At 52.3% G+C, this 68,620-nt stretch overlaps 3 protein-coding genes and 1 non-coding gene across 4 annotated transcripts; 2 read left to right on the forward strand and 2 right to left on the reverse strand.

The window, feature by feature from the left end:
• Window positions 1-352: 352 nt before the first annotated feature.
• TEX261 (testis expressed 261) lies at window positions 353-10,440 on the forward strand. The gene is made up of 6 exons (XM_051974316.1): window positions 353-497; window positions 3,816-3,895; window positions 4,392-4,545; window positions 7,127-7,194; window positions 9,413-9,515; window positions 9,778-10,440. Exons 1-6 carry the CDS (start codon window positions 428-430, stop codon window positions 9,891-9,893), a joined length of 591 nt encoding a protein of 196 aa, XP_051830276.1. The 5' UTR covers window positions 353-427; the 3' UTR covers window positions 9,894-10,440.
• A 2,246-nt stretch (window positions 10,441-12,686) lies between these two features.
• On the reverse strand, window positions 12,687-22,839 carry ANKRD53 (ankyrin repeat domain 53). Its single transcript, XM_051974314.1, has 6 exons — window positions 22,007-22,839; window positions 20,424-20,559; window positions 19,944-20,143; window positions 18,932-19,096; window positions 17,269-17,389; window positions 12,687-14,066 (listed from the first exon to the last, which is right to left on the reverse strand). The coding sequence occupies exons 1-6, from the start codon at window positions 22,309-22,311 to the stop codon at window positions 12,720-12,722; spliced, it is 2,274 nt and encodes a 757-aa protein (XP_051830274.1). The 5' UTR covers window positions 22,312-22,839; the 3' UTR covers window positions 12,687-12,719.
• A 5,270-nt stretch (window positions 22,840-28,109) lies between these two features.
• Window positions 28,110-47,705, reverse strand: LOC127547403 (shootin-1-like). The gene is made up of 16 exons (XM_051974315.1): window positions 45,128-47,705; window positions 43,227-43,293; window positions 39,878-39,975; window positions 39,429-39,477; window positions 38,676-38,770; window positions 37,883-38,021; window positions 37,454-37,551; window positions 35,771-35,852; window positions 35,545-35,639; window positions 35,146-35,292; window positions 33,659-33,743; window positions 32,298-32,418; window positions 32,098-32,144; window positions 31,687-31,799; window positions 30,662-30,712; window positions 28,110-29,725 (listed from the first exon to the last, which is right to left on the reverse strand). The coding sequence occupies exons 2-16, from the start codon at window positions 43,273-43,275 to the stop codon at window positions 29,252-29,254; spliced, it is 1,743 nt and encodes a 580-aa protein (XP_051830275.1). The 5' UTR covers window positions 43,276-43,293; window positions 45,128-47,705; the 3' UTR covers window positions 28,110-29,251.
• Window positions 47,706-63,435: 15,730 nt separating this feature from the next.
• On the forward strand, window positions 63,436-63,543 carry LOC127552573 (U6 spliceosomal RNA). Its single transcript, XR_007951445.1, has one exon. It is a non-coding gene; the product is annotated as a U6 spliceosomal RNA (small nuclear RNA).
• Window positions 63,544-68,620: the final 5,077 nt, after the last annotated feature.

Genomic DNA, 68,620 nt, shown 5'->3' on the forward strand with positions numbered 1-68,620 from the left:
TCATTTCACTAGGTCACCCAAGGAGGAAGAGGGCAGAAAAGCCAGGGCTGCCCCCGAGGGGTCGTTCTCCGACTCCCCCTTCCCCCGCCCCCCGGCCTCAGTTTCTCCTTTTGTAAAACGAGAGCGTTGGAGCCGACGGCACCGAAGTCTCTCCCTCCGCCTCTGCGCTGGGGCTGCCTTTTCCCGGGCTGGGGCTCCGGGCGGCTGCGGACGCCGAGGCTGCGGTTCGACCTCCCGCCTGCAGGAGCCGCTGTGGGAGCCGCGCCGCCGTACATTCCGGCGCCCGCGGCTCCTCTCGGCGACGTCGCCGGCAGCGGAGGCGGGGCCTGAGGCGGCGGCGGCGGCGGCGGCGGCAGCGGCGGCTCCGTGTCCCCGCGGCCCGAGCTAGGGAGGCCGGGCGGAGGCCGGCGAGAGCGGCGGGCGAGCCATGTGGTTCATGTACGTGCTGAGCTGGCTGTCGCTGCTCATCCAGGTGGCGTTCGTCACCCTGGCCATCGGTGAGCGCCCCGCCCCCGCCCGGGGGCCCCGCGGGGGTCTCCGCTTCCCTCCCCTCCGGCTCGGTGGGGTGGGGACTCTCAGGCCGGGAGACAGACCGCCAGTGCGCCGCGGGGACCCCGCGGGGAGGCTTCCGCGCCTGGGAGGTGGGGACCCCGCGGGGAGGCTTCCGCGCCTGGGAGGTGGGGACCCCGGCCTGTAATTCAGACCTCCGGGGCCCTGGGGGGACCCCGCGGGGAGGCTTCCGCGCCTGGGAGGTGGGGACCCCGCGGGGAGGCTTCCGCGCCTGGGAGGTGGGGACCCCAGCCTGTAATTCAGACCTCCGGGGCCCTGGGGGGGCCCCGCGGGGAGGGATCCCCTCGGACTGCGGGGACCCCCATAGCGAGGTCTGACTAGAGGAGTGGGAGTCCCTGGGGGGAGGGGAGCGCGCTGTCCTGCAGGGGCCTCCGGAGAGATCTCCAATTCACTTCAGGGACTTCTGTGGGGACTCCAGAAACCTGCACGGACCCTTACTGAGGCTCCCCGCACCGGGAGACTCCCCAGCGGGTGGAGGTCCCCCCGGCTCTCAGGGTACTTCAGGGCCACCCTAGACCAGGAGACTTAGAGATCCCCCCTTAGCCTGCCGCTGGGGCGGGGGTCTCCCCGCAGGGAGAGAGCCCAGAACAGGAGCCCTCCAGTGCATCGGGACTCCTCCTGTACAGGAGGACTCCCCTTCCCCTTAGGGGCTCATCTCCCCACTTAGAGCCGCTCCCTGCCCCCCTGTGCTATGGCATCCTCCCCACGCCCCCATACCGAGAGCCCCTTTGTGCCCTGCTACCCCCAGCTGCAGTGGTTGGAGGGGAGGGGGTGGGCCTTTACCTTCCTCCGCCTTCCTTTTCTTCTCTCTCCTCTTCCCTCTCTCCTCCCTTCGAAATTCCCCTCCCCCTCCACTTTTCTCCCTCCTCCTCTTCCTCTCCTCCTCTTCTTCCCTCCATTCCTCTTCCCCTCTCCCTCCTCTTCCTCTTCTCTCCTTCCTCTCCCTCCTCTTCCTCTCTTTTCCTCCCTCCCTTCCTCTTCTTCCCACTCCCTCTTCCCTCCTTCCAGGGAGACCCCCCCAGCCCTTCCGGATGCTGGGCCCCCCTTCCTTTCTCAGGAGACCCTCCTCCAGGGCCCCACCCCCTCCCCCCTCATATCAGGAGGGATTCCAAGTTCTTCAGCCTTGCCCCAGCAGCCCCCTCCCCCTTCCCCCCAGTGACATCAGCAGGGTCCCCCTCCCCACACTGGGTGGGATCCTTGCTCCATGTCCTGTGGCCTCAGAACCTGCCTGAGCCTCCCCATCCAGACAGGGCCGGGTTCAAGGACACGCCCCCTGCCCCCCCTTCCCCCCCTGAGTCAGGGCTCTGAGGAGGTTGGGGGCCAGAGGCAGCAGGAAGGACCCCGGCCGGGGCGGGGAGGGGGGAACAGCCCAGCGCAGGCCTTGGTCACCAGGGAAGTCTTCAGGAATTGAGGGAGGGACACCTGAGAAAGGGCCCTGGGAAAGGCCCGCTGCCGCCTGGGGGGGGGGAGGGGGCGTCCCAGGAGGCTGGACGCGGCCTTGGGGAAGGGGAGGGCGTCCCCAGGCCAGGCAGAAGGAGGGTTTGAGGTGCCCCCCACCCTCACCCCTTCACTGGTGGGCCTTGTCCCCAGCAGGGAAGTGTGCTGCAGGAGGGGGGATCCTCCGGGGGGGTCAGTGGGTCCCTCCAGCTTCTTTTTAGAGAGCTGGGCCTGGGGCCCACAGGGCGGTGTGAGGGTCACCTCCTCCTTGGGGGGTCTCGGGTTTGGGGAGGGAGCTCCCTCGGCCTGGGACTGGGCCCCTGCCCCGCCTCAGCCTGGCGCGTTTCCTGGGGCCTCGTCCCAGCCCGGCTGTGTCAGTCCTTCGGGGACCCCCCCATACACACAGACCCCCCCGTCGGCCCGTGTGGGATACGGCTCTGCTGCTGCCCTCTGACCTGGAGCCTTCGGGGTCGGGGGGCACTTGGGGTCTCTGCTGGCCTTGGCTGAGGCTTTAGTTTTACTTCATCACTTCCCCCCCCGCCCCCGCTTTTATGTTAAAAGGGGGACCCTGAGCCTGGGCCGATGGGGAGGAAGCACATTTTTGGGAATGAAAGTGGGTTTTTAAAGGCTCATACAGTTTTCAACCAGGATTTGCCCTAGTACACTGGCCCCGTGGGCGGTGTGGGTGCTGGGCAGGACCCCTCCCGCAGAGGCCCCCTCCCCTCCCCCCCGAGTGGGTGACGGTCGAGTCTCCCGCTGCCTCTTTCCTGAAGGTCTGTGGGGCTCCTGTGTGGGAGCAGGCGTGCGAGGGATCTGGGCGCCCCCGGGGGGGCACACACACCAGGGGTCAGATGGTCAGAGAGGGAAGGCGGCGTCCCAACGCTGGGCAGGATGATTTCTGCTGGGGTCTTGGGGGGCAGCAGTCAGAGAGCCGGGGGCTCTCCCCGGGGCTGGGCCAGAGACTCTGAAAGGGGGTCTTGTGGGGGCTTCTCGGCTGGGTTGGGAAGGAGGCAGGAAGAGGGCTGTCCCCTGGGAATGGGGGTCCCCAGTTGTGCTGCCTCTGCTGGATGATCTTGGGCAGCTGCTGTCTGGAGGGGGCCCCGCTGTCCGGAGGGGGCCCTGCTGTCCGGAGGGAGCCCTGTTGTCTGTCCGGAGGGGGCCCTGCCGTCTGTCCGGAGGGGGCCCTGCCGTCTGTCTGGAGGGAGCCCCGTTGTCTGTCTGGAGGGGGCCCCGCCGTCTGTCTGGAGGGAGCCCTGTTGTCTGTCCGGAGGGGGCCCTGCTGTCTGTCCGGAGGGGGCCCCGCTGTCTGGAGGGGGCCCCACCGTCTGTCTGGAGGGAGCCCTGTTGTCTGTCCGGAGGGGGCCCCGCCGTCTGTCTGGAGGGAGCCCTGTTGTCTGTCCGGAGGGGGCCCCGCCGTCTGTCTGGAGGGAGCCCTGTTGTCTGTCCGGAGGGGGCCCCGCCGTCTGTCTGGAGGGAGCCCTGTTGTCTGTCCGGAGGGGGCCCCGCCGTCTGTCTGGAGGGAGCCCCGCCGTCTGTCCGGAGGGGGCCCCGCCGTCTGTCTGGAGGGAGCCCCGCCGTCTGTCCGGAGGGGGCCCCGCTGTCTGTCCAGAGGAAGCCCGCCGTCTGGAGGCCCCCTCCAGCTCTCTCTGTGCTCAGAGCCTCCGAGCGCCCGTGGGCCTGGCAGGGTGCCCCCGATCGGGTCAGCCCCAGGGCTGGGGGGGCAGGGAAGGGCTCTGCAGGCCTCCGTCAGCACCTGGGCCGGGGAGGGCGGGCAGGGGCTCAGGGCCTGCCTCTCTCCTCCTTCCCAGCGGCCGGACTCTACTACTTGGCTGAGCTGATCGAAGAGTACACGGTGGCCACCAGCCGCATCATCAAGTACATGATCTGGGTAAGGGGCGCCGTCCCCTCCCCCGCTGCTGCCCTGAGTCTTCCCCAGGAGGAGGCCATTTCCTGGGCCCCCCACCCGGAGGCCTTCCCGCCCGCCCAGGGCACTGCTGGGCCACAAGGAGCCTGTGCCCCTGGGGGTAGGGGAAGGAGGGCTCCCGGCCCCTCAGGGCTCCCTGCCTGCCTCAGTTTCCCCATGTGTCCCTTGCACAGCCTCCCGCTGCGCTCCTGTGGGAAGGCTGGGCTTGGCCGGCCGGGGGGAGGGGGCAGAAGGGACCCCCGCTCCCCTTCCAGACCTTACCTCACCTGTAAAGACGGGCAGGTTCTAGAGCTGCCCTGGGGGTGGCTTTGCAGAGTGGGGAGATCCCTGGTAGGTCCGGGCAGGGATCGGGCCCCGGGGTTCAGTCCCTCCTGGGCCTTAGCCTGTGGGGAAGGGGCTGCAGCTCCGGGCTCCCTGAGCGGGGGGGCCGGAGCCTGAGCCCGGGTCCCGCTTGTGCCAGTTTTCCACGGCCGTGCTGGTGGGCCTCTACGTCTTCGAGCGATTCCCCAGCTTCCTGATCGGCACTGGCCTCTTCACCAACCTGGTCTACTTCGGCCTCCTCCAGACTTTCCCCTTCATCATGCTGACCTCGCCCAACTTCATCCTCTCTTGCGGTGAGTGTCGGGGCCGGGGGGTGGTGGGGGATGGTGGGGGATGGTGGGGGATGGTAGGGTTCGGCGGGAGACAGCCCCATCCCACTCTGCCCGCCCTTCTGTGGGCAGCATCCGGCCAGAGGAGGCCCGAGGTCGGCCAGTGTGAGGGGGAGCTGGGACCCAACCGCAGAGCAGAGAAGCTCCTTCCTTCTCACTCTCTTTGGGCTGCTCGTGTGGGAACTTCGGGGGCCGCTGGTCTCTTCTAGCCCAGAAGCCCTAAAGCGTGGTGGGCACGTGGTCGGGCTTTGGCGGCCTGGTCACTGCCCCTGACCGCCACCCTGCCGTTGGCAAGCTGGGTGACTTTGGTCTCAAAGACCAAACGGAGACTCAGGGCTCAGTTTCTCGTCTCTAAAAATGGGTGTAAGGATGCCAGCCTGATGGGCCCTGCTGCCCCTGGCGATGTTCTATGACTGTGGCTCGGGCAGCTCCCAAGAAAACGGGGAGCGCCCCAGAAGGCGGGGGAGCCCCTCAGTGTGAGCAGCCTGGCCCGCTGGAGAAGTAGAAGGGGAAGTGGGCTGGGCAGATGCAGGGAAGGGGGGCAGCCAGTGTGCTCCTCCCTGGGCCTCGGGCCAGACCTAAGGGACAGCAGGCTGGGTGGCCCGAGAGCCGCGTCCCCGGAGGCTGCCCCCGGCCCCGCCCGAGGGGGCTCCCTGGGGACTAGAACCAGAGCAGCCCTTCTGACGGGGCCGTGCCTTAGGGACAAAGAGCCCGGGACTTCCCTCGGCCCCGCAGAAACTCCCACTGCCCCGGGAGGGGCTTCCCCCCTTGGATCTCTTAGGAGTCAGTTGTGATTGTCCAGATCAGTCCGGAAACTCGGCCTTCCCCTCTCAGGAGAGGGTGGAGAAGAGAGAGCCTGGGGGGGGGTCCCCCATCAGAGAAGTTAATGAGATCCCTCTGGGGGGACCATCGGGGGTCTCTTTCTGGTGGAGGTGGGAGATTTGGGCCCCCAGGACACCACAAAGGGCCTCTGGTTCTCCGGAGGAGGGGAGGGCCATGCACGGGGGGTGATGGGAGCCAGGCTGTAGCAACCAGTGGTGGCCCGAGCCAAGGTCCTCGGCCTGGGGAACGGGGGGCCGGCTCCTTTTTGTCCCCAGCAGCTGCTGCCGTGGGAGGGGGGCTTCTTTCTGAGAAAGTGCTCCTCCACAGTTGGGATTCAGTTTGTTGGGGGCGAGAGGATTGGGTTACACGGCCTGGAAACCCGAACTCCCCCAGAGACCCCCGAGGGGCTCCTTCCCTTCTCTCGCCAAGAGGAGAAGACCATACAAAAAAGAGACAAGCAGCAAGCCGGCCGGTAGTTGGGATTCATGTGAAGTGACCGGTTGCTGTAGCCTCAGTCATTTAATTGTGCCCGGAGCAGGGAGAGCAGCCTTGGTTTTTCCTGGTTTAGAGCTGGGAGGGAGGAAGGGCGGAGTGCTCCTCCAGGGTCCCAGTCACGAAAGGTGGACCGGAGGCCGGCCTGTGTCTCTAGGCCTGCCACGCCCCTTGGCAGCTGTGGGACTGAGCAGGAAGCCCCATCTTTGTGGCCCCCCTCGAACCCCTGACGCTGTCGGGGAAGGACACCCCGCGGGGACTCCCGCTTTCTCCCTGCCCCCAAGGCACTCGGTTAGAATTCCCCGCCCTGTTCCAGCCCTCACAGCTCGCGTGTCCCCCTGTCCGGGTGAGGGGGGCCTCTAAGGCCCAAGCTCCTGCTTCCTCACCTCCCACCCCCCCACTCCCCAGGACCACCTCCTGGTCTCCAGCTCCTCCCCCCACGGGTGGTTTTATTCATGTTTATACCCCAAAGCTCGGCGCCCACCAGGGCCCCCAACCTCCTCCTCTCGTACCCCTCCCTGCTCCTTCTACCCTTCAGCGTCTGGGGCCGTGATCTCCCGAGTCTTCCCTGGGGTTCACAAAATCAGGTCCGGGCTGTCCTTAGCTCCCGACTCCCCGCCCCCACTCCTGGTGCTTTGTCTCCTGCCAGATTCGGAGCCTGAGGTCTCCCCGACAATCTGCTGCCGAATGGGAAGGAGAGGCTGCTGTTACAGGGCCCCCACCCCCACCCCGCGGTCCCCACTCTGCCTCTGCCCACACTTTCTCCCCCTGGGCCTCCCCTCCTCCCCTCCCGCCATTGTTTCACTGAGGGAGGTCATGGGGGCCGGACCCCCGATCCGTCCATCCTGGGGATGGTTCTTGTTCTTCTGCGGCCCCTCTCCCCTGCAGTCCCTCCCTGCTGCTCAGAGGCACTCCCCAAGGATGCCCCCTCCCCCTGCTGACCCTGACCTTCACCCCTAGGCTGCGGCTGCTCTCTCTAAGGCACTAAGCATCTCCCCCGCTCGGCTCCTCGGCCCCCCTGCACCTCTCACCGGTGACCCCGTCCTCTGGTGTTTTAGGACCTGGTCATACATCCTGCGCCCTGTAACAGCGGCCCTGTAGGACGTCCAGAGGCGGGGCAGGGGGGACACAAGCATTTATTAGGCACCTTGTAAGTAGGGATTCCGGGGCGAGCGGGGCGGCCTTTCTCCCGTGGGGCTGACGCTCTCCTCCTCTCCGCTTCTCTCGGCAGTGCTGGTGGTGGTCAATCACTACTTAGCGTTCCAGTATTTTGCAGAGGAGTATTACCCCTTCTCAGAGGTAAGCGGCCCTGTAGGACGTCTGGAGGCGGGGCGGGGGGGCACAAGCATTTATTAGGCACCTTGGGTGCTCCGGCCCGGCCCCAAGTGCTTTACCACTTTATTTGACCCTCACGACCGCCCTTCGAGTTAAGGGCTCTTATCCCCTGTTTGCAGACGAGGGCAGTGAAGCAGGGAGACATAAGTGGAGGGAGTCCAGCCTTGGTCTTCTCTTGGGGAGCTCCAGCCCCTTGGTGGTGAGGGTGAGCAGCCCGGGGGCCACTTCCCCTCCCGCTGCCCCCGCCCGGTCTCATACCCTTCCTGAGCATTCTCCGGTGACGGTGGGTCTGAGACCCCTCCCTTAAATGCCACTGCTCCCATGGCATGCTGGGAGTCCTGACCTGTTTTCCAAATCCTTCCTCTACCTCTATGTGTTCTTTGGGAGAAAAGTCACCCATGGCTACTATTTTTAGTTTAAAAAAGTTATTTTCATTTCCAAATATCAGTTTTCCCTCCCCAACCATTGAGAAGACAAGAAATCTGATCCGTGGCTGCTTCTTGATGGGGAAGGAGGGCTTCTGGGCGGGGGGCTCTCAGCTCATGGTTCCGGGGGGAGGGGGGGGATGCTCCTAGCATTTGCCCTTTGGGAGATTTTCCCGACATCTCCCCGTGAGCAGTCACCCTTTCGGACTCTGTGGCTCTGTTGGCCGCATGCAGAAGGTGCAGACGCCGTGCGGGGTCCCCAGGAACCGGGGACTTCTGCCTTCTGGACTCCAGTCCACTTTATATTGTATTTCATACTAGGGGTTTTTATCCCGTACTTAATGTTCGTAAGCCGAGTTTCCATCACTGCCTGATCATTATTCATTGGAAACCCATCGATGGGGGAGTTTTGATGCCACGGAGCCCCCACTGAGTGATTCTGGGCAAGTCCCTTAACCCCAATTGCCTCAGCCAAAAAAAAAAAAAAAAAAAGTGCCTTCTGTGAAATTTGGTTTGTTGGTAGCCGATAGAAGAGGCCAGGTCCTTCATCTTTGACCCCTTGCTCCAACTGTCACTTTCACTGAGTTTGTTGAAACTTCACGATTTATTTTTAAAGAGGAAGAGGAGAAAAGAGAAATTTAAGAGGAACTAGAATAATTGGGCTTAGGGTAAATCACGACTTTAGTGTAAGCATAAAAATCCATTATAAGTGATTTACAGAAATATATTTTTAAAACTATTAAACGCTATTATCTAGTGTGTCCCATTGCTCCCCCTTTCATCATGTCATCCCTTATTTTAAACATTTTAATTATTTTAAATATATTTTATTTTAAAAATATTTACAATATTATATACATATATTTATATTTATATATTTTAAAATATTTAAACAAGGAAAAAAACCCGGTAGTAAAGCCAGCGGCCAGTACAACATGCCGTGCTCCGTGCCCTTGGCTCCCCACTGGGGCAGAGGAGGTAGAGGCGCATTTTCAGCTCTCTCAGGCCACGCCGGATCATTAGAAGTCTCCAGCCGGCGCAGCGGAGCGAGTGCAGGAATTTGGCCTCCGACACTTCTGGCTGTGTGGCCCTGGGCAAGCCATCTGCGTTTGCCCACCTCAGTTTCCTCATCTGAGAAACGGGCACAATAAGAGCACCTCGCTCCCTTGGAGGCGTGTATGACGCTCCCTCTGCGCCAGGCTCAGGGCTCCCCATTAGACTTTCATTGGCTGTTCTGGGTCTGCTGGCTCGAGCTTGTCTCCCCATAAGCCCCCACAGGATTGTCTCATTGCATCCGCCTTCCCCAGGCGACGGGCACCTTTGCCAACCCCCAAGGCCCACAACGCTTAGCGGGAGCCTTTCCCCTTCCCAGTGATCCCAGTGCCAGCCCCGGACACTGAGTTAGTCCCTCCTTAGCGAGAGGGTTCCCAGCAGCTCTGCACGATGGTTGGGCCGGAGAACGGGACTAATGTTAAACCAGAGGTGCCCCCTCAGGGATGTGAGCACATGGTGCCTCCTGGGCCTCTCGCTCCAGGGCTCCTCGGGTTCCCGGGCTCCAGAGGGAGGGGAGGGGAGAGGGCACGGGAGGGCAGGCCGGGAGGAGGGAGCGGGTGAGGGCCTTCACGGCCCCTCGGGTAGGCCGCTTCCCCTTTGGCCGCCCAGATGTCCTGGGGCTCTCCTCCAGCTTCCTGGAGACTCCCCGGTGAGTTGGTGGGAGGCTGGGCTCGGGGTCCTGAAGCTCCCTCCATTGTCGGCAGGTCCTGGCCTACTTCACATTCTGCCTCTGGCTGATTCCCTTTGCGTTCTTCGTGTCGCTGTCTGCCGGGGAGAATCTCCTGCCCTCCACCGTTCAACCTGGAGGTGAGAAGGGGGACAAGGGGCGCGCGGGGGGGAAGGGTAGGCTGCTTCTGGGCGACTGCGATTGCCAGCCTTGGGGAGCCCCGGGGCTGCCGGCAAAGGCCCGGCCTCTCCCCTCTGGGGTCCTCCGGCTCAGCCCCCGCCTGCTGACAGCAGTCTCCTTACTATAGTCCTCCTCCTGGTCTCATGGGGAAGGAGGCCCCAGGCTGAGGCTGGCAGACCCAGGCCCGGGAATAGCCCCCTAATCCTGGCCTGTACCCCGCAGATGACGTGGTCTCCAACTACTTCACCAAAGGCAAACGAGGCAAACGTTCCGGAATCCTGGTCATCTTCTCCTTCATCAAAGAGGCCATCTTGCCCAGCCGTCAGAAGATATACTGACCACTCGGGGAGGGGGCGCGGGGCTGAGGAGGAGGAGGGAGCTGGGGCAGTGAACCTGGAGTTGGACCCTCCGTCGTCACCATCCTTTGGGTGGACGTCTTGGGGGAGGGGACCCGCCCTCCGCCCTGGCTCTCTGCCCCGTCTCCCCACGTCCCTGAGGGGCCTTGGTTAGGAGCCGAGATAGCTGAAGGCCATGGGAGGTGACCTAGCTCTTGCTTCCGGAGGAGTCCAGAGTGAGGTATCTGGGGAGGGCTGCCCATCTTTGGACTCTGGGCGACTTTCAGGCCGGGAGGCCCAGAAGTGCCCCTGCTCCTTCCTCCAGAGACCAGTCATGGGGAGGCTGGTCCCTCAGCCCCCGGGCTCTGCCACGGGGAGGCAGAGAGAGATGGGCTCCTCCCCATGAGGACCCCGAGGATGGAGCCATGACTAGGTGCATTTCCAAAGGAAATAGCTTTTTGGTGTTGAATCGAACTGTGATTTCTGTTCAAGTACAAATACCCATTTGAATAAAGATTCTAGGTGGCATTTTTTCCTAATGCCCTGAAAACTCCGCTGCCTCTCTCCTCCCAGCCCTCCCCCAACTTGTGCTGACAGGCTCCTGGGAGGCCTTTCCCCTCCCTGTTGTGTTAGAAGCCGCCGGCTGGCACAGCGGGCAGAGTCCAGGTTTGGGGACGCTGGCCTCAGATACTTCCTGGTGGTGTGGCCCTGGCAAACTTGTGCCTTATCTCGGTTTCTTCATCTGTGAGATGGGCATAAGAGCACCTCCCTCCTGGGGTGGGGGTAAATGATAGCTCACTCTGAGACAGCGCTCCCTCTGCCAGGCAGAGCAGAATGAGCCCTCGCCTGCTTCTGGGCCTCTCGAGAGTTGGGATGGGAGCAGATGGAGGTTTGGCCTAAAATCTGGGTTAAACACACTTCCTTTAGGAAGAGTCTCCTCCTAGGGGAGTGGGCTGGGTAAAATCAGTGGCTTGGAGCAGAAACTTCCCAGTGGGGAAGGGGCAGCACTTTGAGTTGGAACAACCCCTGCTGCTTTGGGGAGATGGTCTGCCCACTGGCCTAACGCTTGATTTCTGGGTGATTTCTATGTTTTTGGGGAGGAAGAAGCCTTGGGGCTGGCTCAGCTCTGCCTGGGACTAGGCCAGATCTCTCAAATTGAACCAGGCAGGGACAAGGGAAAAGACCCGGGAACATTTGCCGAGGATACGGCCCCTTGAAACGGGTCGTATCTGACCTTGAGACAGAACTGCGGATCCCTTGGAGTTCTTTGCCCATCAAGTTGCCTGCAGTTCCATAATGTGGTTTAAGTACTAATCTCTGGGCCTTTTCTGAAAGGTCAGTCCCCAGGGAGACTCCACTTTGTGTGTGTGAACCAGTTTGCAGATGCAGGGACCTTAGAAGGGCTATGGAAAGGGAAGGCAGCTGTGCCCAGGGACAGTCCCGACTCTACAGATGAATGTTCTGGGACTTCAGGCACCGGCCAAGTCAGGGCCCGAGCCGGAGCTCCAGCTGGACGGAGCGTAGCGGTTACCTCTGGTCGGCAAGTTTACATCTCACTTGTAGAAGCCTTGCAAGGCTCAGTTATCAGTCAAGATGGACTCCAGTCAGAGACACTGCAGGACAGAGACAGCTTAGGCTGGAGTGGAGATCCCAGAGGTTGCCGGCCTCCGCCCCCTTGGAGAGAGGAAGAAACTACCCGGGAAATAGATCTTGCCAGGGTCGCCCATGCCCCTGTACTGGAGCCAATACCGGACTTAATGACAGACTTGGTGGATTACAAATCTGAGATACAAAGGGAGGCCATCGTGGAGGGCACCAGGAAGAGAGCTTTCCGGAGAGAAGTCCTTTGTCCCCATGGCCACATTCTTGAGGGCTGGGGTTGCCATTGCAGGTTCTGGGAAGCCCTTGTCTCAGATACCTGCTGGAGTTGCCTGGGAAGCAAATCCAGTCCCAGCAGTTGCTGCTGCTTGCTGCAGCGATGGGGAAAGATGCTGGACAGGGCCATTCTGCTGATGGGGAAAGATGCTGGACAGGGCTATTGCGGTGATGGGGAAAGACGCTGGACAGGGCCATTCTGGTGATAGGGAAAGACGCTGGACAGGGCCATTCTGGTGATAGGGAAAGACGCTGGACAGGGCCATTCTGGTGATGGGGAAAGACGCTGGACAGGGCCATTCTGGTGATGGGGAAAGACACTGGACAGGGCCATTGTGGTGATGGGGAAAGATGCTGGACAGGGCCATTGTGGTGATGGGGAAAGATGCTGGACAGGGCTATTCCACCAGGGATTGGTCCAGTGCCACCTGGGTAGGTGTTGGGGCCCAAGACGGTACCAGTTAGCTCATCTCCATCAAGATTGGAGGAAAGGGGTTTAACCCCGGAAGCAGGAGGGATCGAGTGGGGACCCCAGGGCTCCAGGGTGGGGAATGGGATGTCCTGATGGTCTTTCTGGTCTTCAAAGAGGTCACGGCAATCTGACAAGCCCTTTGCTGTGAGAGCTCAAGCTGGCCAGGCACAAGCCTCAGGAATGAAATCAATTTGCCCAGCTGGGCGATTCCTCCGACCCCTTTGTAGATGCAAGTTTCCCTCTCAACCCCAAGCGTTTCCCCTGGGTGCCTGGAGGTGGGCAGTGTTAAGTGGGGAGTGGGAGAGGAGGATCCGGGTCTTGAAGGTCTAGGTGAAGGTCTCCCATTCCTTGCTGGCCTCGACCCGTCTGGGCTTAGGGAGAGGCTGCCATTTTGCCCAAGTCCATCGCTCCCGATGCCGCCCATCCCTCTAAACTCAAGAGAGGCTCAGTTACTGGCAGAAGGGAAGGGCAATCAAATGATTTTATCGGACCGGGGGCTCTGAGAACAGAAGAGCCAAGCACTGCCGGAGAGCGATCGAGGTGGAGGTGGAGGAGGAGGAGGGAGCTGGGGAGCTGGGGGAGGCGGGAGGGAGGGGAGGGAAGCCCCGGTGCCTCTGCACCAAGGCGATGAAGGCAGCGTCGAAGGTTTGCCGGAGGCTCATGGCCACGAAGTCCGAGCAGAGGTAGTTTTCGATGACGTAGGGCCTGACGGGCAGGTCCTCGGCGGAGAAGTTCTTCGGGCCCCCGGGCCCCGCCAGGCGCTCACGCTCCGGCCACTGGCACAGCTCTCGCCACAGGACCTGGAAGGGCAGCCGGGGCACCGGGAAGATCCAGTCGCCTTCGATCGTCTCGATGAGCACCCCGCCCTCGCCGTCGGGGAAGAACTTGAGGAAACCCTGGAAGTTGTAATGGATCGGGGGTTCGGGATGCACCCCCAGGCGCACGCCCTGCGGGAAGGCGATCTGGGTGACGGGCCGCGACGCGAGGTTGGTGCTCGGGTTCCACTTGGCCCTCCAGGAGAGCTGCGGGGGTTCCTGGGGGATTTCCTCCAGGTACAGGTGGAGCAGGGACAGCCGGTCCCGCGGCAGGCGGGCGACCGAGGACCACTTGGGCCTAGGCTGCTCAGCCTCCGGCGGAACCTCGCAGAGGCTCCGCAAGAACGCGTAAGACGCGGGGCGCTGCTGGGAACTGGCCGAGCAGACGGTGGGGGCGACCCGGGAGCGGCTGGACAACTCGCCGATGGACTGGAGCTGACTGGACTCTCGGGAGCGGCCCACCGCGGAGCTGGGAGCGGAGCCGGACGAGAAGGGGGCCGCGGACGCGGGGATGGAGGAGGGCCGGGGACTGCGCAGGGTCTGGGGGCTGGACGAGGGCCGGGAGCGGGAGGTGGCGGGCTGGCTCGAGACTGGGGTGTTTTCAGAGGGACGGGCGGTTGAGGAGGAGCCCGCGGGCCGGGTAGGCTTGACTCTCTTCATGGGGCGGAAGCTTCTGCGGACTCGGGGAGTCACAGCGAAGCCCCTCCTGCTGGGCGGCTGAGGCCTCCGCGGGGGCTGAGGCTTCGGGGTCTGGGCGGCCTTCTTAGCGTGCGGGGCCTCCTTCGGAACCGCGGGAGGCTCCTTCCTAATCCGCCCGAGTTCCTTCCTAAGCCGGGGAGGCTCCATCTCGACCCATGAGAGCACCTTCCTACCCCGGGGAGGCGCCTCCTTAACCTCGACCCAGTCCTTCCTGACCTGGGCGGGCTCCGGGGTTTTAATCTCGGGCAGTTTGGCTAGAGGCTTAGTTTGGAGCCATTGGACGAAGGCGATTTCGTTCCGGGCTTCCTTCTCTTTCTGAAAAGACAAGAGGGACCGCCTGATTGGTCGGGCAAGAGGTTACCCTTTCCCCTTTCTCCTTTCCCCTTTCCCCCCTCCCCCCATCGTCCAGTCATATTCAGCAGCCCCCCATTGCCGGGCCTTTGAGTTTCCTCCCCTCAGCCAGACAATCGCAATGAGGAAAGGACTCCTCCAGGCCATGTGCCCCTCCAAAGGAACCCCCTCTACAACTCCCGGGCAGGGGGTTGACCATTGTCTCCCTGAAGATCTGCAAGGAGGGGCCGTGAGCTCTAGAGCAGCCCATTCCTTCTCGGCACTGACATTGTCCTGATGTTCATCCTAAATCTGCTCCTCTGTGTCTTCAAGCTCCAGTGTTCCGGGCTCTGCCACGTAGGGCCAAGCCAATCTAACCATGAAGGTGGCTATGGGGTCCAGCCCCCACCCCGTCCCCAGGCCAGACACCTCCATTTCTTCCAGCTGCTCCTTATATCCCATGTTCTCCAAGGTCGGCACCATTCTAGCCAGTTCATCCACATCCTTAACCTAAGGGTAAGCTAAATGACCAGAATATTCCAGGTGAGGCTTGAGAATGCAGCCCACAACTCGCCATCCTTTCTACGGGAATGAGACACATCAAGTACGAGATACTTGACCAAAAGCTTGTCTACAATCGAGGTCAACTTTATCTACAACATTTCCCTGATAAACCACTTTAGGAGACCTGTCAAAAAAGGAAATGAGGTTAGTATAACACAGTCTGTCCAGGATGAAGCCCCGCTAGCTCTCGGTATCACCGCTGCCCTTTCTAGAAGGTGCCAACCGCTTCTTTGAGGATCTCTTGTAGAATTTTCCCAGAAATCCAAAAGCGAGCTCACTGGTCTCTCTAGAGTGCGCACACACTGTTCCTTCCCTTCCCTTCCCTTTTGGGAAAATCGAGCTATCTGCCTTCTCCAACTTTGTGGCACCTTTCCCATTTCCCACGATCTGTCATCAAATGTTCCTGACGGGAGATGGGAGATGGGGCTCAGCGATCACATCTGTCAGGATGTGGTTCAGCTGGATCACGTGACCTGAATTCATCAAAGGAAAAACTAGGAGCTCTCCAATTCTTTCCCTTTTTGTCTCTGACATCACGTTAACCCCTGAACTTTCCAGTGCAAAGGGTTTTCTTTTGGGGAGAGGAAACAGAAGCTAAATAAGAATCGAGGAGCTCTGACTTCTTTGTCAGTTATTGACCCATCCACCCCAAGCAAAACTGCACCCCTTTTTTGACCTCATTTTGCTTTAAAACCCCTGACCCATTTATCATCCTAAGGTTCCCTGACACCTTCCAGCTGGAGCTTTAACACTCCTGACTATTTTGACAGGATTATGCAGTTGGGGGACAGCAAAGACCCCTTCTATCCAAGGCCCTGAATTCACAATGCAACATTTCTGCACTCTCCCCCTCCACATACACACATTGTGACCTACCCTTCCAATGAACTTATCATGGAATAATATTGTCCATTACATTAAAATCTTCATCTTTCTCCCTCACTGCCCTGTAAACACCAAGAGGGAAGGGGAAAAACCAAAAAATTGAACACATGCTCAATGAGAAATCGAATACACATCCAATTGCTTGTTGCAATGGACACACGGTCAAGTGAACGGGCCTCTTAGGCGCACAGGCCATCCTCTGAGACTCGAAATTATAGAGGAATTGCTGCTTTATAAAGAGAGGAGTTCTTCTATCAATAAAGTCACAGCTCTGGACACCATACCACTATCACTAAAACGAACAACGAGCCAGGCGTAGTACAATAGCCACAAATTGCTGCCCTAATATTCTACAGGATGGCCACTTCCGGGCCGGGCTCAATAAACAAGAATCCCACGGTTCCATCCCAAGCCCGGCCTCTGAGTGCAAAGGATGGAAGGATGGCACAGGGGCAAGGCAGCCTTGCCATGAGGGGGAGAAAGCTTCCTCTGAGGAGATCAGGAGAGACTGTGCAAACTATTTCTGAAGAAGAAATAAAGAATGGTAATGAGAGTGGTAGTGGAAGGAGTCTGAAGTTTAGAGGCAGAGGATTAAAGTCCTTATTCTGGCTTTTTCTTTTTGTTACCTATGTGACTTCAGGCAAGTCATTGGTTTCTCTGGTTTTTGGGGAGCCTCATGGTGCTTAGAGCATTCTATTTGGAGTCAGGAAGACCTAAGTTCAAATCTGACCTCAGATACTTAAGAGCTCTGCGACCTTGGACAAGTCACTTAACCCTGTTTGCCTCAGTTTCCTCATCTGTCAGATGGGCTGCAGGAGGAGATTGCAAACCACTCCCCTATCTTTGCCAAGAAAACTCCAACTTGGATGAGGTGAATATGACTGAACCAAAAACTAATCTCACCTCTACTCCCAGAGCCATCCAATCCATTTTAACCCCATCTTTCTTCCAGGCACATCAAGGGCTTCAAAATTATTGCTTATTGTGTATATAGAATCAGCTGTAGAAACCCCTTTAACAGGTGAGGAAACTGTCATCTAGAGAGGGTAAGCGATGTATCCAAGGTGATACAGGTAAGCATCGGAGGCGGGCGACTTAGGACTGTTCCTTCAGGACAGGGACTATTTTATACTTGCCTCTGTCCTAGGTACCTAGCGCAGTGCCTGGTACAGTCAATCGATACCTGTTAAATGCGGGTAGGAACGAACTGAGGGATGGATCGCCCTCAGAAGAGATGCTCATTCTTGCCATGAGGTCCCCTTTACCACATGACTGTGGGCCTCCAGCTTCTCGAAGACTTCCAGAATGGGGAGCTTACCTGGCTCGGCTTCAGGTCATCAAGCTTAGCCGCTCTGGCGCTAGGGAATAGGTCCTATTCACACAACTATTACTCTGAATTGGTTTAAAATAAACTAAGTCAATATCTAGCACGAGAGACAAGAGAAGGAAGGAATGGAGGGAATCAAGGAACGGGAGTGGGCAACAGACCCTGAGGAGGGCAGGCTTCCCAAGGCAGCAACTCCGTCAAGGGCCCCCAAATGCCAAGGGCTGAAAGTTGGGTTTCCATGACCAAGGGAGCATAGAAACTCAAAGCCCCAGATCTGAAGACAAAGGAATTCAGGGAGGCTTAAGACCGGCGGGGGTTCTTCTGAGGGCTCCCCCCCAAACGCCTCCCAGGAGAAGCTGAGCACCCCTGTATTGGATGGTCCTTTCCTGCCATCTTCCTGCCTCTTGCTACCTTCTTTTTAAAGAGGTATTTTTCCTGCATCGTCCGCAATTTCTCTTTAAGCTGCTTCAGGCGATACATCTCTTCAGCCAGTTCTTTCTTGTCTTGTTTCCACATGGCGTCCTTCAGGAACCTGGGTTCAGGGTGGGCAGAGGTTCAGTGCTATATGTACCTCTCTCTGGGTCTCAGCCTTAAAATCAATTCCCTCCTGCTCTCCAAGCTCACCCATCCCAAACCACAGCTACCCCATCCATTCATATTTTATTTCACTTTTTTAGTCTTTCCCAGATCATCTTAGAGTAGTAGGCTCTTAATAGGGTGGATGTGAGTAGGAATAGGGTGGATGGAAGTGTGAGGGTGGGAAGAGCTGAATGGGTTAGGGAATGGAATGGAGCAGCACAGTCTAGTCCAGAGGCAGAGGTGGTGACCTCAGAAGGCCCCTCCCAAAGCTAGATGTCACCAAGATTACCCAGAGGCCCCTGGGTGAAGTTGGTGGTCTCCAGGGGATGGGCTTCTCCTCTCCTTCCTGGACCCTTTTCAACCCTCTCCCCAGCTGTGCCATAGGGATATTACTGAAAGGAGCCCCCGAGGCCATGGAGTTGGGGTTAGATTTGTCCCTCCGAGGTGATGTTCAGTTATTTTCATCAGGTCTGACTCTTTGTGACCCATTTGGGGTTTTCTCGGCCAGGAGTGCTGGCCATCTCCTCCAGCTCATTTTATAGACGAGGAAACGGAGGCAAACAGGGTGAAATGGGGCACTCGATTCGTTCCTCCCTTTATGGGGACAGAAACCATTGAGTAGCTTGTCCCCCAAACACAGAAGTACAGCTTGAGCCGGTCTCAAACCCAAGCTGCTTTCCATTCCTACCCCGTTGCCAGGGATTGGGCCTGCCCACACCCAGCCTCCCGTTTTCCCAGCCTCATCTCAGGCTAAGCCTCCCTAACTGGCGCTCTGGAAGCCATCTTCCACTCTGAGCCGGGTTCCTGCCTCCAGGTTTTAGTCAGAGTCCTCCCCCTTGGAATCCCTCCCCACCTTTCCAGCAGAGTTCAGAGGAGGACTCCTGTCTGAAACCATCCTTGCTCCCTCCTCCTCTAGGCCATGTTTTTGTGGTTCTCATCTCCCCCCTTTTAGTTGCTGCCACCCACATCAAGAGCCTCCATGTATATGATCTTGCATTTTCTCAAAGCCAGAGCTGGACTAGACTAGAGCGGGCTCCCAATGTTTTCATTAACTGATGCTAGGGCAGGTGGGGTAGCAGGGGGGAGGACCCTGGCCTGGGCTCTGCCAGCTCCAGGATGCGGTTTCCTCATCTATAGAACGAGGGGGTTGGGCTCATTGACTTCCAAGGGCCCTTTGGAGCTCCCATTCTAGAATCCCATCCATATTTTCTCCCCGGTCTGTCCCTTAGAACCTGTTCATCAGCTATGGCAAGTACCTCCTCCGACCTGTTTGGATCGTGGGTTTTGGGCAATGCTAAAACCGCCCCAGTGGGCTGGAGCTTCAGAAACTGAGGTTGGGGAGCTGAGGTGCCCTTCACATTCCCCCCTCAGGGGGCTCCTGGAACCCTCGTCGGGGTGGGAGAGGGATCGTGAGAAGGAGGCCCAACGCCTCCCCCACCCATCCTGGTCTCTTCTCTAGCCCTTCCCCGCCCCTGGTTGGCCTTGGGGCTCTCACCGGGCACAGTCTCGGTGGTTCCATAACTTGCATAAATCCAGGCCTTTCCGCTTACTGTTGTCCATGAGATGTACGTTGGCCCCAGCTTCCACCAGGACTTTTATGCCGTCCAGCATGCCCTCCCCAGATGCCAGGTGCAGGGGGGCTGTGCCATTGTGATTTTGGCTAGAAGAAGCATGCCAGGGGTGGGGTGGTGAAGGCGGGGGGACGAGGAGGGCAAGAACATGAGAGTGGGCGTGTGAACCGGGCGAGTCACCTCGCCAACACTGGCCTCGACTCCCTCTTCTGTCGAATGGGCAGAATCTAACCACTGCCTTGCCTGCCTCTCCCCAGGCTATCTGAGGTTAACGTGGGGCCACAGGCAGCGGGTGCTGTGAGGGTCAGGAAGAGGATGACATCCTCACCAGCTGGCCCGGGAGGGCTGACCCTGGGCTTTCCTCCTCCACTCCAACCTCTACACACTTTCCTTCAGTCATTTAAAGACGATTCAGAGAAGGGCTCCCCCGTGGGTCCAGGACACTCCAAAAACCCTCCTCCTTTAGTCCAAATAGACTGTTACAGACGGAGAAACCAAGACCGCTTGGGGGAAGGGGAGACTGCCAAGATCACCCCAGAAAACTGATGGCAGGAGCACCCAATCTCTCCTGTCTCTAGCCCTAGGGGATAACAGAATGAGCACTTACTAGTGTGACTCAGTTTCCTCATCTGCAAGATGGGGATAAGAATACTTACAGGACTCCCTTCATTGGGTGGATGTGAGGAAAGTCCTTTTGCAAAGCTATAGAAATGGGAATTAGGGTGAATGGATTTTGGGGGGAAGATTAGACTTGGGATTTCATCAGCATGAGGGAGTCCCCAGTGTGGAAACACTTTTCCCGGGGCAGACCGGCAACTCTCCTGTGGGTCCAGGATGGGATGCTGAGCTGACTCGAAGGATGGCTCTGTAATACTTAGCCAGGCTGCCTCTGAGGGTGCTGGAGGGGGGGGCAGTGCCCGGGGAGTTGGCACTCACGCATTCACCGAAGCTCCCGCCTTCAAAAGGTACCGAATACACTCAAGGGACTCGGCTGGAACGCCCTTATTAATGGCCAGGTGAAGGGGAGTCCAGCCTTTGGCCGTGGTTATATCCACGGGGTACTTGTACTGCTCCACCAGCGCCATCATGCAGTTCAGCTTGCAGTGCTCGGCTGCCAAGTGAAGGGCCGTGAAGCCCTGGCGGGGGAAGGGCGCGGGTAAGCTGCCCCTCCCCCTCCCTCCCCTCCAGCCCGGGCACGCTTCGGGCCCTGCTCCCCCAGACTCATCCGCCGGGACCGACTCGATGGGAGACAGGAGCCCCAGGCTGGCTGGCCCTGACGGCAGTCACCTCCCCGTCTAAGCAGTGGGCTCGTGGGCCCGTCTCTAGTTCACGGGACGCAGCCGGGGGCCCCGATGGACGGGGGGGGGAGGGGGGGCGTCTCCTCCCGCCCCTGCCCCGGCTGCCCGTGGGGCGCACCCTGCGGTCCGTGCGGATGTCCCTCTGGTACTTCAGGCACTGATGCAGCCACTCCAAGTTGCCCACGGAGGCTGCCAGCAGCTCCTGCTTCTCCAACAACTTCCCCTTGGCCGTGAAGCTCCGGCCAAAACGGGAGCTGGGGGCAGATGGGAAGGGGAGAGTGCATCAAGGCTGGGATTGGGGCGAGAGCTGGGGGGGAGTGAGGGGGGAAAAGGGGCCAGGAGGACTGGGGGGAGGGGTCAGGGAGGGCGGGATGGAGGCGGGGCCAGCAAGGAGGAAAGGGGGATGGAGATGGAAGGAGGAGCCCGGGAGGGGGCGGAGCCAGGATGATTAGACCAGGTGAGAAGGTAAGAAAAGGGGCGGGGCTGGGTGTGGGCGGAGCCATTCAGGAGGAAAAGGGGTAGAGATGGAAGGAGAAGCCTTAGGGAGAAGGCGGAGCTAGAATGAGAAGGCAAGGTGAGAGGTTGGGAGCTGAGGGGGGCAGAGCAGCATATGGGCGTGGTCATCTAAGAGAAAAAGCTGATGGGGCGAAAATAGGTAAAGACGAAGGTGGAACCATGGGAAGGCAGGGGCGGAACCTGGGGGAGAGGCCTACGGGAGACGGGGAAGGGGGCGTGGCTCAGAACCTAAAGAACTGGTGTTGGGGAGAACTTGTGGTGGGGAAGAGCCTCAGCCTGAATGAGCGTCTGTCTCCAGGACATCCCTCCCACCCCACCCCCGCCCAGCTCTGGTTCCTGGCCTGCAGAGTTAAGCCCCGGGGGTCGGGGTATGTGTTATCTTACGGGATCCTCTTCACAACTTGGGAGGTAGGCGCCAAGTATTATCCCCATTTTACAGGTGGGGAAATAGAGACTGAGACAGTCTCCCTCTTCCTCATTGGAGTACAGGCCACTTCCCCGCCTCCTCGACACGCCCCGCCCCTTTTCTTTGTTCCCGTCCTGTTTTTTTATCCCTGGCCACACCTCTCCTCCATCAACTCTTACTCCGCCCCCTTTCCTCCTCAGGTCCTCCCTGTTCTCTTGGTCCCGCCTCCTCCTCTCTCCTGGCCCCGCCTCCTTTTCCTCTCTGCTTTTTACTGACCTCTCCTTTAGTCTTCTCTCCGGTCCAAACCAATCCCATCTAACGGGCCTCTTATTAAGTTTAGTGTCCACACCTCCCAGCATGTGCCGGCCCCTCGCCAGCCTCTTCTCTCAGCCGTCTCCATCCCGGTCCTATCCTTCCGGCTCTATCTCTATCCCCTACCCCGGTCTCTGTTTATCTCTGTGTGTCACTCTGTGTCTCTGTCTTTCTCTCCTCCTGCCTCTATCCCTCTTTTCGGTCTCTTTCCTTATCCAGGTCTATCCTGCCCTTCCCCTTCCCCCAGCACGCTCTCCCCACCCCTCTCCTGGCCCCGCCTCTCTCGCTTCTCTGCCTCGGTTTCCTCTGCCTCCTTTTGCATTCACGAACCCTTTCCCCTCCTGGCTTCCAGAGTCCGTGGGGCTGGGGGAAGGCCCCCTGCCTAGCTCCCATCTTGTAGTTCCCCAGGGCGGGGAGGAGGGTCAGGAGCCCCCCTCTGCGGCCCCCCTGTTTGCCCCGGACTTTACCGTAGGTAAAGTTCTTGTCTGAGGCGCCACGGGTCGTCCCAGTCTATGGAGCGCCACCTCGGCGTGGAAGTTTGGAAGACTTTCCTTCCCCAAGGATCAGCTGATTGGATCTGGATCGCCAACGGGGGCTCCTGAACCACCCGAGCCCACTCTGGCCCTTGGCCCTTGCAGAGCGGGCACGCCGACGTCCAGACGGAGCAAGGGTGGTACGTCAAGTGGGTGGACGTTTTCGCGGTCCACTGGGAGGCCCAGAGGGAGGGCGCCAACCAGCGCCAGCTGGAGCTGCGCGTGGTTTCCGAGCTCATCTTTTCCAAGGGCCGAGTCAGGAAAGGGTCGGACCTGTTTCTTCCGTTGTCTGTCCCTCTCCAGGGATCCGCCCGGCAAAAGGAGGGTCGGCCTTGGCAGTCCTGTTCCTTTCACGCATCGCGGCCCGCGCGGCCGGGTCGGGTGACGGGCCGGCTCAGAGGGCCGAGGCAACGGCAGGGAGTTAATAACGAGCCTCCCTCTTCTCTCCCTGCTTCTCTGAGCGCGAGCTGGAGAGCCTGGAACCCTCAGAGCGCTTGGGCAGCGCCTCGCTCCTCCCCCCTCGAACGGGAGAAGGAGGGCACCGGGAGGAGCCGCACCCAGGAGCATCTCTGGGTGCTTTATGGGAAATGGGCATGGGGGAAGGAAACGATTTGGCGCTCCGCCAGCATCCCCTTCAGGTCAGTGTTCGGCACTGGATAGACCCAGGCAGAACTCCACACCCTGCCTTCGTGCCCGGTCTGGTGGAGTGGCCGCGAGCAAATAAGGGTACGGGAAACGAGAGGTCATCTCCCAGGTCAGCCCGGGAGCGAGGAAAGTATAGACACCGTCTCACGGTGGGCGTGCAGGTGGCGGGGACACCCCACAGACTTAAGAATCAAAAGCTCTCGGCTTGGCTTGCAGGGAGTCCTCGTCCCTCTGGGGACTTCCTTTAAAAAAAGGGTTTTATTTTATTTATTTAATTTTAATACACGTTGCTTTATGAATCATGTTGGGAGAGAAAAAAATCAGAGTAAAAGAAAAAAAAAACCAGAAACAAGAAGTGAACGTAGCTTGTGTTGATTTACATTCAATCTCCATAGTTCTTTTTCTGGATGCAGGTGGTATTTTCTGGCCCAAATCTATTGGGATTGCTTGGGATCACTGAGCCGCTGAGAACCAAACCTTTCAGAGTTGATGGTCTGACATTTTGGCTGTTATTGCGTACAGTGTATTCCTGGTTCTGCTCGTTTTCCTTGGATTCCTTTGCGCTTCTGTGTAAAATGAGGTGTTTGGACCTTTCCCCCAAGACCCTTCGCATCCGTTCCAGTTCGTTCCTGGCAGGTCCCCTCCCCCTCCTGTCTTGGTGTGACCCATTTTGAGCCTTGGGCTGGGTAGGTAAGAGATCTGGAATTTCCGAAGGGTCCCTTCCCCCCACTAGAGCTCAATAGGTTGAGAGTTTTTCCACAATATTTTCGTAGATTATGAGTAATTTGTTTAGTGACACTTTTTAAAAAGATAGTTCTTAACTCAGTATTACATCTGGACAATTACGGTCAATTAGCTGAGTTTATTAATAATGGTTCAGTTCAAGTAGAGTTTCTTTTTTGACTTCTCAAGAAAATATCTCATTGATATTTGTAGTATAGGGATTTGCCATCCATTACTTGATGAAAGAAGCTAATAATCATTGTAGTAGAATAATAATTGGATATATTAATTAAGATATTATTTGGAAAAACACTTATTCTGAGGAATATACTCAGTTTCTGTTTGAACTGAAAAAATAAAATTATGTCTAGATCTAATGACAAGTTATGTCACCACTTCAATATTGAACTCTTTCTAGGGTAGCTTTCCCCTCCCCTCCAATCCAAATTCCCTCTTACTTTCACTGTATTGGGCAAGTGGCAAATTTCCCGAATGAAAATTGGCTCTACTTTGCCTCCCTAAATTCCTCCTACTCCCCTACATCAGAAGGGTGTAAAGATGTTTCCCCCAAACCTTTTCTGGTTCAGTTTGGGAAGTCTTGACGTGGATTTTCATCAGCCTTGTCTATCCAGCAGAGGGCAGTCACTCCACATGTCCTTTCCAGCAAGCTGACATTGTCAAAAGGCTCAAAATTAGCCTCTTGGAATGTCGGGAGTGAGAAGTGTCTTAAAACATGGAGTGCTGGCAAGGGCTGGGAGAGCTCTCTGGACATATCTTTTTTTTTTTTTTTTAAATTATAGCTTTTTATTTATGAGATACATGCATGGGTAATTTTTTAGCATTGACAATTGCAAAACCTTCTGTTCCTACTTTTCCCCTCCTTCCCCCCACCCCTCCCCCAGATGGCAGGTTGACTAATACATGTTAAATATGTTAAAGTAGAAGTTAAATCCAATATATGTATATGTGTTCTCTGGACATATCTAAGCACATTGTGAAGCTGAGGAGTGGTCACCCAGCTCTTGCTCAGACTCCCATTGAGGGTGAACCTGATGAGGTCCTGAAAGGTGGTTGTGGTTGGCAGAGAGAACTTGGGGCATTGATAAAATTATTCCCTAGAGTAGGTAGAAAGAAGGTTCTGAGAGATCCCACTGTCTGCGGAGGTAATCCAGTCAGAAATCCACATCATGTCAAGTCCCCATGCCATCCACGCTGAACCTCTATGAGTCAATCTTCTGGGATACTGTTGTAATATGGTGTCTTTCCCCTCTCCAAACCTCTCTGGATACTAGTTAGCTCATCAAAGTCCTTCCTAGCTCAGCCTTGAACACAATATTGCAAAGGTGCTCTGAGGGTGAAGGAGGGGAGGGCTGTCCCATAGTCCTTCACACTACAACAAGATCGCTTTAGTCCTTTTCCGTCCCATCCCGTTGTTGGCTCACGGTGAGCTTGCAATCCACTACAACCCTTTCTCCATCCTTCCCTTCTTCCACCTCACACTGATGATGTTGATGCTCTGAACCTAAGGTGGAGAATTTAAGCATATTAAATGTCATAAGATCCTAGTTCTGGAACTGTAAGGGACCTCAGAGGCCATTCTCTCTAGTGTCCTTATTTTACAGACAAAGAGACTGAGGCTCAAAGAGACAGAGACAGACAGAGATAGAGACAGAGAGAGAGACAGAGACACACAGAAAGACAGAAAGACAGAGAGAGATAGAGAGACAGAGACAGGGAGATGGAGACAGAGAGAGACAGAGAGACAGACACAGACACAGACACAAAGAGAGACAGAGACAGACACAGACACAGAGAGACAGAGAGACAGTGGCAGAAACAGAGAGAATGTCAAATCTCTTAGCTCTAGGGCTCTTGGCTATGGAGGAATTGATATTCCCCCTCTTCCAAGCATGAGGGGGCTTGCCTTCCCTCTGGACCCTGGGTCTTCAACATCCTCAGAGAGCCCAAGATGGAGACACCCTGAGTGTACCTTGTGGATGAGCATAGTCTCCTTTAATTGACGATTTGTTAAAAACTGGCCACATTGGGATGGTCTCTTTCTTTCCCATTGCATCAGAGGTTGAAGGTCACACACAAGCTGGTGGATGAACTGGTAAAGTTACTTTCCCCTTTTCTCTTTTTTTCCTGGCTCCGATATGTGCTTTTGGTGGTGGTGGTGGTGGTGGGGCAGGGGGGCGGGAGTGAGATGTTTGTTTCTGTTTTGTTCCTTCTGTTTCCAGTTTATTGCCCAGTGATGGCCACTGACAGGACAGGGCATTTGAGCCGTGGTGACTTTGGGGACAATTCGAAGCCAGGTTCTTCAGTCCTGCTCAGGAATGGAGGGGAGGCCACCAGACTGGGAGCCAGGAAACCTTGCCTCAGCTGCTCATTTTGCTGAATCTTCTTTTCTGAACTTCAGTTGCTTCATATTGGTATCAGTCTCCAAGGGCCTTCTAAACTCTGACAATATGTTCTAAGTTCCCTTCTAGCTCCAACATTCTATGTCCTAAGATCTGTCCCTGCTCTGCCAGTCTATACGCCGAGGTCCCTCTGCTCTCAGACGGTCTATGATGCAAGGCAGTGGTGTGCTGATAAAAATTTAACAATCAGTTCTCTGGAAAAAATAGTATTCATGGCACTTTTTTTTTTAATAATAGCTTTTTATGTTTAAAATCCATGTAAAGGTAGTTTTCAACATTCACCGTTGCAAAACCTTGTGGTCCAGATTTTTCTCCATCTCCATCTTCCTCGTCCCCTAGACAGTAAGCAATCCAAAACGGGTTAAACATGTTCAATTCTTCTCTACGTATTTCCATAATTATCACGCGGGACAAGAAACATCAGCTCAACAAGGGAAAGAATCAGAAAAAAAAAAAGCAAGCATCTTAGCCAATCTGACATAACCTGTCTTCTTTCCGTTCCCCTCCCTTCCCTGTCTGTCTCAGCCCACTTTGTGCCCCCCCTCCACCATATCTCTATTCTGGTCTCTTTTCCTCCCTTATCTGCTTCCTAGGCTCCCTTCTTCATCTTATTTCCTTGGGACACAGCCAGAGTCGAAGGGATTAGAGGCAAGGATTTGTTCAGAGAGACCTCCAGATTTTGAAGATGGTTCTCATGCTTCCTTGAGTGAAGGAGTCACAGGAACATTGTTCTAGAGCAAGAAGGAGCTCAGAGATTATCTAATCTAGCTCTCTCAATTTACAGATCAGGAAACTGAGGCAGAGAAGTGGCTAGGTTTGAATACAGAGCCCAGAAGGAACGTGCTCAGCACGGCATGGAATTGCTTGTGATTGGCTGGGATAAGAGCCCTGGCTTATTTCTGGGCACAAAGAGGCCTTTATTCAAGTCACTGGTAAAACTGTCACTCAGCACGGGGCCAAGGACGAAAGCTGGGGCTCTCCACTGGAAAGCTCCTTTACTTTTTGTGTGTGGCCATCCATTCATCCAGTTCTGAATCTGCCTAATTGTATGAAGCTCACCTGGCTCCAGCTTTTCCAGCCCCACACTTAGTCGTGGAAAGGGCTTTGGGGTGTCTAAATGAAACTTGGAAAGGATTTGAGAACACAAAGGGTAAGAACTGGAAGCGTCTCTAAATCTAGGATTCAGGTCCCAAAGGGCCTTCAGAGAACTTGCGAGGATCTCTCAGAGACCATCTAATCTAGCTTTCTCTTTACTGAGAAAACCAATGAACTAGTTTGTCCAAGGGGATATAGGAGTCAGCATCAGAGGTAAAACTGAACCCCGATCCTGTGACTTATGAATCATGTGTCCCCTCCCCGGGCCCGTACCATGTGGTCCAAACTCTTAGCTTCATGAATCTGTGGCTCAGAGCAAATATACCCAATGGCATACATAAATTAGTGATGGAATCAGGGCCAGAAACGAAGCCTTCTAAATCCCCATTCTGGACTTTTTCTATTGCAATTTTTGTCTTAAAAAAACTCCAAACTATATCTATATTTTTAAATTAGATTTTCTTAACATATTATGCTTTTGCCTCATATCCCAATACATCCTTCTCCCAGAGGAAAAAAAAAAAGTAGTTGGGCAAAACAAACATATTCTCAGAGTTTGACCTTCTGGGTAATATGCTATATTCCATATTTACCCCTCTCTGCCAAGAAGAAGGGGATGGGTCTTCTCATATCTCTTTTTATGTCAAGGTCACAATTGACAACTTTGGCAACTGATTGTTTAGTTGTTTCCATTAACAAGTTTAAAAAACTTCGTTAGATTGTGTGATGATCAACTAGCTCACGTTTAGCTCTTGTGTGATGATCAACTACAATAGACTTTGTCTTAACAATATAATGATCCTAAACAATTCCAAAAGACCGGTGATGGAAAATGCCATCCTCACCCAGAAAAAGAACTATGGAGGCTGAATGTAGATTGAGACAGACTATTTTTACTTTTTAAAATTTGTTTTTTGTTTTTTTTTTCTTTCTCGTGTTTTTTTCCTTTTGTTCCGATTCTTCTTTCATCACATGACTAATGTAGAAATATGTTTAAAATGATGATACGTGTATAATCTATATCAGATTGCTTACAGTCTTGGGGAAGGAAAAGGGAAGAGGGAGAAAGGAGAAAAATTGGGATCAAAATCTTACAGAAATGAATGTTGAAAATTATGGTTACATGTAATTGGAAAAAATTAAAATACATTAAGTGCAAGAAAAAAGTCACAACCTCAAACCTAACGGTATGAGGATTTTTATTATGTTGACCTTCTTTCTACCAAGCCCTCTCCCCGTGAGTAGGAGAATAGATGACCGAGTGGAAAGTAAACTTCTTAGGGATAAGGATTATTTCATTTATTTTTTTGTCTCTGTATGTTTAGTCTCTAGCACAGCGCCTGACGCACAGAAGGTGCTCATAAAAGGCTTATGAATTGCGCCAACAGTGGATGCTGAGGAACCCCCGCTTAGGTCAGGCTTGGACTGGATGGCCGCTGAGATCCTCCGCGACCTTCACATTGTGTGGCCTGTCTATATTTTGGCTGTGTTGCTTTCCGGGGTAGCATATAAGCTCTCTGAGGTCAGGGATGCTTTCCCTTTGATCTTTATATTCCTAGCATTTAACGCAATATGGAGCACATGGAAGACACTGAATAAAGGCTTGTTGAGTGTATTGGACTACTGCCATCTGGGGGAGGGGGTGAGGGGAAGGAGGGGAAAAGTTGCTATTGCAAGGGTCAGTGCTGGAAAATTACCCATGCACATATCTTGTCAATAAAAAGCTCTAAGAAAAAATAAAATAAAAAAATAAAGGGTCGTTGACTGATTTACTTCAGGGGTCTCCACGCTGGTAAGTGGACCACCTCTTGTTATATATGTCAGGGCAAGGCTTCCTTTTGTGCATGGATTGGACAAGGAGGTTACTGACATCTTCTAATGCTCATATTCTGTAATCCTAGAGTTCCGTAACAGTCGGCACTCACCGAATGAGGACTGACGATAATACTAACACCGCACCTCAAAATGTGCAATATCTCAGTCATTGTTTCCGTTTTCAGAGTTTTATGGTTTACGTGATGTTTCTTTTATATCATTGAGAGGTCGGTGTCCTTGACTGTGGTGAAGCTCACCCTTGAGTGGAGGAGGCCGGAGGATTGGGGACATTTGAAGTCCGAGTCCTTGTTTTCTGAGAAGGAGAAAATGATCAATCCCACGTCTCAGTTTTTTTCCTCAGTCTTACTCCTCCCTCCTCCCTCAGAGAGTTGTCAGGCGCTCCTTGGTCTCCTCTTCCTGTCACGTCCTCCCTGGGATGTTCTGGTCAGGTGAGGGGGTTAGGGGAAGAAACGTGATTTCCTTATAGGTTTTCGGGCTGGCCCCACAGGACAGAAGCCTTGGACGGAGCTGTGGTCCTTAAGCTGACCTGGGCCGGGGGGATGGAGGCCTGACCCGCTGCTGATGGCCTCGGGGGGCATTCCCACGGCTCCCTGCCAAAGCGTCGTTCAGTCCCCTGATGGCTTTTTAGCCCAAGTAAAGGGGTCATCTGACCTGCTCCAGGAAGGCCTCCTGGAATAGCCCCAGCCGTGCCTCTCGGAACGACTCTGTCCCCAGAACTCCAATCTTCACGCTGACCCTGGGTCTTGGAGTCCTGAACCTCAGCCTTGGGGACCACGCCTCTGCCCCCTGTCCCCAGACCATCCTGGGATCCCCCCGAAGTGGAATCGAGCAGGTGGCGCCTTCTCTGCAGGATGGCCGCTAGCTGCCCGTCGGGGTCCTTCCGGCTGCTCTTCTTTCTTCTGCTGCCCCTGTGTAGGGGCCGGCATTTGGAAGCCTGGGGGTGGAGAGCTCTGTAAGAGACCCCCCCCTTACTCTCCATTCACAAGAGGAGGGGAGCAAGGGAAAGCAGCAGCTACAGAGTCCTCAGGTCCACCTGGAACTGGGCCACAAGTAGCTCCTGATCCTTGAACATTCTGCAAGGGAACTCTTCAGGGAGTTAGGGAGTCTCAGACGGCAACGGCCTCAAAGCACGTCTGCTCTTACCACGCTACGTGCAACAACAAATGATCATGTGGCTCTGCTTGAATACCTCTAATGGCGGTGAACTCACCACCTCCTGTTGCTCTAATCTTTGCAATTTTCTTTGTCTAAAGCTAACATTTGCCTCTGTGCATTCTCCATTATAACTCCTGCTTCTGTCCTCAGAGGCCGAGGAAAGTAACATAATTCCTCTTTCCATCCTGGAAGATAGCTGTTACGTGCCCCCATCCCCTGCACCCCGTCCTCTCCAAGCTGGCCCTTCCCATTTCCTTCAGGGTCTCTTCCCACAGCGTGGTCCTTTGTGCCCTTCTCATCCTGGTCACTATCCTCTGGTCCAATTGGTCAAAGCCCTGCCCCAGGGATGGCATCCAGAACCAGCTTCAATCCTCCTGAGACTCCTGGCTGCACAGGACACTCGGTTGAACCAGGGTGAGAATCATAGAGAGGGCACAAGGGAGGTGGCTCCATGTCCCAGTCTGAAATCCTATGAGCTCCCCAAACAACTGCCCCATCACTGTGCCTGAAATCCCACCATTAGCACTTCCCTCCCCTATTCCCTCTGGGTTCTACAGGGCCTCCCCGAGGTCTAGTGTGGTTCCAGCAAGTTTCTCAGCTCTTCTGCTCGTGGGCAAGAGGGGTCTGGCCAGGACTGGATCTTGTCAGTGGCTCGTGCCCAGCAGTACCATGTTTGCCCTCCCTTCCCTCCTGGCCCCCAGGTATAGCTTCTCACCAGGATGGTCTGTAGCTCTGTGATGGCAGCACTCCTACGCTTGCTTCGGTCCTGGGAAGAAAAAGAAGGGGACACAGACTCCACCTTCAAACATTTTATCTTTATGTCACTTATTTCAAACCCCTCTCTCCCACTTGCACCCTCCCTTGGGACTAAAGAATCACACGGGCGAGAACGTCCCCATGCAGTCACTGTACCTGCAGTGGAACCCTCCTGGGCCTCTTTGCCTTGAAAGGGCATCTCTAGGCCCTTCTGACTTTGGGATCGCTCCGAGTTGGGTGACCTTACTCTGCAAGGCTTCTTCCCTCACTTGATAGTCCATGCAAACTAGATGTCTCATTTATCTCCCCCCTTCCTGGGTTTGTATGTGCCAGGCTAGCTAACATTTACACAGCACCTACTATGTGCCAGGCACTGTGTTAAGCACTTTATAATAGCTATCATTTACACAGCACTTATTATGTTCAAGGCAAAAGCTAAAATTTACACAGCACCTATTATGTGCCAGGCACCGTGTTAAACACTTTATAATAGCTAACATTTACACAGCACCTACTATGTGCCAGGCAAAACCTAACATTTACACAGCACCTACTATGTGCCAGGCAAAATCTACCATTTACACAGCACCTACTATGTGCTAGGCAAAACCTAACATTTACACAGCACCTACTATGTGCCAGGCACTGTGTTAAGCATTTTATAATAGCTAACATTTACACAGCACCTACTATGTGTCAGGCACTGTATTAAGCACTTTATAATAGCTAACATTTTCACAGAACCTACTATGTGCCAGGCTAGCTAAGATTTACACAACACCCACTATGTGCCAGGCACTGTGTTAAGCATTTTATAATAGCTAACATTTACACAGAACTTATTATTTGTTTTACAGATGAGTAAACTGAGGCACAGAGCGATTACCACGTTTCCATCAAATGGAGCCGCCCCCTGCCCTTCCATGGGCCGGAGGCCTTGGGGTGGGAGGGAGGGCGGAGTCAGGCTTCCCGGGGAGCCCGTACCTGACCGGGGTCCTTTCTGGCGGCCGGTCTCAGCACGACTCCCTTACGGATCCTGTCCATCATTTCCTGCACCGCCTTCGCCTTCTTGTCTTCCAGGGAGGGGGCTGCGGGGGCTGGGGACATTGGGGGAGGGGCAGAGGCCCATGAGAAGGGATCCCACCTCCTCTTGCACCAGGCTTCCTTTCCCCTTCCCGTCTTCTCCCCAGTATCCTCCTGGGCCCTCCCTGGTTTTTGCCCTTTCCCCTTAGACATAAAGGCCATGCTTGACATTGGTCTTAAAGGTGTCCCCCACTGTGGACCCCCGGCTGTCATCCCTCCCTCCCCCAGGGCTGTTCCATCCTCCCTCTCCTCCCCCCCTCCCCCCAGCTTCTCCAACGGCCTCTGAGGCGCATTTTCCCTCCCCTCACTGACCTGGTTGGGAATTCGGGGCTCGCCGCATCCGGATGGCTTGAAGGGGGCTGGGGGGGGCAGGAGGGGCTTAGCAGGGTGTCCTCCTTCCTCCCTCCCACCTGACACCCCCTTCTCTGGCTCCCCTCCCTCCCGCCCCAGCCGTCCCCCGGGCTCAGACCTGTCCCTCCCATCACCTTCCGGGGCCTTTGGGGGACACTTACTCCAGTGGGGGGGCAGAGGGCGGCGGCAGGGGGGGCGGCGGCGGGGGTGGAGCAGGAGGCGGGGCCTCTGGCTCCTGGGGCGGGGTCTCGGCCTTTTTCACGCTTTCTTGCAGGGCACAGACTGTAGACAAAGGCGGGGAATGAACTCCTCAGTCTCCAGGGACTTCCCCTGCGATTGCAGCCCCTCCCAGAAGTCCCAGGGAGCGAGAAGCGCCGGGTCCCGGATCTGGGTCCAAAGTCCAGGTCTGACTCTGCCCCCGCTGGGTGACCTCGGACTAAGCGCCGGCGCTTCGCGTTTCCCTTCCACAAATGAGAAAAGTGAACCTCAGCTTCCCCCTCCCAGCTCCTGTGCCTCAGTCTGTGAACCCCGGCACCCCCTCCCGGCTCCCGCGCCTCAGTCTGTGAACCCCGGCTCCCCCTCCCGGCTCCCGCGCCTCAGTCTGTGAACCCCGGCTCCCCCTCCCGGCTCCCCCGCCTCAGTCTGTGAACCCCGGCTCCCGCGCCTCAGTCTGTGAACCCCGGCTCCCGCACCTCAGTCTGTGAACCCCGGCTCCCCCTCCCGGCTCCCGCACCTCAGTCTGTGAACCCCGGCTCCTCCTCCCGGCTCCCGCGCCTCAGTCTGTGAACTCCGGGTTTCCCCTCCCAGCTCCCACGCCTCAGTCTGTGAACCCCGGCTCCCCCTCCCGGCTCCCGCACCTCAGTCTGTGAACCCCGGGTTTCCCCTCCCGGCTCCCGCGCCTCAGTCTGTGAACCCCGGCTCCCCCTCCCGGCTCCCGCGCCTCAGTCTGTGAACCCCGGCTCCCCCTCCCGGCTCCCGCGCCTCAGTCTGTGAACCCCGGGTTTCCCCTCCCGCGCCTCAGTCTGTGAACCCCAGGTTTCCCCTCCCGGCTCCCGCGCCTCAGTCTGTGAACCCCGGGTTTCCCCTCCCGGCTCCCGCGCCTCAGTCTGTGAACCCCGGGTTTCCCCTCCCGGCTCCCGCGCCTCAGTCTGTGAACCCCGGCTCCCCCTCCCGGCTCCCGCGCCTCAGTCTGTGAACCCCGGCTCCCCCTCCCGGCTCCCGCGCCTCAGTCTGTGAACCCCGGCTCCCCCTCCCGGCTCCCGCGCCTCAGTCTGTGAACCCCGGGTTTCCCCTCCCGGTTCCCGGGCCTCAGTCTGTGAACCCCAGGTTTCCCTTCCCAGCTCCCGCGCCTCAGTCTGTGAACCCCGGCTCCCCCTCCCGGCTCCCGCACCTCAGTCTGTGAACCCCGGCTCCCCCTCCCGGCTCCCCCGTCTCAGTCTCTCCGCCTGACAGGGTTCCCCCAGTCCGTGCTGAGAGGCAGCGAGAAGGGGGGTTTCAGGAGGGGAAGGTGGGGAAAACGCACCCAGAGCCTCCAGCTGGGAGTTCTTCTCTTCGGTCTCCTTCAGCCGCAGCCGGAGGCAGCCCACTTCCGCTTCCCAGGACGCTACCTGCGGTTCGGCAGGACAAAGTCAGGGAAGGGGGCCATCCGGCTCCGTCCCCGAGGCTCTCGGGCTTGGAGGGAGAGCAGGGCGGGAAGACCTAGGGTGAGAGCTGGAGGAACCCCCAAGACCGTCCCCTCCAGCCTCCTCAGTCTGGGGCCTCTCATCCAGGCACATCCCATTGGCCTTCCCCTCAGGAACTCTGCGCTGCATCCAAAATAACCCGGCAGTCACCGAACCAGCATCTATTAGGCGCTTACTGCATGCCAGGCACTGAGACAAACACTGCGGGTTCATAGGAAAAGCAGAAGCCGTCCCTGCCCTCGGAGACGCCTTCCTGCGGAGGAGGCGGCAGGTGAACCATGAGGCACATACAAGAGTGTATGGGAGGGAGGCTGGCGCTCCCTGCCCAGGGCGCTCCATCTCTCGCCTCCGAGCCTTTGTCTAGGCCCGTCTCTGCTGCCAGGGATGCCCCCCCTCCACCTCGCACAGCTCCAGGGCCCCTTTACGCCAGCAGCCATTTGCTGATCCCCTCCCATGGCTGCTCTTCCATGAAAATGCTTGGTATAGATTCCATTTTTGCTTCTCTGTGAACATTAAATGTGTTCAAAATGTGATGCAAATGCAGGCTGTGACGGTCATCCCAACGTGGCTCTAGCTCGTGGGCAAGGCACTTAAGCTGTTTGCCTCAGTTTTTTCATCTGTGAAATGGATCATAACAGCATGGACCTACCAGAATTGCCAAGAAGTTCAAATGACACCTCCTAGCTGCCTCAATTTCCTCATCTGTAAAATGGGTCTAAATGAGATAATAATTGTAAAATGCTTGGCACACATTAAGTACCATATAAATGCTTGTAGTAATAGTTGTTGTTATATGTGTGCATGTTGCGTCTCCAGCAGAACAGGAACAGCTCGGAGTCAGGGACTCTTTATGCCCTTTTATTTTGGTGTGTCTAGTATGTAGCCTGGTATAGAGTATACACTAGGTGCTTAATCGATGCTTGCTGAATTGAATTGCAGGTACAAAGACCATAGACTTAGCTAGCTGGAGGGGCTGAGTCCAACCACTTCATTTTACAGGTGAGGAAACTGAGGCACAGAAGGGAAGTAGTTTTTCCAGGGTCATAAAGAGGTGGGACTTGAATTCAGGTCTTTCTGCATCTATGGAACCTTTTAGCTCCAAATCCCGGATGCCCACAAATGTATTTCAGCAACCATGGATTCGGGGTGCAGATACTCTAGCTCCGGGGATTTTGTTGGCTCGGTGGGCCTTGCCGGAAGGGACCGCCGCCGGCGGGGGGTCCCTGGGCGGGGCTCTGTCCGGAGCTCTGAACTTCCTCCCCCCTCAGTGCCCAGGCCAGGCGGGGTCAGTAAGCCCCGGCCCTCCTGCAGGCCATGGCCCCCTCACCTGCTCCCCGTGCTGGCGCTTTGCCTCCTCCAGGGCTCTGCCCAAGGTGGCCGCCTCCTCCAGGGCCGCGGACAGCTGGGCCCCGGGGGCGTGGTGCTGCAGGAGGATGGCGCTCTGCCGGTGGGCCTCCTTCTTCTCCACCAGCATCTAAGGGGGGGTTGGGAGGTCAGGAAACGGCCCCGGGGCCGGACGTGGGACCGGACGTGGGGCAGCTGTGTCGGGACAGGGGGGTTCGAGAGTATCCAGGGGCCGCACTAGGACGGACCTCGTCCCTCTGTCTCCCCCTCCCGGGTACAGCAGAGCGCCCTGGCACACAGCAGGTGCTTTATGACGCCCCAGCGCCTCTGCCCCAGGGGCCCCACGTCTCCCGGCCCAGCCCCGGGGGGGCTCAGGTGGTACCTTGTGGGCGAAGCTCTCGGCTTGCTGGCGCAGGTCTTGTTCTAGGTGAAGCTGCTGCAAGGCTTCCCCGCACTCCTGCAGCACCAGGTGGGACACTGGGGGGAGGGGAGGGGGAGGATGGAAAGGAGGCCGGAGAGGAGGATGTCCCCCCCCACTGTGACCCCAACAAGGGACCTCTCCCCGCAGCGGGATAGGTGGGCGCTCGCCCCCCAGGCCCCTCACTCACCCCGCTTCAGCTTCGCCAGCGCTCTTTGAGACTGTCCCACGGACGCCTGCAGGGAGCGCTGCTCCAGCCGCTCCTTCTGGATCTGGGGGACAAGGTTGGGGACCCTGAGCCCGGACAAGCCCAGGAGCCGGAGCCGTTCCCAGCCAGCCACGGGCGCCGGGCGGAGGGAGGAGGGCGGAGGGACGGACACAACACGGACGGTGCCCCGGACAGCTGTGGGCCCGTGGCAGACCCTGAGCCCACAGGGGGGCGGACACAGATACAGAAGGCAAAGACAGACAGATGTGGACAGAAGCGCAAGGGGACAGACAGGAAAGACAGAGCTGTTCACTAAGCCACATTCAGCCACCCCCTATAGGCTCCAGAAGGGGAATCCTTCCCCTCCTCCTCCTCCTCCTTCTCCTTCTCTGTCTCTGTCTCTGTCTCTCTCTCTCTCTCTCTCTCTCTTTCTCTCTGTCTCTGTCTGTTTGTCTCTGTCTCTGTCTGTCTGTCTCTCTCTCTCTGTCTCTCTCTGTGTCTCTGTCTCTGTCTCTGTCTCTCTCTCTGTCTCTGTCTCTCTGTCTCTCTCTGTCTCTCTCTGTCTCTCTCTGTCTCTGTCTCTCTCTGTCTATGTCTCTCTCTATCTCTCTCTGTCTCTGTCTGTTTCTGTCTCTCTTTGTCTCTTTCTGTCTCTCTGTCTCTCTTTCTGTCTCTCTCTCTGTCTCTGTCTCTGTCTGTCTCTGTCTCTCTCTGTCTCTGTCTGTCTGTCTCTGTCTCTCTCTGTCTCTGTCTCTCTCTGTTTCTGTCTCTCTCTGTCTCTGTCTCTCTCTCTGTTTCTGTCTCTCTATCTCTCTGTCTCTGTCTCTCTGTCTTTCTCTGTCTCTGTCTCTCTCTGTCTATGTCTCTCTCTATCTCTCTCTGTCTCTGTCTGTCTCTGTCTCTTTCTGTCTCTCTGTCTCTCTCTCTGTCTCTGTCTCTGTCTGTCTCTGTCTGTCTCTGTCTGTCTCTGTCTCTCTCTCTCTTTCTGTCTCTCTCTCTATCTCTCTGTCTCTGTCTCTCTCTGTCTCTCTGTCTCTGTCTCTCTATCTCTCTGTCTCTCTCTCTCTCTGTCTATGTCTCTCTCTATCTCTCTCTCTGTCTCTCTGTCTCTGTCTCTCTTTGTCTCTTTCTGTCTCTCTGTCTCTCTCTCTGTCTCTGTCTCTGTCTCTGTCTCTCTCTGTCTCTCTCTCTCTGTCTATGTCTCTCTCTATCTCTCTCTCTGTCTCTCTGTCTCTGTCTCTCTTTGTCTCTTTCTGTCTCTCTGTCTCTCTCTCTGTCTCTGTCTCTGTCTCTCTCTGTCTCTCTCTCTCTGTCTATGTCTCTCTCTATCTCTCTCTCTGTCTCTCTCTGTCTCTTTCTCTTTCTGTGTGTCTCTCTGTCTCTGTCTCTCTTTGTCTCTTTCTGTCTCTCTGTCTCTCTCTCTGTCTCTGTCTCCCCCCCCCCACTAAAAGCTTGTCAGAGCTGGATTTACATACACCCTCTCTCCCCCCATTTTGCCGTCTCCAGCTTTGCCCCAAAGCCCCCATTCTGGGAGGGGACCACAGGGAAAGGGAAAGAGGAAGTGGGGGAGATAGAGGGAAAGGAGGGGGGAGATGGAGCAGGGAAAGGGGAGGCCGAGGCAGAGAGAGGGAAGGAAGGGACACAGAGAGCCCCCCGTGTTCCCACCTGGGCTTCCTGCTCCTTCAGCTGCCTCTGGAGCTCTTGCACCTGAAGGCTCAGTTCTTTCTTCTCTCGGAGGAGTTCGGTCACCTGCGCCCCAAGATCTTGAGAGGAACAGAAGTAGCTCAGATTCGGGGAGACCCTCAGACCGAGGCGGGGGGACATGTGGGCTTGGTCATGGTCCTTTGCTTGGGGACGAGGCAGGACTCACTGCCTGAGCCTGGACAGCGCCCGGGACCCGCTTCCATGGCCCATGATGCTTTTCTCCCATTGGGGCCGGGGGCTAGTCCCGGCTCAGGCCTGAGTTCTCTAAGCTCGCCTCCTGTTCATGAGTGATACCCTAGAGCCAGGGCAGGGAGGTGGGGGCTGGCTCAGGGCCCTGCTCAGCCCCCAACCCGCCTCCCCCCCGAGCTGGGGTCCCCCCGCCTTTCTCACCTCTGATGTGCTGCTGTTCTGGGCTCAGGCTGGGCTCTGAGGGGGGGCCCTGCTCCTGGCGGATGGGCAGAGGCTCCGGGCCCAGGCTGGGGAGGAGGAGGACGCTTAATCGCTTCAGCTCCGTATTCTCCTGCCTCACCTGCAGGGGAGAGAGCAAGGGGGTGGGGAGAGGTAGGACACCGGCTGGGGAGAGAGGGAGGTGGGACACATCCCCTGCCCCGGGAGCCCCTCGGTCTGGGGGGTGGGGGGGACACATCCCCTGCCCCGGGAGCCCCTCAGTCTGGGGGGTGGGGGGGACACATCCCCTGCCCCGGGAGCCCCTCGGTCTGGGGGGTGGGGGGGACACATCCCCTGCCCCGGGAGCCCCTCGGTCTGGGGGGTGGGTGGGACACATCCCCTGCCCCGGGAGCCCCTCGGTCTGGGGGGTGGGGGGGACACATCCCCTGCCCCGGAGCCCCTCGGTCTGGGGGGTGGGGGGGACACATCCCCTGCCCCGGGAGCCCCTCGGTCTGGGGGGTGGGTGGGACACATCCCCTGCCCCGGGAGCCCCTCGGTCTGGTGTGTGTGGATGGGAGGCTTTCCCCCAGGGAGTCCCAGATCCTTCGGGGAAGAGAGCCTTGTCCCTCCAGGAGCCTCCGGCATTGGGGAGGGGCAGTTCTGGGAAGGGCTTCAGCCGCTTCTCCCCTGAGGGCCCAGGGCTTGGCTGGACCTTTCCTGAGTCCGGGGAGGGCAGGCTGCTGGGCAGGTGGAGAGGAGGAGGGGATCCCTGGGCCTCGGGGGGAGCCTCACTCACCTGGGCAGCGTACTCCTCGGCCCGCTCCCTGCAGGACCTCTCAATCTGGCACTCGGCCTCCAGGACAGACAGCTCGGCCAGCAGGGCCTGGGAGGCTGCAGAAGGGCAGTGAGGGCCGAGCCCCCCTCTCACTGACCCAGCCCGAGGGCCCTGCTCCCTCCCTCCCAGGGGGCCGAGTTCCGTACTGGCCCGCTGACCACTGCCCCTCCTTCTCCCCAGTTTAGGCTTGTGGTTCTGCTTGGGACGCCCGCCCGGGACTTCCCCCAGCCTGGGCCCCGATTGTGGCTCGGGGCCGACTCCTGCGGTGCCTCCCCTGCCCCCCACCTCGGTCCTAGGCTTTGGCCCCGGCCTGACCCGGCGCCCAGAGGTGGTAGTTCCTGAGCCCGGTCCCCTTATGGAAGGGACGGGCAGGGCAGCCGCCATGGCGCGGGGGATGAGCTTTGTTGCCCTTCTGGTGGTCGGGGGTCTCTGGGAGAGCGGGTTCCCTCCGAAATGCCGTCCTCCTTGGCCGGGCTTGGGAGCCGGGCCCCCGGCAGGGAGGATGGCTGCCCGCAGCCGCCCACAGTCTCAGGAGCGCCCTCCCGCCGGTGGCACCCATGGGCCAAGTGCTTGGCGGGTCTCGGGGGCAGAGGATGGGGACAAGCCCTGCGAGGACTTGGTGGGAGCTTTCTGTCCTGCCCTGGGGGGCTTTGGCTGCCCTCTCCTAGGAGGGCAGCGGCAGGGAGAAGGGGAGAGGACTGGGCATAGACTCACCTTGTTCTAGCTCCAACAGCTTCTTCTGGTCCTGCTCCCAGGCCCCTTGCTAAAGTGTGACAAAGGGAGGAATCTGGCATTGGCTCCGGGCCCCCTCATGGGATGACCCCCGCCCGGTAGGGTCTCCCTCGCCATCTTAGTGGCCCTTTTGTATGTGAGAACCGCCTCTGACGCCGTGTGCTGTGGGACGAGTCACACTCTCTCGGGCTCATCTTCCCCACCCACAGAAGGACGGGGTCGGACCGGATCGCCCCCAAGTTCCCTTCCAGCATCAGTGAGCTTTTGGCCACTTGGCCGTGTCCCCTGAACGTCCCGCTCGCCCTTCTAAAGGCCGGCTCCAGCCCCGCAGGGCTGCCATTCAGGGCCCTGGCCCCCAGGCGAAGGCCCTGGCTGGGTCCGGGAGGGACGCGGGGGGATTGTGGTCCGGGAGAGGTCAGCTGTCTCTCTACCTCTTCCAGCTCCTCTTCCTCTTCAGACGAGCCGGTTTCCTCGGAGAGGGAAGACGCATCGCTGCTTTTTTGGCTGTCCCCAATGTCTTCGAGAATAGCTGGGGGAGAGAGGCCCGTGGGACCTGCCTCAGGAGCTCCCCAGCCCTCATCCCGGGGACTCCCCTCTCCCTCTGTACCCCCTTGGACCCACCCCAGCAGACAAACAGGTGATTTTCAGAGAAACTCTCCCCTGATCCCGGGGCTCTCTGCCCTCACCCACTTCCAGTCCGGTCCCTTCTCTACTAAAACCTGGGCTCAAACACCAGATCCTTCGGGGAAGACTTCCTTGGAAAGCTTCTTGCTCTCATCACTTATGATTATGTCCATAAAGTCCATAAAGTTGTAGCCTGGGGCCACCTGAAAAGCTCGGTGGGCTTGGAGGCCAGTCCCAGCTCTGAGCTGGCTAGAGATGCGCCCTAGAGTCGACATTTCCATGCCTTTAAAACTACCTTCTTCATCTGTGAAATGGGCATAAAACATGGCCTTACCTACGGGTAAATTTTAAGGGCTATAAAAACGTGAGTCATTATTATGCTACAATTTAGACTCAGGTCTGGATGGGATGGAGCCTGATGGGGAGACGCAGGCCCGAAGCTCCTAATCAGATGGGGAAGGGAGCCCCTGTACTCAGGGAGCCCTTGGCTGATGGAGGGGACATGGGCCCTCCCCTCAGTCGATCAGGAAACATTTATTAGGTCCCTGCTGTGTGCTGGGGATGCAAAAAACAGGGCCTGCCCTCAAGAAGCTTATAATCGAAAGGAGGAGACAATAAACAAAAACAAAGTACAAAGAAGCTACGTACAGGATAAATAGGAAATAGTTAAGAGAGAGAAGCCCTGGAATTAGGAAGCATTGGCAAAAAGCTTCCTGAAAAGATGGGATTTTAGTTAAGACTTAAAGGAAGCCAGGAAGTCGCCACCGGACTGCGGCCAGAGAAAAAGCAGGGAGACCAGAGGTGGAGGAACTGTGGAGAAAAGTGTTGAGGAGAGGGCCACGGATGGTGTCAAAGGCCATGGGGAGCTCAGGGGGGAGGACTGGGACAGGGCCCTGGATTCGGCGACTGAGAGGTCGGTGGGGGCTTGGAGAGCAGACATGCGCCATGATGCATCCGGAGTGGGAGAAAGGCAGTTACTGAAGATGGCGCCTTTCCGGGGGTTGGTTGTGAAGGCAGAAGGGAGCCAGGGTGACAGTCTGGGGGAGGGGAGAGAAGGGTGTTTTAGAATGGGGGAGACTCAGGCATGTCCATAGGAAATAGCAAACGAATAAGTAGAGATTGAAAATGAGGGGATGACAGAGGGGCATTCTGTGGGCCAGGATGGGCTCTCTAGGACATGTAGAGTCTTTCTTTCTTTTTTGTTGCTGAGGCAATCAGGGTTAAGTGACTTGCCCAGAGTCACAAGCTAGGAAGTGTTAAGTGTCTGAGGTTGGATTTGAACTCGGGTCCTGCTGACTTCAGAGCCGATGCTCTATCTACTGCGCCCCCTAGCTGCCCCTGGTAGAGCCTTTCTACATGAGATTAAGCTGAAGGAGGAGATCATGATGGACGGCCCCTGAGTGATTGGAGCTAAGAAAGGCCAGGGATCTCTGGGCTGATGAAGGAGACCCAGCTCCCTTCCCATGAAGCTGTTGAGGGGAAAGACAAGGAAACAGGAGCAGGACTAGCAGTGACTGGACAGATCTATGGACACCAGGACTGGGGTACTTTGGGAGGGCGCCCCCCGGAGGGAGGACCTCAGTACCAAACCCAGCTTGACTCTCGTGGGAAAACAATAATTCCACAATAAATACCCAGAGGCTTAAATAAATAACCGAAGTCTTAGCTGAGAAGGTGAGATTTAGGACAGAAAGGAGGAATTTGGGGGGGGGGCAGAAGGTGGAGGGAGAGGTTTGCCTCTGTCGGGAAAAAATCTTCCCATCTGCCTCTGTACAAGACTTCTTGGTCAACTTGGCAACTATCCCACAAGCTCTTCCTCCTCCCAGGTAAGTCTTCCACCCCCACGTGGGAATATTATTTGAGATTCCTCCCTTCCTCCTTCCCCAGCCACAGCTAGTGGTAGGTAACCTGCAGTGACTCAAAGCCCAAGTGCAGGGGCTGGGGCTGGGGCTGGGGCTGGGGCCAGGGTGAGGGGATTCTAACGTTTTGGGCTCTGAGTGAAAGGATCACAGCACTGAGGATGACTCACAGCGGGCTGCAACCAGGCTAAAGCCTTGGGGGAAAGGGCTGGGAAGGAAAGAGGAAGTGTCCTGCCATGATTTCTCAGATTAGATGCAGCTATTTGTTTAAGTCAATGCGTATTTCCCCAAAGATGGAGTCAATAGAGACATATAGACAGATGGAGGGTCGGACAAACCAGCCAGAATAGGCACAAGGGACACTTTCTTTTGGTACGGGCACAGGAATTTATTGGTGTAGGGAATTCCCTTGTCAGGAAAGTCCCTCTACCAAAGCAGAGCAGTGACTGCTGTGCAAGCAGGGTCTTTAGAAGGACTCTAAAGGATCTGAATAAATTACCCAGCCAGAAACAGGACTTGAGTCCCTCATCTTCCTGACTCCAAGGCTAGCTCTCTGAAGAAACAGGACTTGAGTCCCTCATCTTCCTGATTCCAAGGCTTGCTCTCTGAAGAAACGGGACTTGAATCCTTCATCTTCCTGACTCCAAGGCTAACTCTCTGAAGAAATAGGACTTAAGTCCTTCATCTTCCTGACTCTAAGGCTAGCTCTCTGAAGAAACAGAACTTGAGTCCCTCATCTTCCTGACTCCAAGGCTACCTCTCAGAAAAAACAGGACTTGACTCCCTCATCTTCCTGACTCCAAGGCTAGTTCTCTGAAAAAAAAAAAAGACTTGAGTCCCTTGATTTTCCTCACTCCAAGGCTAGCTCTCTAACCATGGATGATCCCTGGCCTCTCAGAAATGAGAGCAAGTCACAGAACCAAGTAAGACTGCATCCTAGACTGTGTGTTTGGGCACTGTGTCAGTGGATTGGGCCATGATTTTTTTCTTTGTCTGTTTCTTTGTCTGCGTCCAGATTTCTGAATTCAGGTGTGTCTGTCTCTGGTGTGCTGGGCTTCGGGCTTATCTCATTTTATATTTATTTCACTATCTTGCTCTGCTGTTTCTCTTTGTCCATCTGTGAGCATGTGTGTGTGTGAGTGTGTATGTGAGTGTGAGTGTGTGTTTCTGTCTTTGTAGCTATTTCTTCTGGATGAAAGCTGAAATTCTTCCCAGACCCCTTCTGCCTCCCAAAGGAGTTCTTTATTCCCCCCTTCTTGTGCCTACTGACTTGGTGGGAAGGGGGACAGCCTCTTACCTGCCAGGGCTTTAAGACCCTCCTCCTGCTCCTCACCACAGCCTTCCATGCTTTGGAGCTCTGCAGCCTGGAAAAAACAGAAGTGATCTCTTGATTGGTTCTTTCTCTGTTTCTTTCCCTGCTTTCTTCTTCATCTTTCCCCGCCTTCTTCCTCCTCTTTCCCCGCCTTCTTCCTTGCTTGCCACCCCACGGTAGGACTGCCAGCCATGGAATTGTTTGGCATTCCTCTTATTTGAGTCCTGCTTATCCAAACAACCCTGCCCTAGAACTGTTCCCACTTCTGATCTATGATCTAGAGGAGGAAGTGATAAGGTATGTGGCCTGGGGGTCTCTGTGTGTGTCTGGGCTGTGTGTTGGGGTAGAAGGAGGAACAAAAAGCCTGTGAGCAGGCGTGGATCTTGTCCTACTTCCACCCCACAAGCCTCCACTTTCTTGTTCAACTCTCCCCTGGAAGGATTAATTATTTCTACTGTCTACAGGCCATAATCCATGATACTGCCTCTCCACCACCCCTAAAGATGATTGCTTCTGGAGAACTAGAGCTGAATTCTGGCTCTATCACTTGATACTGGTATAATTTTTAGGCTCCTTGCTTCCTCTCTTTCTTCACCTGTGAAGTAAGGAGGGTGGATGAGATGGTCTCTGAGTCCTCAGGGAGCATTCAATCCAGTCTTTCCATCTATGAAAGGAGAAGGCTGGATCAAAGGATCTCGAGATCCCCCTTTACCTCTAATTCTTATGATTCTTAGTTTTCACTGTTCCCACTAGACAGGAGCTTTTGCTGTCTCCCACACACCCTTCTTTTATTTTATTTTTCCCTTTTTGCCGATGACCAAGCTTTTTTTGTTTTTGTTTTTTTCATTTTTATTTTCCTCAGTTACATACAGAAACTACTTTTTTTGGGGGGAGGGGGTTATATATGTACATTCATTAAAAAAAAAATTTTCTTATGAATCATTCTGGAAGAAAAAAAATGAGACCAAAAGGGAAAAATAAGGGGGAAAAATATAGAAGAAAAAGTGAATCTAGCACGTGTTGGTTTACATTCAGTTTCCATAGTTCTCTCTCCATATTTGGATGGCATTTTCTGCCCAAAGTTTATTGGGATTGCCTTGGATGAACCACATCTGTCATGGTTGCTCACTGCCTATTCTTGCTGTTGCTGTCAAACACCTTTTTTACTTTATTCATCCTTTCTCCCACTTGTTTCTAGCTTCTCCACGTCTCCAAATCCCACTCTAAACTAACTCACACACTTAGAGGTCCAACTCAACTCCACCCTCCTCCAGGCAGTCTGCCTTACTTTCTCTAGACTCATTCTCTAGCTTCCAAGCCACTCAGAGCCTAAATTACAAGACAAATATCTTCTTTTTCTTGAATATTTCGTGAATACCCCAACGAAGCCAGAAGCTACAAGAGGGAGGGGCTCTGCCTTTTCTAGTTTCATAGTCATCCCAGCCAGGGTTACGCTTATTTTGATTTGGCGGCCAGATGATGCACTGAATCCCCAGATATTCGAATTAGAGGGAATTTTAGGGCGTCCTCTAATCTATCCCTCCTTCCTCCCCCCACTATTTTAGGGATGCATGGTCTTCTGGGAGCTGTTCCCCAACTCAACATACTCGAGTGTTGGGGTCCAGATGGTGGCTACTACTATTTACCAGGGGTAAATCTGCAGGTCTGAATTTATAAGCATTAATGGTGCTTTCTTATAAGCAATTAGCCAGTAGGTATAATTAGCTTTTATCAAAAGAACTGGCTCCAATGGCATAGCAAGAGTAGTAGTTATAAAACATCTCCTCCCTGCTCCCACCCCCAGTCTGGGTGGAACCCTCCCAGAAGCACCCAGAATCCAAAGGGAGATCCAGATTTAAAGCACAGCGGGAGTGAGCGGTACATACAGTTACACGTAGAGTGATGCTGTGGGGGCTGGACGTCGTTTCTCTTCATAGAGTCTCACGCAGCTCCTTGTGTTTGTGGGGGTTCTGGTAGGACGGGCTGCTTTAACTTGGCTCCCAGTCTCTTTTCTCTGCTGCCAGGGTTCACAGTGCTTGAACTCCTTCCCTCTTAGAAGGATGGTCCCTCCATCCACGTCTGTCTGGAGACTGTCGATGTGTTCTGCTGGTTCTCCTATTGGTCTCTCTCCTTTCTACACCGTCCTGCCAGAAGGCACGTAGCCCCAAAGGGGAGAAGCTTCCTCCTCCTCCTACTGCAGGTTTCTCTTCCATAGGCAACTCATTCCATCTCTTACATTTCAGGAACTACTGAAATCAGGCCAGGGCTTAGTTCTTTGATGTTCCTACAGAATAGGCTATTTTGGTGGTTCCGTCAACAAGTTCTCGATTAAATCAGAGGATTGTTTAAACCTCACACAGGGTTCAGGACTTTGAGCATCTTTACTGTTAGTTTAATACCTATTAATTCATTGTGACTACATTACTGTTTGGAGCAGGTGGGGGATAGACTCTTCCCTCTTACAAAAGTCTTGTGGCCTTTTCCTGGAGCCTCTTTGGGTCTCTGGGATGATGGTCTGGACTGGAATGACAAATTCATCTCAACCAGATGAGAGTGCCCTCCACCCTCCAGAGCAGTCAGTCCCACTGAGCCTCTTCTGTGTCATAACGTAGGAAGTCCTTCCTGATGTCTAACCTCCATTCCATCTGTAGCTATGTGATGATAGCAATAATATAATAATAATAATAATGGAAACCTACGAAGCCCTTTTTAAAATGAAAGAAATGTTTTTATTGATTTTCTTTTTCTCTCACATTATTGCCACTTCCCAGTGATTCTCCTCCACAGAGCTGGCTCTCACAATAAAGCATAGCTAAATCTGACAGATCAATGCCTTGATAATGACTGACAGTGTATACTCACACCCACCCATACATGCTGGTCCGTTCAGGAGAAAGAGACAAGCTTTTGTCGATGGTTCGCAGAATCACAATTTGTCATTGCATGATTCCTTCTTCTTTTTGTCTCTCAGTCATTTAAGCAACAAGTGTTTATTCAGTCTGTTTTGTGTCAGATGCTTTGCTAAGTTGTTGTTCCTTCATTTTTCTTGATTTCTTGATGTCTTTTTTCTTTCTTTGCTGGTGCTCTATCCATTGCACCACCTAGCATTCCCCTTCTTTCATTTTCTAAGAGAACCAAAGACACCTGGGCTAATATCTTGGCTTGAGAGTGAATTGGATTTAAGAAAGCCGGAGTTGTACAAAGTCCTCAGCCTCATGCTCTCTTCCAGAATCTGAAGTCCAGGGGCAGGACAGAACTCGGACAACTGGTCATGGCCCGGGATGACCTTAGTGTCTTTGATGTCTGACTAAGCTCTGTCCCGGCACCTGGTTCAGCATCCTTCACGGACCTTGGAACAAGTTGTTTTCATTTGCCCGTTGCACCACAAGTGAGCCAGTCCTTGTCCTTTAGGAACTTAGATTCTATGGAGGTCACTCAGAATTTTACTGGGTGCAATTTTCTGACACAGTGAACAGAGTGTTGGGTTCGGAGTCAGGGAGACTCATCTTCCTGAGTTCAAATCTGGCCTCAGACACTTACTAGCTGTATGACCCTGAGCAAGTCACTGAATCCCGTTTGCCTCAGTTTATTGTCCATTTAGAAGAGACAAACTTTCATCAAGAGTTCACAGAATCACAATTTACCATTGCACTAATCCTTTCCCTTATGTCTCTCAATTAGTAATCTGTAAAATGAGCTGGAAAAGGAAATTGCAAACCACTCCAGTATCTGCCAAGAAAACCAAACTGGGTCAGAGTCATGAGAGAAATGATTATTAAATAAGTAACTGTTAAGATTGGGAATCTGTTCCTCCCTGAAATCTTATTTTCTACTGTTAGCCATTAACTAATAAAAAAAAAAGTGGATCGCTTTTTCCTCAATCTTGTTCAACTCAGCTTTAGTGGGGGTTAATTCTTTGACTAGATTGCCCAAGTATCGAGGTGATTTGGAAGTAAAGGATATGATCAAAGTGATCTCTCCCCGCCCCTCTTAAAATAGGTCCACCTCTCCTTCTAAAATGGTTCTCTCTCATTACTTGTTAACCAGAGTGATTGCCACCCTCAGGAACACCCACTTTTCTAAGGGCAGATAACTGGCCTGGAACCAGCCTCTACCCTGTGGGTGCTGGAGCCACAAAGCAGGCTGGAGAGAGGGCGATAGGGACATAAACAGCTTAATTAAGTTTCAGAATGCAGGTAGAAGGCCCCCTCCTAAGGAGAGATTCATGCTGATGATGCTGGGACCACTTATGTACACGAAAGGAGTTGGCCCAAGACACAACCACTGTTGGATCACAATCAGCATTTCTTGGGACAATACAGGTGTTCTCTGGTCCGGGGAACAGTCATTGTCTCAGGTTTGGGAGGTTGTGGCCACCCTGCGGGACCCAGAACCTGAGTTCTGTGATGGGAACAGGAGTTCAGTACCTATCAGCGGCAGGGAACAGGGATTGTGAGCACATGATAGATGGGAAATAAGGGAACTTAAATCCCATAGTGAACACCTGGTTCTGATCCAAGCAACGCAGTGTAGCAGAGGGTGATATCCTGAGTGCAAACGATAATTGCTTTTTGTTTTCCCTACTGTAAATTCTTTATTTTTACATCTACAAAGAGGACACAGAAAGTACAAATATACAAAGGTTTCTTAGATCACATGATCTCATTTTTCCAAACAAGTGTGGATTTAGACACAAAGCAATTCCAAAATACTCCCATCCTTCTTAGCTCCAAGATTTAGATGGGAAATAACTGAAATGATAAATACTGTGCCAGAGGACACAAAGAATATATTCCTTATTGACTCTAGGAGGGACCCTTAGACACAGACTTCCCGAGGAGGAGGGTCTTAATTTATCTTCTTATAGAATAACCCAAAGGATTATTGTTATACACATGCCCAGGACACAGTCTGCTTCCTGGGCCTTAGTTCTGGAAACCAGGGTACCTCTACAATATTTTGACAGCATTGAGTGGGTTCCATTCTTTTTATTAATTATTGCTATCATGATGAATAAAATGATTCATTACCCAGAAATCACATCTCTCAAGCTTTTTAAACATCACAGTTGAACATGGCTGAACTGATTGAACAATAAAAATGGGCCAGGCTCTGTGCCTTTCTTTGCCTTTTTTGTGCTTAGCACAGAGCCTGGCCCAGTCGAGGAATTTATAATCGAATGGAGGAGACAAGTCAACAAGTACATTTAAATAAAAAGGAAAAAAACTTGCACAAGGTGAGGAAATGATTCAGTGTCCTGTATTCCATACCATACTACCTCACAGAGATAAATTCAGAATGATATGGAGGAAAAAATACCGAATTTGCAGTCCATGGGACCAATCTGGGCTCAAATCCCAGCTCTGCTACTTACTAGCTGTGACCTTGTAAAGCCTCAGTTTCCTCCCTTGTAAAATGAAGGGTCAGATGTGTCATGTGGCCTTTCCTGTTCTCAGTCCTGGGATCCCCCACTGGGTGGGTACAGTAAGGACTCAAGGTCCACCCTTCTCCTCTTGCCCATCCCCCTGTCCCTTGTAAAAAAAGGACATGGAGTTCCCTCCCCAAACTCTCACATCCTCTTTCCTCCTAAGTAGGGGAAAAGGAAGGGAAATCAGGGGTTTTTGTCAGCTGCCCTGGTTTCCCCCTGAAAGCATTTTGAGGTTTGTGGGGCCAGTCTGCTCAATCGTGTGAGTCTGGGCTGGAGGCACCATTTTGGGGTTTGGGGTCCTTTTTTTCCCTGCTCTGTGTCCTGCTATAGAAGGCTAGCGGTTTTCCTTCCCTTTCTGGGACCCACACCACAGGACCTAGAACCTGAGAGAGTAGGTTGAGGTTACTAATCTGCCAGGAACTGGGGGAGCGGAAACTTTTGTGCCTCTTCCTTGACACTCCCTCCTCCAGGGGGATAGAAGAGGCAACTCCTGGGCTCTCCTTTTCTTGGGCCCTGATTCTCTAAGAAGCTCGCCTGGGTGAACGTTGCATGAGGATTTCCTCTCCCTCCAGCCCCCACCCTCCTCAAGTCCAAGCAGAACAAACCGAAAGTAGAAATTGAAGTGAGAAAAATCCATTATCAAGGGCAAAAATCAGTTCCTTTCATCTCTGTTCAGAGCCCCGGACTGCTGGTCTCCTAGAGTTCAGGGATCCTTCTGGGGATGGTGGGGAAGGGGGCTCCCGGGGAGAAACCGAGGCTGGACTGGTGGTATGAATTTAGGGCAGGCTTGGAACGTCCCACCCATGTGTCCATATTATTATTAATAAAGAATAACACTTACCTTATTATGAGAATCAAATTAGATAATGTTAATAAAGAATAGCAACTGCCTTATTGTGAGAATCAGATGAGATAACATTAATAAAGAATAACACTTACCTTATGAGAATCAAATGAGATATTATTAAAGAATAGCAACTAACTTATTGTGAGAATCAAGTGAGATAATGTTAATAAAGAATAACACTTATATAACAATCAAATGAGATAATATTAATAAAGTATACCAACGGCCTTATTATGAGAATCAAATGAGATAATATTATTTAAAAAATAGCAACTACTTTATTGTGAGAATCAAATGAAACAATATTAATAAGAATTACAACTGCCTTATGAGAATCAAATGAAATAATATTATTAAAGAAGAGCAACTAACTTATTGTGAGACTCAAATTGGATATTAGTAAAGTATAGCAAGGGCCTTATTGTGAGAATCAAATGAGATAATATTAGTAAAATACAGCACAGTTCTTGCTAACTCTATGATTACAAAGACCCACTAGTACCAGCTGTTTAATAAATGCTCGCTCACTTCCCTTTCCTTCCCTCATTCTCCACAAAGTACTTAGCAATTGACTGACCGAGATCAGAACATGGGCTTATGGATGGATTCCCCCAAAACGCTTGTTAAGCACCCACTGTGCGCCAGGGACTACATTGTGGGGTTGATAGTCATCCTTCACTTTTGACGAGGACAGCTGACATCACTTAGCACTGCCCTGGCTTGCCTGTGAGTGGTTTTAAGGGAGGCAGAGTTGCCCAAAGTCACCATTCTCGCTCTCTTCCAGAGACGCCAAAGTCCAGCAGCAAGTTGAAAATCAGGATTAATGGGCCCGTTTTCCCATGGTGACTCCTTTTTATGATGATCTTATGTAAGTCATGACCGTTTATACCTTTTTTCACTTCCCCAAAATAAGCAAGTATCAAGATAGGGGGAAGGGAAAGATTGAGAGAGGATCAGGCTTTCCCTGCAGGGGCCCAAGGTCCAGATGCAAATGATCAGGAGGGGAAGTCTGGAGTTCTCTTTTTTTTTCACTTTTCCTTTTACTGAGGCTTTGAATAAACCCAGGAAGAGGCTAATGATTTCTTTCTTCTGGACCCATTTTCCTCCTTCTCCTTCCCAATCCAGCACCAGGGGAGAGTTGGGAAGTGGGCAGATTGAGCAGAAAAGAGAAGAATAGGATGTTGGGGGCAGAATGATAGTGGTGTCAGGGCAGGACTTGGGTTCGAGGGGGTGGGACTAGGTGGGACTGCGGAGAGGTTGAGATCTTGTGGCATTTGAACTGAACTTGAGCTGAACCCTGACAGGAGGTGGACATTCTAGGAGGTGAAGGGAAGAGGGAATGGATCTTAGGCACGGGGGACAATCTATTCAAAAGCATGGAGATGGGAAATGGATGTCATGGATACAGGAACAAACTAAAGTGGGTAAAGGAGAGTGAGATTTATAGTTTATACCTGAGGCAACTTCTTGAGTAGAGGATCCATAGGGTTAGGTTTGTGCTTTAAGAGTATTAACTTGGCATCTATACGGATCATATTGGAAGGGAGAATAATCAGAAGGTTATTAATTAGACTAAGCAAGAAAGTAGTGGCGATGGCTTGAACTGGGCAGTCGTGAAGAGAATGGGACAGATGTGAGGGATGTGTCAGGGACAGAACCAACAAGACTTGGTAACTTACCCAATATGGAAGGCGAGGGAGTGTAGAGCTGGGATGGTCAATCTGGGTGACTAGATCATGGTTACAGAATGTAAACTCCTGGAGGCCTGGGATTGTTTTCGAATTTGGGACAGACAGTGTCCCAGAATAGCAGATGCTTAAGGAAAATTTGTTGATTGTTACCATCAACAGAAATAGGGCAGCTGTTAAAAGAGCTGTGCCTGGAGGGGAATGAGAAAGATGAGTTCTCTTTTGGATGTGGTGAATTTGAGATGTCAAAAAGATGAACAAAAGTCCTTCTGGAAGTGAATTCAAGCTATATCGTGGATCAGATAAAGGATATTTATTTATTCCATCACAAAAGATGTTCTTAAGACGTTAGACATCTAGGCAGGGCTTGGCAAATATGGCAGCTAGGTAGTGCAGTGGTACAGTGTGGGGCCTGGAGTCAGGAGACTCATCTTTCTGAGTTCAAATCTGGCTTCAGAAACTTGCCAGCTGTGTGAGCCTGGAAAAGTCACTTAATCCCATCTGCCTGAGTTTTGTATCTGTACAATGAGCTGGAGAAATAAATGGCAAACCACTCCAGTATCTTTGCCAAGAAAACACCAAATGGGGTCATGAAGACCGAGGCATGACTGACAAACAATAGAACAACAACACTGGTAAATACTCATTTTTCTAAAGCATAATACTGTAATTTATCACTCTCTTTTTGATGGAAGAAAAGTCTTAGGGGTCTTGTGGAACTCTTAATAGAGACTTTACTCTTGACCTGTGTTAGCTCCTCTGAGCAGCTGAGAAAGCTAAAGCAACTCCATTTTGTATGTAGTTCCTCTATCTTGCCCTGACCCTATTTATCCTGTGTCTGGGACCTTCCTTATTGCTGAAGCAGCAGGGAAAGTTCTATTTTTTTTTTTTAGGTGGAGTTACAAGAGATAGCTAACCTGAAGAGCCTTTCCTCTATCAACAGCCCTTCTCCAATAGGATACCACCTCCCTATTTCTATCAGCAAAAATCCTGTCCATTTCTGAGGTAATCCATTCCCAATTTGCCTCCTATCTAAATTGAAACCTATGTAAGCTTTAGGGAAGCTTAGACAGCACAGTGGTTAGAGACAGGAAAACTCTTCTGAGTTCAAATCTGGCCTCAGACACTTACTAGTTGTGTGGCCCGGGGCACCCTGTTTACCTCACTTTCCTCACCTATAAAATGAGGTGAAGGAAACAGCAACAGCATTTTTGCTAAGGAAACCCCAAATGGGGTCATGGAAAGTTGTCCTTTTATTCCCCTTGGGGAATGAAAGAGAGAATCTTAGCTTCTATGGGTGGGATTTCCTTCCTGGAAGACTTAATTAACCCTCATTGGTTCCTAAATCAACTGTACTGGATTTGGGTTCTGGTTTGAGGGTTTTTTGGTTCTATTTCTAGTTCGTAGTAGCATTGACAATTTTGCTCACAGTACAACACTCACAAATTCAGATTTTCTGCAAGTCAGGATCTGGTTTGGGAATTCTTATTTCTTTCACCATGGTATTATCTTGACTTTGGCTATCATTTTCCAAGGACATGTAGATTGGAGATCAGCTCTGACTGTGCATCCAGCATATGGACCCAGGAGTTCAAATGCAATGAGGTGTTAGCCAAAGACGGAAACACTCAATCCATGACTCCTCTTGAGTCACTGTTTAATATTCAGAGAGGAAAAAAAACAGAACAGAGTCTAAGGGGAAGATGGGGGAAGAAAAATGAGTGTTGAAAATTATCTTTGCATTTATGTTGAAAAAAAATGGTCAAAAAGAAAGAAAAGAAACAGAACAGAAGAGCCGGCTGGGCTATTGAGGGCCAGTCTCACGTCTGTCTCGGCCAGCTTGTGTTTTTACTGCTATTTGCAGTAAAATAGTTGCAGAGCCACCTGGCTATTGTTGGGAATATGAATGGGAGGAACTGGAAGAGAACTGATTTAGGGGCAATATGAAAAGGTTTTCTACAATTGGAGTTGTCCAAGCAAGCAAGGGACACCTCAGAAGCTGTGAATTCCCTTTCTTTCTAGCTCTCCAAGCAGAGGCTGGATAACCACTTGAGCTACTTCTGAAGGGAGGGAAATCCCCTCCCTATCCCCACCCCGCCCAAGTCCAAGGGGCTTACAGGGCCTTGAAACATTACACAGAAGAATGAGCAAGAGTAGTTTTTCCTAATCTCTCCAAACCACTCAATTCCTTCTCAAGCCCCTCTCATCAAGGGTTTTCCCATGGTGTCTATCCTAATCCCTTCAGAGTGAGGAGAGAGGGAAGAGAACAGGATTGTTCAACAAAGGAGATTAAGAACTGTTTCTCCTCTGAAACCAGTGGAGTGGCCACTTCTTTCTAGTTCAGCTTCTCTGGCCCTTCTTCCCCTGGATCAACCTTAAAGAACTAACCCGTTAGCAAAGAGATTTTAGGTGCTTTGGCCCAGAGAATTTGAACTCAGATCTTCCTGGTGCTAAATTCAGCATTCTGTCTACTCCCAGCCTTAATCACAGAAGAGCCATTGCCTCATTCAGACTGAGACCTGTTAAAGATCTTTGCTTAAAAGGGCTGAAGTCTCCTATTACATCCGGGGCCATCTCCAGTCTTCCTGATCTAGGTCTGGTCACTGGACCCAGATGGTTCTGGAGGGGAAGGTGAGGCAGGTGACCTTGCCCAATGCTCCCTCACTTCGATCCAATTCACTTGCATGTGATGGAGTCACCTTTCCGATGTCATGGTGCTCTTCGAGAACAAAAGACAAATAACAGTAAGATGCAGCTGGGATAAGGGCTATTCATAAAACTACAGGAAAACTGGGAAGCACCTTGGGAGAAATTAGGTTTGGATGGACATTTCACACCATATACCATAATAAGCTATAAAAAGATGAGATAGCAAAAGCTGCACCATTAATAGATTTGAGAAGAATGGAAGATCACTTTCAAGTGTAGATAGAGGAAAAGAGAAATATAGGAGATGAAATGGGTGATTTTGATTATAAAAATTGAAGATTTTGTCCAAATAAAAACAGTTTAATTAGAAGAAAAATTTGTTTGGGGAAAAAAAGACCTGATAAAGATCTGATATTCAAAATATACAGAGAATGGATACAAATATGTAAGAAGAGACTTTCCCAATAGTGAAGTGATTCAAGAAAAAAGAGCTGGCAGTTCTCAAGGGAAGAAAGGCGAATTAATTGTTCAGAGGAAAATGAAAAAGTTTTCTATGTCACCAAAAATAAGAGACATGCAAATTCAGCAAAGATGACAAAAATGGGAAGTGACAATTGTTGGCGGGGATGTGGGAGGATAGGCAGGCACACTAATGCCCTATTGATGGAGTCATGATTCGCTCCAATCATTTGGAAAGTCATTTAGATTTATAGCTCCAAAGAAGTGTCTGCCCTTTGACTCTCTAATACCATTTCTAGGTCTATACTTGAGGGCAGCTGGGGATGCCATAGTGCACAGAGCACCAGTCTAGAGTTAGGTCTGAGTTCAAATCTAGTCTTAGGTAGTTAGTAATTGGACTTGGGCAAGTCACTTCACACTGTGCCTCAGTTTCCTCATCTGTAAAATAAGCTGGAGAAAGAAATGGCAAACCACTCCAGCATCTCTCCTGAGAAAACCCCCCAAAGGGTCATGAGAGTTGTGGGTACAAGAATATTTATAACAGCCCTTTTTGTAATGAAAAAAAGGAAACTAAGGGAGTGTTCTTTAATTGGGAAATGGCTGAGCAAATCACCTCATGTGAATATAGTGGAATATTACGGCAAAGTCAGAAATAATGAAAGGGATGGATTTGGAAAAATCGGGAATAACTCTGAAATGGCGCAGATATTATAGTGATAGGAGTCCTAATGTTGCAGAGTGCTTTACAAATATCTGCTTATTCTGCTCTCACTTTCACCTGCGGGGGTCAGTGTTATTACAGCAGATTAATTATGAAGAGATTGGCGGTTTCACATAGCGTTTTTCTGGCCTTTGAATACGAAAACGCCATGTTTGTTCTCGCTGATGAGGAGAATTTGCTTTGAAAAAGACTCCTAGGATTTAATAAGAGCCGCCGATAAAGCATTTCCTCTATTTGGACTTTTGTAGCTTTTCCGCTAATAACGGCCAGAAATCAAGTATGAAAAATGAATTTGAAGCAGATATTCCAGTTATAGAAACTGAGATCTTCGAGAACAGCGAGGAACATTCGGTAACACTTCGGATAGAACCGCCCCCTCCCCGGCTCCGGGAGCGGTTGTGGCAGGGAGCGCCGGCCCGGCTTCCGTGGGGAGAGGCTGGGACCGAGGCCAGTGTCGGTCCCCCGGACCGGGGCTTTCTGGGGGCGCCGTGGGGATGCCGGGAATGCCGAAGGACCGGGCAGTTCTCTCCCTCTCAAAGAAAGGAAAAACCGGCCCGGGGCTCAGCGCCCGCTTGGGGTCTGCATCGGAACCACAACAATAAACTGGACCGATACACAACCTGAGGATTTAAATTCCAGCCAAGCGAGTCTTTCCTGAGGGAAGGAAGGCGCACTGCCTCTGAGCACCAGCAGATGGCAGCAGAGAGCAGGAGCCGCTGCTGGAGAGAGATGCTGGACTGGCTTGTTGCGTCTGGGGCGCTGCCACGTGGGCGGGGGGCGGGGCTGTTCTGGCTCCGAGGGTGACTTCCTGCGCCTGCGCGCTGTCCCGGGCGGTCCTCGGCCGAACCTCTCTCCTGCACTTAGAGGCACGTGCATGCACAGGTGCACGCGCATACTGATGTATACACAATGCATATGTCCGTATGTATGCACACAAATGTATATCCACACGCGTGTTTATATGCATACACATTAATATTTATACACACATTAATATGTACCACAAATATCATACATATTTATATTTATATACACATTTATGTTTATACTATATATACACAAATATATATATTTATATTATGTATGTGCACACATATATTATCTATGTGCACAGATATATGCTCACACACAAATGTATATTCACATACATATTTATGTTCATGTGCATGCGTATTTATATTTAGGCATACACACATATATACATGCAAATGTATATTCATATACATATATTAATATGCACACATATATCTATATGCATACATATTTATATACACACATATTCACATACATATATATATACATATAGATTATATATACTCACAAATATATATTTATTTTGTTTATTTTATACACACACACGCACACACTGTTTTGTTGTTCAGTCCCGCCCAACTCTTTTGACCCTATCTGGGGTTTTCTTGGCAGAGATATTGGTTCCTTCTTCTGCTCATTTTACAGATGAGAAAACTGAGACAAACGCGATAGAGTGCGTTGCCCAGGATCACATAGTCAGTGTCTGAAGTTGGATTTGAACTCCGGCCTCCCGGCTCCAGGCCGGGCACCTCACCAGCTGTGCCGTTTAATTGTTCTCTCTGCAATTACACCTTGTGCTTATTAAATGACTTTTTATGCACATCACCTTTCCCAGTGGTTAGCTGATAACTTGAGGGGGAGGACAGCTTTTTGCATGTGAGGAGATTTTTTATCCTTCAGTTTGTTCTGCTTTTTGATTGAACGAATGTCTTTTGCTTTTAACTAAGGTGACCTCCGCTTGGCAGAAAAACCCAACAGCCCCTGGGGGTTCACGAGGGGCGGTTTTCCGGCGGAAGCTGAGGCACGCGGTCCTTCCGGTCTGGGTAATTTTGGGGGGAGCCCAATGGGAGGACGCGGGGCTTCAGGCTACGTCATCTCCCACCACAGAGTCCTAGAATCTCGGGATCAAAGGGAACCTCAGATTCACGCCAGTTCCCACGTGGGCAAAGTTCCTCCCACGACACACAATGGGGCAGAGGAGCCATCTAGGTTTTGCTTAAAGACGGCCGGGAGCAGGCCCCTAGGCCCGATCCCAGCCCGGGACACTCTGGACGCGCTGATTGTTAGGAGACAGTCGTGATATCAAGTCTAATCTGCCTCTTTCTAACCCCCCCCCCCTTCTGCCCTGCGGGGCGACCCAGGCCAGCTCTTCTCCGAACGGGGGCGGGGGCGCCCCTTCCGGCCCCCACCTCAGCCAACGTCTCCCCGACAAGGGGTTCTAACGAAGGAGCTCAGCGGTTCAGAGCCACCTTCTGGGCGGGATCCCCAGGTTCCTTCCAAATCCCTACAGGGCAGGAGGCAAAGAATAATCGTGGTGACTTAAGTTCTGCAAAGTATTGTATATAGTGTGTGTGGGGTATAAATGCACACACAAACCCAGACAGAGCAGCCCTCTATAGCCGTGCCCCACGATTGTTCTTCACCCCCGCCCTTATGGGGGTTTGGAAAGACCCCGGAGATGAACGCACGTGAGTGGGTGTACGTATGTCCATGTACACGCAGACCCCCGAGTGTGTGTGTGAGACACTGACTCAGTGAGAAAGGGGCGGAGGTTCCAGTGCTTCCGGCAGCAGACGGGGCTCGAGGCTTTGCCCGCAGGCTCACCACCCGGGGACGCCCCCATTCAGTCAGGAGGGGAACCGGTTTGCAGCGAGCTGGTGCGGTGGGTCCGGAGTCAGCGGCGCCGAGTGGATCCGGCCGCAGGCCCTCGCTCGCTGGGTGACCCTGGGCAAGTCACTCACCTCGCTTGCCTCAGTTTCCTCATCTGTGAAATGAGCTGGAGAGGGAAATGCCAAAGCAGCTCTGCCTAACCCCCCTCCCCCCAGTCGTGCCACGGCCATAACTCACAGGATAAGGGTTCGCTCTCCCTTCCCCCCGCCCCCGGTGGGCGCTGGCAGAGGGAAGCCCCTGGAGTTCCGCCACGTGTAAAGGGCTTCATGCCGCTGGGTAGCTGAGAGTGCCCCGCAGGTCTGGGACCTGTGCTCCCGGCTCGCTCTGGTCCGCAGGGCCGTTACCTCCTGGCGGGACTTACTGTACCCTGACTCCCTGGAGTCGGCCGCCAGCTCCCCGTCCTCCCCAGTTCCTCCTCTCCTTAAACTAGGGGCCGTGATATTCCCGAGGATGCCGCCTTAAACTCCCAGGCTGGACTCCTCCTCCCGTGTGCAGCCGCACCAGGAGACCTTGTCGTCCCCCACAGTCGTCTCCATCTTTAACTAGAAATTCTGACATTTCCCTGTAGGGATCTGCAGTCCTCCTATCACCCCTCCCCCCAATCTCTGCCTTCCCGGGTTCTTCCCAGAACTTTACTGGGCGCTTCTTCATTCACCTTTTCGTCTCTACACTACCACTGCTCTCGGCTCTGTTTCATTCATCAATAAACATTTATTAAGCACCTACTATATACAGGCCACTATTAAGCCCCGGGAATAGAAAAACAGGCAAAATACAGAACTGACCTCAAGAAACTGACCCTGATGACTGAAGCGGGGGTGACTGAGTGTGGTGGGTTGAGGAGGTGGTTGATACCCCAGACAGGGTTCTTTTGGGGTCTGGGGAAGAGCAGTAGGATCTTGCCTCAGAGCTCGGGGTTGGACGGTAAAGGACAACGAGATGCAGAAAGCTGGAAGCTGCCTCAGTCCCTTTGTCACCCCGGAGCCCCCGCCAGTCTCCGCCGCAGTCCAGCCAGCTTTAGGTAGAAATGGGGTGGTCTGAATGGCTGTGCAGGCGGCAGCGCGTTCCCTGGCCTGCGCAGTCCCCCCTCCCCCACCCCGATGGACAGCACCTCCTCTGCCGGGGGCTGGCGGCGCCTCCGCTGCTCTAGGACCCGCAGTGGCTCCCACCGGACAGCCAGACTATGATTTCGGACGTCTGCACCCAAGCAGTACAAAGGCCCAGTTCCAAAGAACAGAGGCTGCTTTCTTTCTGGGAGGCGGCTTAGCAGATGCCATCAGGTCTCTGTCCCCCCCAGGCCCGTAAGGACGAGGAGAGGCAGGTGCGTTGGGAGCAGGGCGAGCTCACCATCTGGGACGGAATCTGCAGGTGATGCCGCCTTGGGGGTGCAGCCGCCTCTGTCTTCTGGGCCTAATCACTGGGTGCGGAGACGTTGGGAAATCCGGCACTGGGAGAGAATTCAAAGGCTTGGGAGAGGCCTTGGGAAAACCACCAAATCTGATGGAACTCGGGGCTGACATCAAAGTTCCCGGGTCTCGGCAGGATCTGATTACGGCAGAGAAGCCCAGCAGGGGTCCGCCCCCCTCCCAAGGACACGGGGAGGTAAGCCCGCGGTTGCACAGTGACCGCTGTGGCAGGTGCCGTTCCCTATCCTGAGATAGAAGGAGGTGGATGATGTGGTCCCGGTGCAGAGCCGCTGATACCGGGGACTCGGGATAAGCGATTGTGAAAGATGAACAAGGACTCCTGCTTCAATATTCTGGGCGCCCGGATGGAGCTCTCGGGCTTGTCCTTTATGAACCGGAGAAATGAATCCCGATCTATCCTAACTAAAAATGGAAACAGTGACTCTGTACAATACTTAGCCATACTCAGCATTTTGGACCCGTGACCTTCGAGAAATCCTTCTTGTCTTTTTATCCAGATCCAGATCCCATTTAGAGAAGCATCAGGAAAAACTCTTTAGAACGGGGATTCGTTATTCAATAGAAATGATGATTCAGAACATTGGTTTTATTGGCTTGGGGAAAATCACCGTTTTCATGGGCCTAAGGAGGCAGATCAACTCAGACTGTCTAGTTTAAAGGCCGTTTTGTAGGACCATACATTTGTGCTTGAGCATTTATTTGTTTTTATTTTTTGTGAGGCAATGGGGTTAAGTGACTTGCCCACACAGTTAGCAATTATCAACTATCGGAGGCTGGATTTGAAGTAAGGTCCTCTTGTCTCTAGGACTGCCACCTAGTTTCCCCTCCAGGATTTATTTTTAAAATCATTCTCTCATTTGTACATAAAACTACATATACTCTGTGTGATCCTGGGCAAGTCACTTAATCCCGATTCCCTCAGCAAAAAAATAAAAAATAAAAACTAAAAACAAAACCCCCCTCAAAAGCTCCATATACTATTTTGCATGGCTGAATATTGTAAGTTCTGATGGTCTATGTTGGATATTCTGCACTAAGAGGATAAATATATAACACAATAAAAGAAATGAATTCTGCATGAGTTATAGGGAGCTTATACCCAGCTATTACCTCTCCACAAACCCTTCCATGTTTCCCATGGTTACCAACAAATATCATTCTACCAGTTACAGGGGGATTCAATTTGTCATCTGCAATCCAAGAGTATCAGTGGGGTGGATTAAAATGCTATTATTTCCAAAGGACCATAAGAAGAAATATACATCCTTTTATTGCATGTTTGGAGTGAACAAGTTCCATATATCTTCCAACTCTTCCACCTGGAAGGATGATTTATCAGTGTAGTAGGCCCCCTCCCTTTACCCAACCTATATTATGAGCTTCTTGACCGTTTTTGTGCCTTAGATTTTTTTGGCAGTCTGGCAAAGTCTATCAATCCCTCCTCAGAGTCATGTTTTGATAAGCAAACAATTTTAAAGAAAAATGATTATATTGAACCACATTAAAATATGTTTTAAATTTTTTTATTTTCCTCAGTTATATATAAAAAACCCCTTTTTTTGGTTGTACATGTACATTTATTTTCAAAAACATATTTCCTTATGAATCATGTTGGGAGAGAAAATCAGAACAAAAGGGAAAAACCACAAGAGAAACAAATTATAAGGCAAAAAAGTGGACATAACTTCTGTTAATTTATCTTCAGTCTATATAGTTCTCTCTCTGGTGGCATTTTCCATTCAAAGTTTATTGGGTTTTTCTCGGATCACTGAACTGTTGACAAGAACTAAGGCTGTCCTAGCTGATCATCACACAATCTTGCTGTTATTGTGTACAATGTATTCCTGGTTCTGCTTGTTTCACTCAGTCTCAGTTCATGTAAATCTTTGCAGGACTTTCTAAAATCAGCTTGTTCATTTTTTATAGAACAATAATATTCCATTACTTTCCTATAACAAAAAGAGTTTGGGGGCCCCCTGGGGTCTCTCAGTGGGTTGGTTCCTTGAGGGTTTACGGACAACGAGTTCAGCATTCTTGCTCTAGAATATCCTTGTAACCTTCCACTCTTTTACCGTGTGGTGTGATCCCTGTCACCTCCACTTACCCTTTGGACTTCTGTCTCCATCAACTTGCTACGTCCAAGGTAACAGAGAGCCGGCAAGAATTCTCTGCCTGAGAGGAAAATAGATGCATCTGCTTGGTAACAGGAATAACAGTCACCATTTGGGGGCTTCCTCTTCGTGCCCCTTACAGCACTTGTTTTTCACAGCCCAGGAGGAGGTGTTTCTACTTTACAGGAGTACCATGGGCACGCGGCTACCAAGGGTCGAAGAGTCTTGTCTTGCTTCACTTTTCCCACAGCTTCGGTCAGGAATTTGTTCTGTCGGCCTCGTGCACCATCACAACGTGAGACTTGGTGGGGAGGCCGGGATGGGGGTTGTGAAGACCTGAGTTTGAATACGGCCTCCGACACTGGCCAAGTCATTTCCTCTTGGTCCAAGGCATTTCTGCCCCTATATTGGAGCCTGTTTCCTAATCTGGGAAGTGTAGGTAATACCTTACCTCACTCTATTGATTTCAGTTCTATCTACTGGTTTGTTATTAAAAGTGCAGCTTCCTCCAAGTGGAATTTGTGATATTTTCATGGGCTCCACTCTTACCTATTAATTCACAGTCCCCCAAACTTGTTCTTGATTTGTAATAATCCCAAACTTGGAGTGTACGACAATTATGTTGGGAACAACTGAGAAAAAATACCATTAAGTTTCCATTATATTCAATTGACTTTTAAGGTCCATTAAGAGCCAATAGTTTAGCTCCTAGTACTGTTGGTCTAACTAAGAACAACGCTGGGGATTTGGTGACTCTATTGGGAATAATGATGCATTTTGTTGTGGTGCATCCTAATACTGGAGGGGTGCTCCACCATGGAGTCCCAGAATTGGAGTTATAAGGGACCCTAGTTGCCACCTAGTCCAACATCCTCATTTTAAAGACCAAGAAACAGAGGCGTGGGAGTAAGCAGGAGAGGCAGGATCTTCTACCTCCAGATTCCCACTGTACCACACTGCCTTCCAACTGGACCCAAGAGAAAACATCAAACTGTTAGTAAATGAAGCACAGTAGAATTGGTATGAGTAGAATGGCTAAGTATCAAGGCAACTTCTTTGCTTGCTTATCTAAGTGTGATGTAGACCCCCACCATCGAGACTCCCAGGGCCATAGTCTGATTCCCCTTCCTTCTCTCACCTTAGACTGACAGGTGGTCTCCATTCCCCTTCCTTCTCTCACCTTAGCCTGACAGGTGGTCTCCATTCCCCTTCCTTCTCTCACCTTAAATTGACTTAGACCTTAGACTTAGCATGGTCTCCATGCTTGGAGAAAAAGTTTTATAATCACAGGATTCTAACAGACTTCAAACACTTTCCGTCTCATTCAGTCATTCAGAATCCCTCACTGTCCTTATCCAAAGAAGCCATGACCTCCCCTCAATAGACCTGAACACTTTACAGCAGGAAACCTCTTTTTTAGAGTCCGTAAGAACAGGTTTGAATGCATAAAGCGGTCCTCACCAGCACTGTTCAAGGAAGTGATGGCAGAACTCCCCTAAATATTAATGAAGAATGAGATGGTATCAGCATGGCCTCTGTCAGGAAGCCCAGGATTATACAGGATGAAATCCAAGGAAATTATGGAGCCACTCCAGGATAAATTAGTTTAATTTCGAAGTCACAATTTCTGTGTTTAACTAACGGGGATATCAAAGTTACCAAGAACTCCTCTGGAATCCACTCACTCCATGTCACCTTTTCCCTAAATGATAATGTCTGCAGAAACAGCATTTCCCCCAGAGATCCAGCTTCTGCTGACTCTACTTAAGTCAGATTGAGTTCTCCATGAACCATTAATAAGTGCTGGTTACCAACAGTGGAGACTTGTTGATTATATATCAATGTAAATTATAAAATCAGGTATGAGGAGACCATGAATGGGTGGCGACAAGGCTCTGGTGGGCCAATAGCTCCTTAACAGAACCAAAGGTAACTACAATTAGTTGCTCTCTACTGTATTAATCTGGAGGTTCAGGGGCTTGTTGGAGATAGGCAAGGTAATCAGTCACTTTTGCTGTTTGTCCCATTCTAAAGGAAGAAGGAACTACTAAAATTTCTATTTTACAGATTAGGAAACTGAGGTACAAGATACAAGCTACCAAGGCTTTCTAAATAGGTGTTTATGTAGCGAGCCAGTGGCCACACTAGAGATGTAGAAGATGTGCTTGCTCCGACAGCTCACGAACTAAAACTAGAACGATACAGATGAGATTAGCATGGCCCCTGCGCAAGGATGACAAGCAAATTCGTGGAGAGATGGAAGATAACTCAGGCACAAAATATATGTTAGTGGAGTTTATTGAGGGATACTGAAGTAACAGATGACCTGGAAACAGATGGTAAATGAAGCTAAGGGCAGGAGGTTGTTTCTTTGCGCTTCTTTGAATGAGGATTCTTAAACCAGCTCATGCATTGCAAATGGTTCTCAAATCTACTATTAAAATACCTTCTTTAAAAAATACAGAAGTTTGTTCATTTGATGACTTAGGAAGGTTCCATCTTAGTCAGAAAGCAGGGAGAAGAAAGATTCTTGAGCAAAGAAGCCACTGCCTATTTCAGGAGAAATGAATACACTTTAAATTTTTATAAATATTATTTATTCATGTAATTTTTATATAAAATTATATATAAACACACAGTATGTAAATATTTGTAAACACACAGATATATGAGTATATTTAAATGCATTTATTTTCTACCTAATAAAATTTGTGCCCATTTTACTTTTGAAAAGCAAGCAAAGATAATTTTGTAAAAATTCTTCTTTCTTGTAGGCAAAGTCATTTTTTTCCACTTTCTGCTAGGTAGGGGGTTTTCAAGGGAAGAGGAGAATGGACACAATGGATTAGAATTTGCTTCCTTCTCAATAAATCTTGCTTATAAGGAAGGCTATTTGGGCAAGCCGGTTCTATAATTCTGCATTAACTAGTTCCCATGCTGCCTGCCATTTCTATTTGGAGTTAGCAACTAGTATAAATAATATCTAGGGGAAAGATGTGTCTGCTATATATGTAGTCACAGAGCCATGATTTCAATTTAAGATAGGCTACTAGAAAATTTAGCAGTAGGTCTCATGTTAATTTATAATCATTTCTATTATGAGAAGAATTTCCCCACAAATGGAGGGAGAATAACGAGGGAGAGAGGAAAGGAGTCCTTCACATGTGATACACTCAAAGGAGAAAGAAGCTATTGCAATGAGAGAATCTTTATTTTCCTGTTCTGCAAAAATGATAACCCTTTCTTCACCTTTATGTTCTGTTTTTCCAAGCGATTTCCTGCTAATAAGTGGGTTCTGTTTTGTCCATTATGTAAAATTAAGCTATTTCCCCTCCAGGTTAGGTACCCCTAGTTGCACGGGACCCAAAGCAGTTTCTAATCACACCCTTTGTTTTTTTTTTTTTTTTGATCATATAGAGCTAAAAGGGCTTTCCTTAGCACCGATATCCTTAGAAATTCTGTGGTTAAAGAAGCTAACAAGCATTTTTTAGGCTATTATGATATGCCAGACACCAGGTTGAGGGCCGTGAATACAGATACAAGCAAAAAAAAAATGTCAACTCTGGCTCTCCAGGAATTGTTGTCCTATTGGGGGAAAGACAGTTCATTCATAAAAGACAGCAAATAGCTGGTGGTGATCTGGGGAGAAATTTTCTCCAATTTCCTTGTAACCAAAGAAAGAGATCTCCATGGGTCATTTGAGATTCCTCTGGAAGAGTTTGGGCCCCTTCATTGACCTTATTTCCAACTTTTTGGATTCGCCAAAGACAGAAGAGTATGTGCTCGGGGTCTTTCTATTATTGTATGGGAGGAATTTGTAGTAGTAAGATAAATGCCAGTAACCATTCAGTTTCCCTCATAAGGCACTATAGAATCCAGCTATTCTATCATCCTATGTTAATAGAAACTAATATTAAATAAGTATATATATAGATATACACATAGAAATTCAATAGAATATGGGAATCATATTCCTGCATTTTTCACAAATATTTGGTTTTCCTGCTGTTTTTTGGTGGGAGGGGAAAATAAATGCTTATTAATTCAAAAAATGGTGACAAATGCAAGCAAGACAAGGATGAAGGAGAAAACTATATATGCTGTCATTCAAAACATGACTTACTAGTCAATGAATGACTAATGAAGTCTGAGGGAGTTTAAACTGTATCTGATCTCCTAAGGTTTCTTTATTTTGTTATTCTATTCATATCAGAGCATCTTTCCTGGAAGGAGAGGAGCTGAGGGAAAAGAATTAGGACTGTTGGTTGGAGAAGTGGCAGAGGCCTGAGATTTACTGATGGGAAAACCCTCCCCCATTCCTTCTCCCAGACGGTGTGATCACAAATCTCTCCCTCTCACCCCCTCCTCTTAGCAGAGCCGCAATGGTCCTTCTTGGGAATGTGCTTTGGATCCCAATCTCCCCAGATACTTTCTCTTTTAGTCTTTAGTCGTTCCTCGCAGTAATCATCCTTCCCTGACTATAATTTGGAGTTAAAGCTGGAAGCAGGTTCATAAGCCCTGGAGGAAAAGAGAAATTCTTATCTCAGGCCCTTGGGGTTTGAGTAAGTATGCGGTGATAGACAGAGAAAGACAGGAACAATGTTCCCTGTGCCAGGGAGCTTTAGATGGAAAATGCAGGATATGCAATCAGTGCGTGGATCTGCAAAGGTGAGTCCCTAATTCTCTCAGGGCCAGTAACTGTGTAGGAATATTTTCCCGCGAATCCCCCTTTTTTTTTTTTTTAATTAATAAGCATTTATCTTCCCCCTCCCACCAAGAAAAAGCAGGAAAACCAAACACTTGGGACAAAAGCCATCAAACAAAACAGGATCCCAGACTCTTCTCATTGCGCATCTGGAGTCCATCCCCTCTCAGCGGGAGGTAAGCAGCTCGGCTGCGTCATCAGTCCTGGCCACTGCATCGGCCAGAACCACAGTGATGTTGTGCAACTTCGCTCTGCATCAGTTCTCACGAGTCTTTCAAGGTCCCTTTGAACCCATTCCTTTCAGCCCACCTCATCTCACAACCGCCCCATTCCACGTGCCCATCTGTTCCCCAGCCCCCAGTCGTTGGGCGCCGCCTTAAGCTCCAGTTTTTTGCTAGTCACAGAGAAAGCTGCTTCTGCAGAAACACGTCATTCTTCTCTTTCTTTCATCTCCTCAGTCTAAGTAGCAGCAGATTTTTTTTTTTTGGGGGGGGGTATTTATGTATAAAAGAACAAAAATCAGGTATTAGGTTCTTATTATATGTGAAGCATTATGTAAATTGTTTTGTCTTTTTATGTCTTGTCTGTCATGATTTCTATATATTTCTGCTTGGGTTCTCATTTATTTCCAATCTAATTCTGCACGTGTCGACCTTTTCCCTTTATTTCTGTGTCTTTTATTTGTCTCCTTGTTTTTTGCTCCTGTTTCTCTACTTTTGGTCTCTGACTTTCTGTATACATCCATGTTTCCATTTTTTGGTGTCTGGCCTAGTGTTTTTTTTTAAATTTCTGCATATTTATTTTTGTTTTTCTGCCTGTTTTCACTTCCCGTTTCTATGTCTGTCTCTCAGTGCGTCCTGGTCACGTGGTCCCGTTCGGGTTTTATCACGTGGGCTGCTTTTAAAAAAACGGTCGTTGTGCGCATGCTACAAACGTGGCGCCCTAGCACCGCCTCCAGTCCCTCCAAAACTGGCGGTTTCTCATTCGCCACCAGGTATCTCTTTCCTCCTCGGCCGCGCTTCCCGCTCCTGCCGCCCCTCCCGGGCCAGCCTGGAATCACCGCCATCTCCTGAAGCTTCGTTAGAAAGCAGCGACCCCCGTCCGTGACGTCACCGCGCGCCGTGGCCACGCAAGTCAAGGGACGGGCTCTCTCGCTCCCAGCCCCAGAGCTTCCTGGGAAATGAAGTCCTGGTGCCACATTCCTTCCTGTCTCGTGGCTCCTTGGGGAGGGGGCGTGGCCTTGGAAGTGGTGTTGGGGGATTGGAGGAGGAACATGCCCCTCGTGATGGCTGAACCCCGCCCCAAATATGAGCGGAGGGAATGGAGGCAGGAAGACCTGGATTCATATTCTGACCCGCATTCGTGGTGCGGGATTCATTGAACCTTTATTGGTTGAAATTAATATTAGATAATAATAGTAATAACAGTGGCTAGCTTTTAGGAAGCATCTCTGCAAAGTGCGTTACAATGATTTAATTTGGCTCTACAGGAGATGGTGCCGTTCTTATCCGGCTTTTTCACACGAATAACCTGAAGCAGACAGAGGTTAAGGAACTGGATCAGGATCACAGAGCTATTAATTATCTGAGGCTGGATTTGAACTCATGATGAGTCTTCCTGACTCCAAGCCTAGTGGGCTCTTTGGGAGCTGAGTTCAAATCCAGCCTCACACTCACTAGCTGTGTGACCTTGAGCTAGTCAGTTCACCTTGTTTGCCTCAGTTTCCTTATCTGTAAAATGAGCTGGAAAAAGAAATGGCCCCCTCCCCCATCTGCCAAGAACCCCCCCCCACACACACACACATGGAGTTGCCTGAACAACTAAACTGGTCGATGTGCACGTGCTCTTCGTTACTGGAGGGAAAAAATGACTTGCAGGCTTGGGTTATCAGCCCGGGCTCGGGAATCCCCTCCCTCCTCCCCTTCCCCCTCCCCTTCCCCCCCCACCACCACAAAAGGCTCTTGGCTCGGAACTCAGACTAGCTTCAGTGCCGGGGAACCTGACACCCCTAACGCTCCCCAAAGAAAGGGCTCTCCGTTTCTGAGTCCGCACCTCGGGCCCCAGGGAAAATGTGTGTGTCGGGCTTAGATTGGAGCCTGTCCCGGGTCCCCCGGAGGGGATTCCTAGGATCCTTTCCAGAAGCGTTCCCATAACTTCTGGCACAGAGTGAGGGACGTCAGGGACAGGGCAGCCCTCTCTCTCCGCTTGGGGCCTGACTTTCGGCCCAGCCCGTCGTGTTTCCGTACTATTTTCCCTGATTGTGGAATGTTGACTCGTGTGTTTGTGTGAGGGCCAGAGAGATGTTACGCATTCCTTCTCCAACAGTTCCTGACTCCTCCGTATTGATTCCAAGAGGGAAAAAAGCTTTGGACGCGACAAACATGTAGCCCGAACCAGGGCTTTAACACATCCCTGCTTTCCGGTTTGTCTCCTTAAGAGGCTGGGAAATTTTTCCCTTGGGTGAGATTGGGGCCTTCTCTTTTTATCGAGTGAGATCTCAGCTCGGTCCAGTGTAAAGAGCTCCCTGAGTTTTGTGCATTTTCTGGTACATTCTGGTCTGTAGAACTTAGCCGGTTTGTTTGCTGTCCAGAGGGGCAAAGGGGTCATCTCCCTCACTATTTGTGATGGCTCTTTGTAGCAT

This window comes from Antechinus flavipes, chromosome 2, assembly GCF_016432865.1.
Source record: "Antechinus flavipes isolate AdamAnt ecotype Samford, QLD, Australia chromosome 2, AdamAnt_v2, whole genome shotgun sequence".
Taxonomy (NCBI): domain Eukaryota; kingdom Metazoa; phylum Chordata; class Mammalia; order Dasyuromorphia; family Dasyuridae; genus Antechinus; species Antechinus flavipes.

Bases quoted from the DNA above. Each gene is read 5' to 3' on its own strand.
- ANKRD53 (XM_051974314.1), bottom strand. From the start codon at position 22,311: ATGAGCTCGGAAACCACGCGCAGCTCCAGCTGGCGCTGGTTGGCGCCC. The intron at 17,390-18,931 runs GTGAGAGCCCCA...CCCTGAACCCAG, and splicing joins AACCACCGAGACTGTGCCCG to GTTCCTGAAGGACGCCATGT. The intron at 14,067-17,268 runs GTAGCAAGAGGC...TTGTCTTTTCAG, and splicing joins AATACCTCTTTAAAAAGAAG to AAAGAGAAGGAAGCCCGGAA.
- LOC127547403 (XM_051974315.1), bottom strand. From the start codon at position 43,275: ATGGAAGGCTGTGGTGAGGAGCAGGAGGAGGGTCTTAAAGCCCTGGCA. The intron at 35,293-35,544 runs GTACCACCTGAG...ACCCCCCCTTAG, and splicing joins CCGAGAGCTTCGCCCACAAG to ATGCTGGTGGAGAAGAAGGA. The intron at 31,800-32,097 runs GTCAGTGAGGGG...CAATGTCCCCAG, and splicing joins AGCCCCGAATTCCCAACCAG to CCCCCGCAGCCCCCTCCCTG.
- TEX261 (XM_051974316.1), top strand. From the start codon at position 428: ATGTGGTTCATGTACGTGCTGAGCTGGCTGTCGCTGCTCATCCAGGTG. The intron at 3,896-4,391 runs GTAAGGGGCGCC...CGCTTGTGCCAG, and splicing joins TCATCAAGTACATGATCTGG to TTTTCCACGGCCGTGCTGGT. The intron at 7,195-9,412 runs GTAAGCGGCCCT...CATTGTCGGCAG, and splicing joins AGTATTACCCCTTCTCAGAG to GTCCTGGCCTACTTCACATT.